This window comes from Cannabis sativa, chromosome 2 (genome assembly GCF_029168945.1).
Source record: "Cannabis sativa cultivar Pink pepper isolate KNU-18-1 chromosome 2, ASM2916894v1, whole genome shotgun sequence".
NCBI lineage: Eukaryota > Viridiplantae > Streptophyta > Magnoliopsida > Rosales > Cannabaceae > Cannabis > Cannabis sativa.
In genome coordinates this window covers 67,525,541-67,588,808 of record NC_083602.1, presented here as the reverse complement: position 1 = coordinate 67,588,808, position 63,268 = coordinate 67,525,541, and the positions used below count along the sequence as shown (strand labels likewise).

The following is a 63,268-nucleotide window of genomic DNA, read 5'->3' as shown; positions in this document are numbered from 1 at the left end:
TCCCTAACTTATTAATTCCTCCTTGCGCCACTATAGATTTGGAATTGAATAACACTCTCAATTATATAGAACGCTCTATATGTACAACGATGTAAATACGTTATGATTATCTATTGTTACAATCCTAATAGTCAAAGATCCTCTATAGATGATCTACACTGAATAGGGACAAATTTACCGTTCTACCCTTCAATGTATTTTATCCTTATAAAACTTAGCAACCTATAAATGATACTTTAGTAAACTAATATAATTACTGAAATGAGGTCTCAATCATTTATCTCTATTCAGCCAAGCTCGAAGGAAATCATCGTTTCACTTCTAAATACTTATAGAAGCTATAGATTCCATATCTATGATCTGCGCTCCCACTCAATTGAACTACCATGTCCTTAATCTGTATGTCACGAGAAGATCCAATTGGTCGACTTTAACGAACAAATTGAAGAACATAAATAATACAACTAAGATTGAACTTAACCATATTAGGATTAATATCCATAAACCTAAGATCAACCATTGATATTGACTTAGAAAGATATAACGGTAAATTTATGATATCTTATCTAAGATCAAAATCGGTCCCTTCCAATGTATACTCCATACATCCAATACTGGTAAAGTTTGTCAATGCCCTAGAAAGGACATAACACTTACCCAAGATGTAAGTATACCTTATCGCTGATTATCATGCCAGTCTAAATCCAGTGAACTGACAAATCATGGGAATTATACTTTTGAACATATAATCATGGATGAAATTCAATTATGTTGAGAGAGAGTAAAAAATAATTATCATCTTCTTCATGGATCTTGATTGCCTTGAGTGAAAGTAAATAGAAAATAGCTGAAATGAATAAATGTAGATAATTATAGGCAAATTCTGAAATGAATAAATGTAGATAATTATAGGCAAATTTGATTTTATATGCTTACAAAATTAAAATTTTTTATTATTAAACCAAAAATTTAAACCCTTAAAAAACTATGTCTTTTTTTTCAAAACCCCAAAAATACCCCCTCACAATTCTCTCTCTCTCTCTCTCTCTCTCTCTCTCTCTCTCTCTCTCTCTCTCTCTCTCATCCCAACCGCCCACCCTCACCACCACCTCCGACCTCCATCCTCTGACCCTCACCGCGACCTCCGACCACCCGCACCAACACCCCGACCCAGCCCCACTCTCTCGGACCGCCCAAAAATCGCACTCGAAATCTCTTCCTCTCTCTGAAATCGCAGAAAAAAAAAAAATTGCCCCCAGGTCCGATGGTCGGACCATGGGGTTCGACCATCGGACCTGGGAGCAATTTTTTTTTTTTTTTTTTTTTCGGAGAGAAAAATTGCTCCCAGGTCCGATGGTCGGACCATGGTCTCGATGAGTCCGATTGGTCGGACCCCATCGGATCCCATGGTCCGACCATCGGACCTGGGGGCAATTTTTTTTTTCTGCGATTTCAGAGAGAGGAAGAGATTTCGTGGTGCGACTTTTGGGCGGTCCGAGAGAGTGGGCTGGGTCGGGGTGTTGGTGCGGGTGGTCGGAGGTCGCGTGAGGGTCGGAGGTCGGAGGATGGAGGTCGGAGGTGGTGGTGAGGGTGGGCGGTTGGGATGTGAGATAGAGAGAGAGAGAGAGATGATGCAGAGAGAGAGAATTGTGAGGGGGGTATTTTCGGAGTTTTGAAAAAAAAGGCATAGTTTTTTAAGGGTTTAGATTTTTGGTTTAATAATAAAATTTTTTAATTTTGTAAGCATATAAAATCAAATTTCCCTAATTATATTTTTGTTAGATTGATATATAATTTTTTTTTAAAAAAATAATAAAAACACGTTATAGCCAATAAAGCCGAAGAAAAAAAAATATCATATTTAGATTTTTTAATTTAAGAAAAAAGTAAAAAACTCATAAAAAAGCTAAAATTCTTTTAAAAAAAATTAAAGAGTTAATTTTTTTTTTAAAAAAATTTAAAACATGATAAAATTATATAAAAAAAAATATATTTTATATTAATTAATATTTATGAGGCTAATCAAAAAAAAAAAAAAAAAAGAGAATTAATGAAAGAATAAATAATACTAATTAGAGATACCTTATACTATCATATCACCTTCTCATATCCCAAATGTCTCCTATTTATTTATATATATATGTATCTATTCTATGTAAAGTGTGCCTATATAACAGAATTATTGGTTTATGAGAAATTTATGGGTGACTTTTTATTTATATTAAAAATAAAATAGTTTATTATTAAAAATAAAATAGTTTATGAGAAATTCATGGGTCACTTTTTATTTATATATAATAAAATAAATCCTATTAAATCTAAAAAAATACGATTGGGTTTTTGCTATTGTACATCTACGATTGGGTTTTCTTTAATTATTTATTGTATTCCTTTTCCTATTACAATTTGGACATTCCCATGGGATCACACATAATATTCCAATCCGCACTTCTCTTTTTTCTTCTTCACAACTTAATAACAAAATACTGTATATAAGTAATAATAATAATAAAAAAGAAGCGTGACTTTTATCAAAGTTCACAAAATCAAGCATCAATGGCAAAAAAAACCCAACAAAGTTAACAGCTAACAAATGATTCTAAGTGCTCGGCATATGCATTAGTTTCTAGGAGCAAAAGTTACGTAATAATTTACATATATGCTGCAAACACAATATACAAAAAATAAAGAAGAATATGGAAGAAAGAAGAAACCATTATTCACATCTAGAAGGCAGTGTAGATAATAATAGAAACTTTTCATTTTTTTTTCTTCTTTTTTTTATCAATTTTTTTTTCTTTTTGAATAAAGATAAATATGAAATTTTAATCGTATAGAGTTTCATTTTAATAAAATATAGTATTTTAAAATAATTTAAATTCAAATAATTTAATAGTATTTTGTTATAGAATACTATCACTTTTTGTTAAATATGGTTTTCACTTTTTGTCGACACTACCATATTCAATTTATCAACAAAAAAAAAATGGACAATCCAGATATATGCGGACCCGGCTAGAATGAAAAGTGCAAAATACAAAAATTACACTATTGTCTCTATCGAAGCAAATGAAGATTGAAATCTACCAATAACTATCATTAGTTTTCTTATCTATAATTGTTAGACAAACGCTATCTTCAATTATCAACAATTTAGAGATTGATTTTTAATTTTCTTTTTATCTTACACCCATTTAAATAATATTTCTTTAAGTATTGGAACATCAATTTTTAATTTATTTTTGGATTAACTTAAGAACATATTTAAATCATCAAACTTTCTTAAACACTAATATATTGCATTCGGTATTCACTTTTAGTTGACAACATTATAAACTATAATATTTAGATACACATAAGAATAATCTCACATAATAACTAACAATATATATTTTTTTAATTTTTAATTGTATCACTTTCAAATAACATAAAAAAAAAACTAGTATAAAATTTAGTCTACGTGCCTCGCACGTAGTTTTTGCTAGTATATCTTTATATATTAAAAGTGCCTATGTAACGGCAATCCTATTCTGTTAAATTTAACCCCAAAAAAAATCGTCCACGTTTTCTCACTCCCAATTAATCGTATCGTCCACGTTTTCTCTATATCACCGTATTCTGTCTACAAACCCCATTAATATAATTTTTGAGAAAATAGCCAATGAGTTACATGCATACATTGAATTGAATCAAGAATAAAAACCTGAAAAACAACACGAGCCGACCCCAGCTCGGGTTCATCAGAGGAGGCGCCAACAAAGATGAGTATGACACACAGACTAAGGAATACGATTAAGATTGGATTGCGGTTCCGCATTTTTTGAGCGAATTCTGACTCCCGCATTTTCTCTCTCACGCAGCTGGAGTACACCATTCTCTTATGGAAAATCTTTCAAAGGTTTCTCACGCATAATCATTCCGATGGCCATTCAAATTCCTGGATACTCAATAATCATTCCAATTTTTACTTGGTTGATTAGATATTGGATATGGGTCTTTGGAAGAAGGACCAGTGATCTTGTGAACCCAGAAAGCGATCTTCGATGTGGTGATTGGATTGTCGGATTTGGGGTTAGTGTAATCTATTTTGTTTGTGTTGAATAGTGCTTCATGTTTTGGATCCAATTGATGTGTTTTGATGATTTGGGGATTAGGGTTTTTGGGCGGTTGTGATCTGTTTTGGATCGTAAGTTTGTCGAATAATACAAAAGCGAAGTGTCTTATTGGGTTGTGGGTTTTGGTTTTGATTTGGGAGGTTGTGATCTGTTTTCCTTTCTCTCAACGCCATCGGTAATGCCTTCCTCAACCTCCATCATCATCTCAGTTTCAAAACAAAGTATTTTGAAAACAGTAATGAATTCGTTTTAATTAGGATTGTATTGTACCAATTTATGTACGAAATGATTTTCAATTTATTTTTGTAGAGTTCTGTGTTGTGATTTTGTTATTTTGTTGAATTTCTTGTAGTATTGTTGCCCTATTGATCCTTATCGTGTTTTTATTATTGGTTACTCTGTTCAGATTGAGGTTTATTGAAGTTTAGGAGGCTCCACCTTTTCTTCATCGAGTTATGGCCCGTTTTGGAAGTGTAAGAGCTCCAACACACATACATATATGTTTTTGTATAAATATATTTTTGAGTTCAAGGCTGTCTTTGGTTTTCCAGGAAAATATGTATTTTCTTAGCAACCAAACAGAGTTAATATAGCTGTAATGGACTATGATTAGGGCTTTATAATGGGTTCATGCTTTGAAAACAGTTTGATGATGAATTGTTTCTTGTTTTTCTCAATATTTTCCTTGAAATAAGTAGAGTAAATTGGATTGGTACAAATTGACCTATATTCAGTGGTCAATTCTGAACTTAAAAGGGTTATTTATTTTTCTGATACACCAAATATTGGATTTCTCATTTTATTTTTCCTTGGTGGTTCTTGTTTTGTGTGAAGGTCTAAGCTTTATTATTTGTTTAATTTAATTATAGGTTCTGGCAAGGAAGGCTAAGAATCAATATACATGGAAAGGGTTTGAGGCTATACCCAAGGCTCTAAAGGAACTTAAGGTAACTACGTGAGTTCAACTTGTTTGAAGTGTAAAATTAGTCTAACAAAAACTTTTGGGACTGATTTTTTGCTCCTTTGGTTACGATAGGATGAGGGTTTGAAGGAGAATTTCAGTTCATTTGATGGCAACGATGATTCAAAAGTAAGTATCAATTGTTTTAGGATTGACAACACTGTATATCCATTTACTAAGTTTTTATTAGTCGAATTTTGATTTGGGCTTAATATTCTCTGTATCAGGTGTCTGATGATGAAGAAGATGATGAGAGAATTTCTGACACTCGTACTGAAAGTCAACCTGACAAATTAAACCCCAGTTTAAATCTCAAATCCTCAGCTTCTTCTAAACCAGGTAATGCTATTTACCATACTATTATTTTGTATATCTCAGCAACTATTTCAGTTTTACAAATTATGTAAAGGAAATATTATCTATGTTATATACTAGAACCGTTCATTTTATAATAAAAAAATAAAATGTTAAATGGCAGCATAAATACTCAAAGTTTTAAATTTATAAGCAGCACAAACTCTATTTATTTTTAGAGGCATAAGTATACCATGTTTGTAAATTGTAATTTTCTTTTAGTTTTGGCAATATAGACTTTGTTTTGATATTATTAAAAGAATATTAGAAGTTACTAATACTATATGTTTCTGTCTAAATTCAATGATTTATAATTTGTGCTTCTTGTTTAAGACAATAGTAAAGTTTTGATTGACGAACTTAAAGAAAAGTTACAGTTTTATTAACATTACTTATGTCGCTACAAATAAATATTGAGTTTATGTCACTTAAAAAATTGAAATTTTAAGTACTTATGCTGCTATTTACTCAAAATAAAAATATAAATACATACATCTATGTTTTAAATGTTAATGTAGATATTTGATTAAGTACACTAATTATGTTTTAACTAACAAGACATTAACAATAGTTGGTAATTCCGTAATTTTAATTTTATACATACATATGCTTTTCATTTTTATTGATGAAGCTATATTTTGTATATTACTACACAATATTTTACACTTTTGAATAAGCTGGTTGGAAATTGGCTATGTACTATTAGTCATGTCTAAAGGATTAATTAATATATTTCACCCGTAGATTCATATGAGTTGAATCAAAGATTGATAGATATTGCCAATTACTGCATTTAGTTTGGGTTTTACTTGTAATTTTTTTCCTTATACTAAGTACAGTTTTTGTTTTTGGCAGAAAATAGAAGGGAAAAGTCATTGGCACTTCTTACCCAGAATTTTGTAAAGGGATTTGCTGGGTTTTAAATTGTCATTGTCCAATTATAATATACGTGGTTTGATAGTTTGATAGTAGATATAGATTTCTCAGGAAACAACATTATGTAACAAGATATAGATTTTTCTGTTTTTCTGTTTTTGTTTAAATATGAATTTGAATTAAATATATATTTTTTGTATTAAATAAATATAAATTTGTTTAAAATAAAACAAATTATATTATTTAGATGAAATATCTGGTGATATTTTAATATAATTATATTGTATTTTTATAATTTATTTTAATATAATTTAAAATATCACATGATATTTATTTTAAGGAAGCAGTTTTATACGAAATATCACCTGATATTTATATGTATGTCCACTATATATATAGCTCAGTAAACTATACTCTATGGTTACGTGCCGAGAATATGTTAAGAACAACGAAGTTACCGATTTGGTAAAGCAATTAAAATCAACTCAGGTAAAAAGAAAATATATAGTAATACTTAACACTTTCAAATGTATAATATATATTGCTTAGTAATTACTAATTACTATCTTGAGACATCACCAATAATGTACTATTATTGCTTAGTAATATATTTATGATTGCGACATATATATTCCGTTGTTTCTTTGGCAGAGATTTTGATCATATTTCACATTACTTGTTAGTGGTTATTATATTTAACAGCCTAGAACAAGAAAAATAAATTTATATATTCGATTGTCATTGCTCTCATTTTATTATAAATTTATTTGTTTTATGTGTTTTAAGAGTTTAATAATATTGAATTAATTAAAAATCATTGATTTTTTTTGTAATTAATATACACAAAAAATTAATTAAAAATCATTGATTTTTTTGTACTTAATATAATATTGAATTCTATTACATATGTAGTTTTTTTTTTTTTGTTTGCAGAAAGCATATTATTGGATTGAAGCTGAAATCATATTAAAAAATATCAACCAAGATTTTTATTACATGTCGTGTGATTTTTGTAATAAGAAACTTATGTTCTACAACGACAACGAAGAAACAGATTGTGAAAATCCAAAATGCGGAAAAAGATGTCTTCCTACACCACGGTAAGCACATTATAAGTAAATTAATATTTGAACTTCTTGCATATTCATACTAACCGTTACATATTCTGTATAAATTATTAGTGCAAGGACATATGTACAACTCGACGATGGTACAGAGTTGCTAGATGCTGTGATGTTCGGTGATGTTGCAGAAAACATATTCTCATGTACTGCAGTTCAATTAAGATCATATTCGGACGAGGTAACTATAAAAAAATAAATATGTAAAATTTATACATTTTCGTACATAGAAATACATTAAAACTTATAACTAATCATTTTTTTTTACAGAAACATAAGTTGTTTGTCCAAAAAACTACGAAGCAATTATCAGCCAAAAAATGGAGAATTCAGTTGTACGTAGATGCAAACCGAACAATGACTTCAAAGTACAATCAGTTCACCATTCAAGCAGTTGAACCAATGGAAGATTAGGAAGAAGTTACCTTTTTTTTTTTTTTTTTTTTTTTTTTACAGTAATTTTATTTTATTTAGTGTTGAGACTTTTCTTGCTGCTGAGCTTGTTTTTCTTTCTCTTGACTTGTTATTTATGGATTTACATGGAGTAGTGTATGCAAGTATTTCATATACCCAATTTTCTAAAAGTAAATAATACGTATTAATTTATTATGATTTATATATACCTAATTATATTTTACCAACCAATTATAATAGCACAAATATTAATTTGATAAAATAAATTATTCGTATGATCATACCTTTACATACAATCTAAATAAGAAGGAATAAAAAAAAATAACTAAACTTTACCTAAAACTAATCTTTACGTGACTCGGCACGTAACTCCTACCTAGTATATATATATATATATATATATATATATATATATGGAGAAGGCTTTAATAGTTACATCAAATATGTAATCATAATGGTTACATTTAGTTTTAATCATTGGATTATTATTGAATTATTACGATTAATTTAAAATTAAATAAAAATAAATAATAAAGGACCTAATTAGATATTTTATTTTCTTATAAAATTATAATTAAGATTAATTTTATTTAAAAATTAAATTAATTATAATTATCAATTTATTTTTGTAATTTGAAAAAACAAATCTTTAATGTATTAATGTTATATCTAAGAAAAACATTTCAACCTCTATCTTCTTTGTCTTTTCTGCTGTTCATTCGTATTTGGAGGATTTTTTTTTTTTAAGAATATTTTTTTGGTATGAGATATTGAACGAAACAAACAAAAATTTTATATTCACAAATGAGTATTCTCAAATTAATCAATTAACAATGATATAATAAATTTTTTTAAAATGATAATAGATTAATCATTACTACCAAAATATCAAATTGAACAAAAAATTAGTTTAGGTAAAAACTAAAAACGATATCAGCACTAAAAATGACATTTTCTTATTATAAAAACATATAATATCTGAGGTAGATTTTAAGACACAATAAAAAAAGCTATTGGTTTATGAAAAAAAGAAAGAAAAAAAAAAGAAAGAAAAAAAGGCAAAAATTTTTTTTGAAGAAAAAAAAAAAGCAAAGTTAATAATTTTTAAATTGGTCTTCTTCTTCGCCGTTATCAACTTCCTTTCCTTCGACAAAAAAAAAAAAAACCCAAAAAAGCCCTAATCACCGCTTCCCCCCAAAATCACTTACTTTTTCTTACTCTTAATTTTTTTCTCTTTTTTGTTTACATAGCGTTTGGTTGGGAGGAATGAAAATATAGGAATAGGAATGGGAATGGGAATGAGAATAGGAATGAAATGGAATAAAATTTAAAATGGATAAAAAAATTGATAAAAAAATAATTAATTTTTTTTTCTTGTTACATTGGAATGGTCATTCCTTCCTTTTTAAAATGGAATAGCCATTCCACCAAAATGGTGGAAAGAGCATTCCATTGGAATGTCATTCCAATACTTTAAAATGCAACCAAACAAATGAATGGAATGAAAATTATTTCCTTTCCATTCCATTCCATTTCATTACCTCCAACCAAACGCCACCAGACTAATACAATTCCTTTCATAAGAAAAGATAAAAATAATTAATAATTAAATTAAAATTAAATATACTATAAATTCCTTTTAATTGGTGGATAGAAATACAAATCTATTAATAAATGACACATCACCTTAAAATTAACAATCATAACAACTACTTAAAAAAAAAATTAATCTTTAACAGAAAGATGAATTTTTATTATTGTGAAAACTTTAGGGGATTTAATAACAATATGTAAAGTTTATGGGGTAAAAATTTAATATGGTAATAGTTTAGGGGTATAAATTTTATTTATTTTAAATATTAATTATTAAAAAAATCTTATTAAGTATTTAAATTAAAAATTTAATATAATTAATTAATTCTAAAAAATAAATTTTTACTTATTGATAACCTGTTATTACAGTAAAAAAAACTGTACCCATCATGCTTATATTAAAATTGTAACCATTGAATAGTAGTATGAAAACTCATATAGGTTACAGCTAATAGTTATAAAATAACATGTTATTTTATTTTTTTTTCGAAAGTAAATAACATGCCATTTCAAAGAATTCGAAAGTTTTTATTTGTATTTAGTAAGGATTTTTTTTCCCAATTCTTCTTTAACTTTTGTGCGGTGAATCATGTAATCTACCGATGGAATCTGTAAATAAAGATATAGTAACTTTTGTTGTGTTAATTACCTTATTGGTCCTAGAACTTTTCAGTCCCTATGTTGTCATTTTGGTCCTTAAACTAAGAAGATTGGATTTGGTATAGAATTGTAGAGAACAGAGTGTAAATGTTCTAATTAGAGAAGAAAATCTTCAAATGGGCTATTTAAAGAATGGTATCATATTTTTCAAAAAAGACCATCTTAATATCATTTTTTTTTTTTTTTAATTATTTTTTTTCAATTTCCTTTAATCAAATCTTCCATTTATAAATCTATATTTTTTTGAAGAAAAAAATAGTAATTATAACGTACTATACAGTTAATGAGTAACATTCTCATTTTGGTAACAAAATAATTAATTATCAGATATCTATTTGAGCAAAAATATATCACTGCACAAATGGAATTTTTCTATCTCAAATCATATATTTTTTTGTTCAAGTATTGATATAAGGTATCTTAACGTGTCAAATATTATATCAGTGTATCGTATTATAAATAGTTAGCTTAACAATGTTTTATATAATTTATTAAGTAAATTGTGTGAAATTTAATATTAAAATACATCAATAGCGGTCACCTTTATAGTGTTTGAGTGTCCTTAGCATTTTCTTTTCTTCTTTGACTATCCCTTAGCATTTTCTTTTCTTCTTTGTCTCACATATAGAGCAAATATATTGGAGGGAGTGTATGTTTATTCCCTTTTGGCCTTGGGTATATTATTTCAAAGCTAATTAGGATTTTTATCTTCTTAATATTGACATTTACTAAATCATACATCCTGAATCTTTTAGGCCGTTAATAATTCTCATGAACTATTGAAATTGTTAGATTTAAAGACCTGTCTAATTTTATTCAATTTGTCAATGTGGTGATTATCCATATACTAAGTTGTGCCCTTAAACATTGATATCTACCAAATCACGACTTATAAATTTTAACACGTATCAAATTGTGTTTTTAAAATTTTTATTCACGTCAGACTTTCTTTAGTAAAATTGGACAAAAATTCTTAAATCCAACAATCTCAATAGTTTAAGCCGAATTTTTAATGATTTAAAAAGTTTAAGAAATATAATTTGACATATATTAAAATTCAGGAATCTAAATTAGGGTGCTAAAGATGAAGAAGTAATCCCCTTCAAGAGAGAGTAATAAACACTACCTAAATAGTGAAGTTTCCTTTTTGGGTTGACAGACAGAGTAATAAACACCACCCAAATGGAGAAATTTCCTTTCACCAAAAATTGGGTATATTTTCCATGATCCACTATTGACTAAAGAAGGAAAAAAGAAACACAGCTCCCATATCTTTATGGTCTAAACCCAAAAATCTCTCTATATAAACACTAATCTTTACAACATTATTCCATCATATTCTCACGATAGAAGTGAAAAAATTAAAACAAAGATATTTGCTTTTATTTTCTGGTTCTATAATCTAAACCAAAAAAAAAAAAAAATGAACACCATTTCGATTTTTTGCTTTGTGACCCTTGTCTCCATTGGTCTGAGCCAAATCCCTCATGTTCAAGGAGACTTGATCTCTAATGCATGTAGCAAAGCTTTGTACAAAGATCTTTGTGAGAAGACACTGCGAGCAGACCCTAGTAGTGGTAGTGCCACTCTCGGTGGTTTAGCCAAAATCGCCCTCCAAGCAGCGGCTTCGAGTGCCAAAAACACCCAAGCCCAGATCACTAGCCTACTCAAAACCGCTACCGATAAGAGTGTCATAGCGGCCTTGAAGGATTGCAGCGATAATTATGATAGCGCCAATGAGGAACTCGGTGACTCGCTCAAAGCTATTGATGCCAAACACTATGACGACGTTAAGACTTGGGTCTCGGCTTCCATGACCGATGGTGACTCGTGTCAGAGTGGGTTCAAAGGAAGCTCTCCTTTGACACAAGCCAATACCAAATTTAGTCAACTTTGCAGCAATGTTTTGGCCTTAACCAACCAACTTGGTTAAATCCAATATTAATCTAGTGTTTATTTTGATTTTTCTAGCCATTTTTTTTTTTAAAAAAAGAATAAGAAATTAAAAGACTATTATAAGAATAAGCAATGTAGGGAAAATGTAAACGATGGAGCTTGTAATTCGTGGTGTGCTCTCAAATAATATAATATTACTACGTTTTGATTTATATATATTGGTTCATAGGTAATTTATTTATTTGCTTCTCTATTATCAATATAGTTTATTTGTAATTTGACAGCTGCGAGACCGGCTGGAATCGTTTTTTTCTTTTCATGTTAAAATGGAATTTTTATTAGCCATAATCAATGTTACAAGATGAGCAATACAATTATCTATTACAATCCTGTAGACTAAGTTTTGCAGGCGACTCTATTACCTTCACGGTAAACAAAATAACATGAGCCAATTTGACAAAAAATCATAAGATGTTGGATATTCCCCAACAACAATATCCTCTACAGAAGTCACGATACCTCTTGATAGCTAAAATTGAATTCAAGCAATCACTCTAAACATAAGCTCGGCCGAAGAGGGCTTTGGCAGGGATGTTACGTGATCAAGAAATAAGCACACAGCACCACCCCACTCATCTCGACCGAATACTTGTCGACATCAACCGCATCATGGACATTCATTTTCAGCAGATCTCTGTTTCCAGACCCTTGGCACCACTGTGTTCGTACCAGTACCAGCCTTCAAAGGCACCTGCAAAGTGGCGAGGGGAAGTCACAACTCGGAACTCGAATCGTTTTCATTTGCTTGTTTTGTTAAATTTCTCTTAGCATAATATATATTAAACTTTTGGATGTATCTTTCTAATCTTATGGTTTGTTTGAATACGTATCTTTAATACTAGTGATTGTTACGTACGTGCCAAGCCAAGTAGTATTAGTTTTATTTAGTATTTTAGTTTTTTATTTTAATTAATAATTAAAATAGTATAATTATTTGAACGATTTGTTTTATAAAAATAAAATATGTGTCAGTATATTTAGTAAGTAAAACATAGTTGTGTTATAATAATGTATGTTATTAATAGTAAAATGTACATTAATCTTCTAATTGAAAAAAGTTCTATTATCTCATTTCATATCTAATAACAGCTACACAACTATATATTTATAGACTTTCACATTCTTTGCAAATTACTAATAAGCACCAATAATATTTTCATATTCTAATATTTTTCAACCTTCTCCTCTTGGTGGTAAAATTAAAAATAAAACTAAAAATAAGCACAAACATATAAGGTAAATAAGCACAAACATATAAGGTAAGCACAAAAATCTCTAAGCCGGCTAAGATGATTTTTTTAATTTAAAAAGAGATTATTAATATTTAAAAGATTGTTTATTTAAAAGATTGTTTAATTTTTTGGGTTTAATTATTGAGTTTATTTTTTAACGGGAGATTAAACCTAATCGTTAAATTTAACAGAATATTCTTTTATTTTTAAGTATATTCTGTTAAACCAAGAATGTTAAACCAAGAAATGCCGTTAGATAGACACTTTTAATATATAAAGATATCTAACGGCAATTCTTGGTTTAACAGAATATACTTAAAAATAAAAGAATATTCTGTTAAATTTAACAATTAGTTTTATCTCCCGTTAACAAATAAACCCAATAATTAAACCCAAAAAATTAAACAATCTTTTAAATATTAATAATCTCTTTTTAAATTAAAAAAATCATCTTAGCCACATATCTCTCTAACAAACATATCTATCTTTGTGTGATTGCAAATATACCACTTCTGTCATTGACCCACTTTTTAGCTTTATAAATGGAGATGTTCATATAATATTAACACTTTACAGAATATTTATAGATATAAACTTACATTACAATGCTATGTTAAAAAAAAAACTAAATAGAATAATCTACTACTCCAATAATAAATTTATTTACAATTTTATAATTACACTAATATTATTTTTAATACATTATTAAATAATATTTCAAATATAAATATTTAATTTTTTCAAACAAAAAATTTGTAATCTTTAAAAATAAAATACATTCAAAATCTTAAAAAGACCAAAATCTTAAATAAAACTAGCAATACGTGGCTCGGCACGTACATTCACCTAGTATATTATTAATTATGATTCATGTTAAGTAATTTACTAATGAAAATAATTAAAAACAAATATTAAGCCGTAACATAAAAATGCATTGTTTAAAAATTTATAATATATTTTTTTTAATTTTTATTTATTTAGTGTCACTACTGCAAAAAAAGATTTTAGAGACTGTTTTTTCCATCTTTTTTTTTTTTTTTTATAAAAAGTGAAGTTAAAAAGTGTAAACATACCTGCTTAGTTTAAAATTGACAATTAAAAGCGTAACTATATCATTTGTTAATACTATTTAGAGACAGTTTTAGAATCAGATTTTGATAGTGTTATGAAGAGCCCTCTATGGTATCAGTTATTTAAAAATAACCGATGCCATATCATATTGAAATACATGTTTGGTTTTTACCATATGGCATTGGTTGTTTTCAAATAACCCATGCCATAGGATTATATAAATAAACTTTGTTCAATCTTCTTCCTCAACATGAAAATACAACAACCAGCAACCACCATAATTCACGAAAAAAACCCTCGCCAACCACCTTCCAAAAATCATATATCTCCAATATTTTTACACTATTTAAGCTAATTTTATTTTTAAATCTTATATTTTCGATACCTAAACCTATACACCCAAAAAGTTACGTTTTTTTTTTTTTTTTTTTATATATCTTTTTTCACTATAAACCGAAGCCATGGAAACAAAGTGGTTGTTATAACTCCGGCCACCAATTTTAGTGGAGAAAACATTGAATGTCAACGTCCATCAAGGTATAAATATGATTTCTACTCATTTTAGTAATGTACATTGCTTTATTTTTTGTTTTGTAATTTTTTTTTTGATTTTTCCATATTATTAAAATTATGTTGTTTTATATATGCGTGGTGGTCGGACTTTTGTCGCAATTGATTGTCGCATTGCGCTTATTAAGTAAAATTTAAACCTTAATACATAATATATATGTATGTATTTTGTTTTATTAAATATTTGTGTATATAAATATTTTGTATTGTGTGTACATATATTGTGTATTTTATTTATGAAAATATTGTAATTGTATTGTATATATTCTAAGTATTGTATATATATATTGTGAATGTGAGTGAGATAGGAGAGATTTAATTAGTTTAAAATAAAGTTTTTAAAATTTTATTAGTTTGAGATATAATTTATTATATATGTATGTTTTTTTTTTTAATAATTTATGTATATAATTTACTAACTAGTAACTAGTTATTTTTTTTTTTATAACTAGTAAGTAGTTAAATAATTAAATTTTTAATTTTGTTGTATTTTATTATATTGTAGGTTGTGAACTAATTTTCAAGGTTCTGAATAATTTAGAGTTGATCGGATTTTAGTTTGCTAGAGGTATATACATTCACTAATTTTTTGTTATTAATTATTTATCAATGCTTACTGGAGTTTAAATATCTTAAATGTTCATCCGTAGTGATGCAGATTTTGCGAGTGAGTGGCCCCAGAGTCAAACAATATAGAGAAGTAAGAGTTGTTGACTGAGAGCTGACCTGTTACAACTGAGGGGCTAGCCTATGCATCTGCCTGAGTTAGAGCAAACACCCTTGCTGGAGCGAGTTTTGCAGTAGTTTTCTGTTCTTCTTTCTTAAGTTGTGGACAGTCTCGTTTGTAATATCCTGCTGTTGGGTTTTGTGCCCTAAATAAAACCCATTTCAATATAATAATATTTACTAATTAATAAAGATCAGAAATCATTTTATGTTGCATGGTTCACATGATTTATTTTATGATTATATTTAATGTATAAATTCTATTAAGTCCAAAACATATGTTTTTGTTCATGATTATAGTGTTGTCAACACAGTGGAATATAATCATGATTATATGTTCAAAAAGTTTAATTCCCTGATTTGTTAGTTCACTGGATTTAGACTGGCATGATAATCAGCGATAGCTATACTTACACCTTGAATAAGTGTTATGTCCTTTCCAGGGCATTGGCAAAGTTTACCAGTATCAGATGTATGGAGTATACATTGGAAGGGACCGATATTGAACTTTGATTAGATATGATAAATTTACCGTAATATCTATTCAATTCAATATCACCTAGTTGATCCTAGATCAAATGATCTTAATCGTGACATGATTAGGTTCGCTCTCAAGAGTGTTATTCATGTTCTTTGATTTGTTAGTTAAGCCTACTTTTTGGTCAGGGTGATACGTACATTTTGGGAACACGATAGTACAATTGAGTGGAAGCGCTAAACATAGATATGGAATCTATAACTTCTATAGGTATTTAGAAGTGAAACGATGATTTCCTTCGAGCTAGGATGAATAGAGATAAATGATTGAGATCTCATTTTAGTGATTATATTATTTCACTAAAATATCATTTATAGGTGGCCAAGTGTTTTAAGGATAAATACATTGAAAGGGTGTAACGGTAATTTTATCCCTATGCAATGTAGATCATCTATAGAGGATCATTGATTATTGGGATTATAATCATGGATAATTAATAGCGTATCTATATCGTAGAACATATAGAGCGTTCTATGTAACTGAGAGTGCAATTCCAAGTTCTATGGTGGATGCAATGAGGAATTAATAAGTTAGTGAATTTACTTGGTAAATTCTAGATCTGCTTATTGGAAGCTCGGTTATATAGGCCCATGGTCCTCATACTAGTTGAGACAAACTGCTTGTAAGACTCAGTTAATTGATTTTAATTAATCAATTATAATTCTAAAATTAGACTATGTCTAGTTTATGAATTTTTCACTATGTTATGGCTTGATTGTGAAGAAATAGTGTTTTGGGGTTTATTTGTTAATTAAGAGACTTTATGGAGTCTAATTAATAAATATTATAAATGACAATTTTATTTGATAATTATTTTAATTATTAAATAAATAGTTTTGGCATTTATAGGTTTGAATTGGAAAATATGGTATTATTGAAAAGAAGAATAAGTTGTTGAAATAAAGTGGAAAAATTGTAACTAGAGATTGGCCCTTTGAAGTGTACGGCCAACAAGTTATTTTTGCCCAATATTTTATTCTTTTTTGATCCATAATAATTCAACCCTAACCCTATTGAAGATAGTATAAAAGGATAGCTATGGTCTCTTCATCAAAACTAATGCCTCCAAAGCTAATAACCTACCTTTTGATGAGACCTCTTCGTTCTTCTTCAATTTGAAACACTTAGTCTTTCTTTACCAAATAATATTCAGCCATTAGTGATTGAGTAAGTGCCCACACACATCAATTTAGTCCTCAATCATAGTATGTAAGACTGTGAAGAATCCAATCAACAAGAAGGATAGAAAGAGATCCAGGTTCAGATCTTGATAATGCTCTGCTACAGAAAGGAATCAAGGGCTAGAGATCTAAACGGAAGGAGTCATTATATTCCGCTGCAATCAATGTAAGGTTTTCTTAAACCCTTATGTGTTTATTTCATTGTTTTAGAAATTCATATTAGGATGTTACTGAAACATACTTGTTAGTAAATCTAGATCCTGGTAAAATAATTTCCAACACTGGCAACTCACACTGGAAACACCCTTGCCCTCTACACTCACCCAGAGGATGCCTTTTACAATTGGGGCATTTGGGGTAAGTGTATCGGGTTTCAGAACTACCCTGACGGTTGCCTCATCCCTAGTTCCCTCGGAATCTCTTATTCTGACTTGGGCCACCGGGTGCAGTTAGTGCCTTTCGTTTCTGATCAGTGATTGAGCCACTACCACCCCTACCATAACCAGAGGTAGGAGGAGTAGGAGCCCCACTAACAACCTGAGTACCTCAAGACTCCTTAGTGCACTCCATTGCGCCCTCAGCTCACAGTGCTTTTCCCACCATATCAGCATAGATGGTGTTGTCACCAGTGGTAATCATAAGATCATGTCTCATCTTTGAATTCAATCCATCCAGGTATTTTTCTTTCTTATTGAAATTGGTTGGCACAATTCCAGAGGCCAATCTTGCCAATCGATCAAACTCAGCTGTGTATTCAGTAACACTCATATTCTCCTTTTGGGTCAACTGGGTAAATTCTTTTCTTTTTGCACTTTTGACCGCTTCATTGTAGTACTTTGCGTTGAACAACTCCTAGAACTTTTCCCAAGTCATAACAATTACATCATAAGTCAAGGACACCATGTCCCACCAAACTAGAGCATCTTCTTGAAACTAGAATGTGGCACAAGCCACTCTGTCATTGCCGGTGACACCCATGAATTCAGGATTCTAGTAATTTAGCCACTGCTCGGCTCTCATCACATCGGGATCTCCCAAAAAGACTGGAGGTGCCTACTTATGGAACCTTCCATATAGTGGTTCCATTCGGTTCACTGCACAGCAGGGGCATGAGCTACCTGCATTTCTGGAGTAGGCACTACAGGAGCACCCTGCTACCGCTGCTGCCTCAAGCATCTGATTTCTTCCTCTTTCTCATTAATTTTTGCTTGCATTGCCGCAAACCTATTTGCCCCATTCTTGGGCAGCCTGCGGCGGGTTAACATCACACCGACCGCGTGCCCTGCCTCTAGGGCCTCTGCCTCGGCCACAAACATTCAGGGGAATCTGAACTCCCTGACTGCCACTGGGTCCGACCAAATTTCCCTAACTCTTGGTGTTTCGCCTGGCGTCCATTCTATTAGAATAGCCTGCGTAACCAAGGGCTAGACTGGTCAGATCGCGATCAAGAAAAACTTATCACTTTTTTTGGAAATTTAAAACATGCGCCTATTCAGCTATCAGACTACTAACATGTTTCTTATCAGGCTTTTCTTAAAACATACTATTAAAATAAACTACTAAAGCAATAAAGGCTTACTAAACCGTGAGACGAGCTGATCGTTGATGATGATTGTACATGTCGTGACGATCTTCAAAAAATAACCTGGCGGCTCTGATACCAAATTGTAACACCCTACTAGTTTAGGCGTGTTAACGTGATTTTTAACTTAACTGTGCAGCTCGTTGCTAATTAATGAGTTTATTGAAAATCGTGAATAATTAAAACTTTATTTAACTAATTATAAATACCAAAATAGTATACTTGTATAAAACTGGGATCCCGTTTTACAAAATAATTACAAACGATTCATAGTAAATGTTCCAAAAGTTTGTCGCCTAACGACCATACAAAATAAGCCCTACTGTCCCAAAGACTGTGCGCTTCAGGCCTAACTGCCCCGACATGTACAATCTCCATCTGCTCGCTCTCAAAGTTGCTCAACCTTAGCCTTGCCCTTACCTACACATGCAAACAATATCTGTGAGTCGATAGGCTCAGTAAGAAAAGTATAAATAATAACATAACAATAATTTAGATTATAATCAGGCGCCCATACACCCAACCATAATCCTAACTGAGTAATGAACGTTCTCAACAAAGTATGACTAACTGCGAATCCAGGCTATATCGTACTGATGTGGTAGCAGATAACTCATACTATCTAATAGCCTAGCATATATCTGTTGGCATCTCGGTGCAACTCTATGTACACCTTACTGATGCCCTGATATGCCAATCTGATGGCTATAGATTTGCCTAGTCTGATGGCAACTAAAATGTACGCTAAACACTACAAGAAAATACATTTTCAGCGACTAGATTTTTTGTGACCAAATCAACTTAGTCACTAATAGTTAGATTTTGTGACTAATTTTTAGTCGTAAATAATTTTAGTCACGAGACAATGTTTATTTGGAACCAAAAAAATCAATGACCAATTTTTTAGTCACTGTTTGTTATATTTAGTGACTAAAATAGTATTTAGTCACTAAAACTGTTGCGCCAAATTATAATAGTGGCGAGACTAATAATTTTTGGTGACTAAAATTATTTAGTCATTAAAAATTTAAAATTTGTGACGAAATAGTTAGTCAGTAAAAGTTAATGATATTTTACAACTAAAATATTAGTCTTAAAATATTTTATTTTTACAATTATTAATAATTTATATGTACCAAGTAATTATTTAGTTTCCTTAAAATATAAGATTAATTATTACTATATTAAATATATATTAACTACTAATTTCATCCTTAAAAAATGTGATTAACATAACTTATATATTTTTTTAGAATATATATATATATAGTTGTTGAATTAGTAGCAAATATATAGTTAAAAAAATTATTTTTACTAACAAAATATCATAACAAATAGTGAATTTTACTACTAAAATTTTGTTGCAAAATAAATTAATTTGATTTATGATTTTTAAGTTGAATTTATTTTTAATATTTAATTTTAGTTACTACAACAACAATCCTGGCCCCTCATCAAACTTAACATCCTGTAAATCACAACACTATTATTAATATTATTATTACAATTCTCTTAGCATCCAGATCACTTGAAAAGAACAGAACCTTTTTCTGTTTCAGTCAAGTTAGGTTACAATAATAATACTTTGTTAATGTTACAATTTATTAATGATAACACTTTCATCCATATCAGCCTTGTTTCCTACCAGGATCTTTTTGACATTATCTGAAGCATGTTGTTCGATGTTGCGAATCCAATTCGTAATATCTGAATTAGTTAAAAGGCAGTGTTAGTGCAAAAACCATACAAGAAACAAGAGGCTAATTAACAATAATTTATAAATATTAACTTTAACTTATCTGAAAAATAAAACACGTATAGTAACAAACTAGCAAAAAACTACGTGCGAGGCACGTATACTAAATTTTATGTTAGGTATTCTTTATTTTGATTGTAGCACAACTACAATAAGTGTAATGAACAAAAGAATTGAAACCAATCCTACAATAACAGATAGTAATTCCAATATATTAATTAACCAATTACATATATAGTGGCAAGAAATAAGAGAATTATGAATATCTATCCCAAGAAAAAAGTCATGCATCATGATTGGATCTCATACTGTTATAAAAACTGGCTCATGCATGAAACTATCTTTCGAAATAACTCGGTAAGTTATGTATGGAGGAGTGTGCGCATAGCAAAATGTAAACATCTCTCCTGCATTAGGAACTTGGTAATGAGCAAAGAGAAGACTTTCCAACTAAAAATTATATTTTATGAAAGTTTCCTCACCTGTAAATGGATCAACATTTAGATAAGCTGTGAATGAATGTGTCAAACCTTGTCACATTTTCATAAGTATATTTAAGGAAAGGTAATTTTCCAAGAACAGAGATAATGACATACACTCATTTTTCTTTACGTGACAAATTAGAATATCATTGTCCAAATAAATTATAAATCATTTCATACAGTAACGTTAGCTAGTGACTCCATTTCAACATACCCCACGTTAATAATATGGACAATAGGTGACATACTGGCATAAACCTATAATACTAAAACATAAGTCCGTTAGATTAAAGATAAGTCCTGGAGAAAAATCCTCAAATTACTAAAAGATATGTGAACAAAAGGAATTTACTAATCTTACCTCATTTTTGAATTTAGGTGTGCCGGCCAATCTGAGTGGAACAGCTGCTCGACGAATTACAGGCTCCTAAGTAAATCACATTATTCGCAAAACTAGTAAGTGACACGCTAAATCACTTTTCAGGGACCTAAACTTGAAACTAGAAGTTTCCCTATCGATGTATAACATGGCAATACCCTCAATATCGCAAAAATAGGAAAAACTAGGGTTCTCAAAAATGTCTCAACCGGAAGACTGATTCCCCAACCAGAATTCCGGTTCTGTGGGGTTTCCTAGGGACCATCCAGAATTTCGATTCCAACCTGAACTGGAATTCTGGTTCAGTGCAGGATTCACACAAAAATTGACTACACTCTCAATTCAACCCCAAACTTAACCAAACCTTTTAGACCTGCTTAATATACCCCCAAGAACATATTTCAAGCAACAAAATAACCTAACATGCTTAGAATAAAAAATCACCATTAAAGACCAAAATTTGAGTTCTAAAACTTAAACTTTGTCTAACAACCACAACAAGTTCTAAAATAACTTCAACATATATGTCCAAAACAACCCGACGGTAAATATTAATTAGTAAAGGCCTATTATCATAGAACTCTCTATATGTACCATGATATAGATACGTTATGATTATCACTGTTACAATCCTAATAGTCAAGGATCCTGTATAGATGATCTACACTGAATAGGGACAAATTTACCATTCTACCATTCAATGTATTTTATTCTTAAAACACTTAGCAACCTATAAATGATACTTCAGTAAACTAATATAATTACTGAAATGAGACCTCAATCATTTATCTTTATTCAGCCAAGCTCGAAGGAAATCATCGTTTCACTTCTAAATACTTATAGAAGCTATAGATTGCATATCTATGATCAGCGCTCCCACTCAATTGAACTATCATGTTCCCAAGATATAAGTATCTACCAGAATCAAAAGTTAGCTTCCACGAATAAGTCAAAGAACATAAATAATACAACTAAGCTGAACCTAACTATATTAGGATTAATATCCATAGACCTAAGATCAACCATTGATATTGACTTAGAAAGATATAACGGTAAGTCTATGATATCTTATCTAAGATCAATATCGGTCCCTTCCAATGTATACTCCATACATCCGATATTGGCAAACTTTGTCAATGCCCTAGAAAGGACATAACACTTATCCAAGGTGTAAGTATACCTTATCGCTAATTATCATGCCAGTCTAAATCCAGTGAACTGACAAATCATGAGAATTAAACTTTTGAACATAAAATCATGGATGAAATTCAATTATGTTGAGAGAGAGTAAAAAATAGCGTATATGTCCAGAACAACCAGACGGTAAATAATGTGGATATTACGTCATGAAATTCAATGAAAGTTTCATGACCGTGAAAGATCCAATACCAAAATTGACACAACCGGTAAAATAGTTAATAATTGTTATAATAAATATTATTCTTTATTAAATAGTGTATGATAACAGGCCTTTACTAATTAATATACAACTTTATTTTATGAGGTAAGTTCTCCACGTTGTACATAAATAACAAGATAAATGTTATGCGTGATCGGTAGATTCTTCACGTGAAAGTAGAAGTGGAGCGACAACGATTGCCATACTGATCAGTGTAACTATCTCAATTTATTGTTACTATATACATATGTAAATATATTTAGATGATTATTAGCATTAGTTTAATGATTGTTACTATACAAATTTTTAAATAAATTTAGATGATATTAGCTTTAGTTTAATTATTGTTACTATATAGATTTTTAAATATATTTAGATTATATAAGCGTTAGTAGATTTGTAAAAAATTTAAATATTAATGCAGGGGAAAAAATAGCAGAATATCTGCATATCTCTCCTATTTTTCTAATGTAACGTCAGAAAAAAAAAAACTGTCACTAAAAAATACAGTTTAAACTTAAAAATCGTCACCTGTACTATATGGCACGATTTAAAATAGTCGAGAACTTCAAATTGGCGACTATTTCTAATTTTTGCTTATTCTGCTCATTTTACGACGGTCGTATAGGCAATGGTTATATAAACAGATGGAAATACTTTACATGACTATTTAAAAATATCAAGAAAAAGCAGTTTTGTAGTAGTGCCAATACCTATATATTTACGAAGATGAATCTAATCTCAAATCTGAGAGATTGAGAATATTTTAAAATATATAAAAGAAATATATATACACATAAATATTTTACCCATACCTGAAATGAAAGCTTCGAAGGAGATATATGGAGGTTGCAAAGGAGAAAGGGTGGTTTGGAAAACCCATTTTTGAGGGAGAACAAGTTTTTCAATTTGCAGTTGCGAGAATGAATTGCGTAAGAGAAGCTTGTTGAAAAAGAAAAAGAAAATCAGATGCAGAAGCTAGATGGAGAAGAAAATTGTAGCGAAGGAGAAATAAAATCGCAGATAAGGAGGAGAAGAAGAAGAACGGTGTGTGTGTGGGTTAGATAACTAGGCAAGATTACGTTTAGCTATATTATTTGGGCCAATCTCGATGACTCCATTGTAAACCGTCAAGATATGGTACATAGCATCTTATCTCGACAATTTACACTGCACCTGTCGAGATTGGCCCAATTTCTCACTTTTTTTATTTTGTTTTTAAATTACCTTCTATCTCATCAGTTATTATGGAAATTGCCGAGAATTGACTCTATCTCGGCAAAGACACATAGAACTTTCAAGATTGGGGTGCTGAGATTGTCTGTTTTTTTGAAGTGAATGGGCGAAAAGTTGTATGTTTTGGACGTTCAACATGCCCCGTTTGTGATAAAAAATAAAGTCTGAAGCTTCAAGCTAATTTTGAACTATGATCCATTCACTTCTAGGAAAAACTTTCAGAATGAAAGTTCTAGATATCTCTTTCAAATTTCCAAAACAACTTGAATCATCTAATTCTGAGTTACATGGAGAGAGTTATGGCGAAAATAATATCTATCATCGCAGTAGGAAATAAAAAAAATGAGAGAGTCGCGACTCTCTATCAAATGTCGCGACTGTTGTGAAAAAAAAACGGAAACTTCTCAAATTTTGTCTATAAAGTTGGAGCTACGTTTCCTTTATCATTCGAAATCAGAGACCAATTTAGAGGATATGAGAAAGGCTAGGAGCAGAAGACTGTTGGGATTTTATGCCCTAAATAAAACCCATTACAATCTAATCTGATTTGTTATCAATAAGAGAATTAGAAGTGATTTATGTTAACATGTAGTTCTCATGCTTATGGTTTAATATATGCACAAAATCTGTTAAGTCCAGAACATATAGTCATTCACAATTACAGTGATGTCAACACAGTGGAATGTGATTGTGATTATATGATTCAAAAGACTAAGTCCCTGTTTCATCAGTGTTTTAGATTTAGATCAAAAGATCTAAATCCTGACATGCTTAAGCTCATCTCAGGAGTGCTATTCATGTTCTTTCATTTGTTAGTGAAGCCTACTTTTGGGTCAGGGTGATACGTACATTTTGGGAACATGATAGTATGATTGAGTGGGAGCGCTAAACATAAATATGGAATCTATAGCTTCCATAGGTGTTTAGAAGTCAACTGATGATTTCCTTCGAGCTTAGTTAAATAGAAGTAAATGGAAGAGCTCTTGTTTCAGTGATTACATTTTAGTTCACTAAACATCATTTACAAGTAGCTAAGTGTTTTAAGGAGCAAAATACATTGAGGGGTGAAACGGTAAATTTATCCGTACTCGGTGTAAATCATCTATATAGAGGATCTTTGATCAATTGAGATTATAACGATGGTTAAATGTGATATCGTATCTATATGGTGGAACATATAGAGTGTTTTATATAACTGAGAGTGCAATGCCAAGTTCTAAAAGTGGATTCAACAAGGAATTAATAAGTTAGGGAATTTACTTGGTAAATTCGGTTCAACTTATTGGAAGCTCAGTAATATAGGTCCATGGTCCCCATTCTAGTTGAGACCATACTGCTTGTAAGACTCAGATAATTGATTTTGATTAATCAATTATTATTCTAGAATTAGACTATGTCTAGTTTATGAATTTTCACTAAGCAAGGGCAAAATTGTGAAGAAAAGAGATTCTAGATTTTATTTATTAATTAAGAGACTCTATATGTCTAATTAATAATTATGTTAAATGATAATATTATTTAATAATTTATTTTAGTTATTAAATAATTAGTTTTGGCATTTAAATGGTTAGAATTGGAAAATTAGCATTTTTGAGAAAATAAAAATGAAAATTGTTAAAATTGCAAATTCCAAGTGGGGCCCATTAACACCATGGCCAGCCACTTGGAGTGGCTTTTCCAATTAATATTTTCATTATTTTAATGCCAAATAATTACTAACCTAAACCTAGTGGTTACCTATAAATAGATAGTGATGGCTCTCACAAAAATAAGAGTTTTCAAGTGATTCAAGAGATTGCCTTCAGAAAATTGACCCACTCTCTATCCTTCTATAGCCGACGCCCTCTCTTTCTCTTTTCTTCTTCTAATTTTGAATACCTTGAGTGATAGAGTAGTAACCACACACATCAAGTGGTACCTCAATCATAGTCTGGAAGATCATGAAGAATCCAAATTGAAGAGAAGGACATTCGAACTGAGATCTTGGTGATACTCTGCGATAGAAATGATACAAGGGTTAGAGATCTGAGTGGAAGGAGACATATTATTCCGCTGCAACCAATGTAAGGTTTCCTAAACTTTATATGTGTTTATTATCATTTTAGAAGTTCATATTTAGGATGTTGAACAACATACTTGTTAGTAAATCTAAGATCCTGGTAAAATAAATTCCAACAAAGACACCATTGGAGGACTTCAAACAGTGTTCTTTATTCTCATCAATCATTATAAATTTCTGTGTTCTTATTTGAATTTTGTTGTTTTAGAATGACTTTTATGAGCTAATTTTCTTTTAAGAATTATTATGTAAACCACTTGAGTTTATTTATGGATTAATGTAGTTATTCAATTTTATCTTCTTCTCTTATTTCAATTCCATACAATCTATTTTAATTTTACAATTATTGACTGATCACCTATAATTATTATTTTTGAATTCAAATCAAAATTAATTAAATTTGAATACGATATGATTGTTATGGATACAAACGGATTTAGGACAAAAGTATCTAGATTATTTGTATGATTTTATGAGTTGCTTTGTTTAATGCATTCTTTGTGATTAAATTTTACCATAGAAATTTAGGGAGTTTTTGCATAGATTGAGTTTGTAAATCTTAACCAAATTATAAATTACTTAAATATTCAACTTGTGGATTGAAATATGACACTAACAAAAATACTAAGCACCAATGGTGCCAGACATTTCATTTAAGGTAAGAAGTTTATTAATGGTACGTAAAATTTATACTACAATAAATGCACTACTTTTTTTTTATTTACTTTTATGTCATTTCTATTGTTTTATTAGTATATTTAAGAGAAATGCTAAAGGGCACCAGTGGTGCCTAGCACCCTCCTATGTGTCAACATCGCTATTGGTCCAAATAAGTATCGGGTCCAATATAATTTAATATAATAGTTTTTAGGGAGTATCGCTAGCCAATCGCAACACGACATGTCACTACAAGAAATGTCACTTTTGCCAGCACATTTTTGTGGTGGCAAAAGTTGGTATTGCATTGGTAAAATAGAATTTACTTGTGATTTGTTGGCAAAATGAGTTGGCAAATCAATGATGGTATTAGAACTTTTGCCAGCATAAAATGAAAAGCGCTGGCAAAAATGACTTTTCCCAGCGCGTAAATGCGCTAGTAAAAGTTAGATTTTAGCCACTAGAAATGTACGCTGGTAAAAGTTTGACCTCTTTGCCAGCGCAGTTTGTGAAATGCGCTCGTAAAAGTTACTTTTACCAACGCCGTAGCGAACTGTGCTGGTAAAAGTGTCATTTCTTGTAGTGTGTCGAGAAGGTGCTAGGCACCACTGGTACCTAATAGCAATGCTCTATATTTAACTATTACATTAAATTATGAAATATTTATATTATTTTTTTATTGTCTTACATATTAAAATAATACAATTGATTATAAAGTTATTAGATATTATTTTATTTTTAATAAAATATCAATTAGATATTAAATTTTACGTCAAAATTTTTGCAATTGTGCATTGGAATACAAAGCTAAAATTTAGTGTAAATTTACCATAAAATTACTTTTTGTGCTAAATATACCACAATTTTTACATATTCAATTAGAGGAGATGGTCTAAAACATCCAACATAATGAGATTACGCAGGCATTTGCGAATGTAGAGGTAAAAAATACTCATATTGTGATCTCTTATTAATTTTGAATATGGATAGAGTAAAATTACATTTATAATGGATGAATGAATTCTATGAATATATATGAATCACAAAACTAAATCTTTACACTTTTTATTTGTGCAATTATTTTTCCTTTTAAAATAAAATACAGAAAAGAAATATGATCAAGAAATCAAATAATAATAATAAACTAGACTTGATTCATTTAAGTTGGTTGGCTATGGCCAAGACATTACTGCATAGATGTCCGAAGTTGGTATTGGCTTGTGTCAATGGAGAAGAGCCTGACTTGAACCCACCTTCACAAGAGTCACCATCGGTCATGGCAGCTGTTACCCAAGTGTTAATGTCCGCGTAGTTTTTGGCAGCTATGGCATTGAGTGAGTCACCCAGTTGCTCATTGGCGCTATCATAATTTTCATTGCAGTCATTTAAGGCAGCTATCACATCCTTATCTTTCGTTGTTTTGAGTAGACTTGCAATCTGGCCCTCGGTGGTTTTGGCGCTTGAAGATGCTGCGTTGAGGGCGATTTTGGCTAGGCCGTCGAGGGTGGCACCACTGCTACTGGGATCTGCTCGGAGTGTCTTCTCACAAAGATCTTTGTACAAAGCTTTGCCACACGTGTCAGAGATCAAATCTCCTTTAACCATTTGGTTCAAACCAAGAGAGACAAAGGTCACAAAGCAGAAGATCGATATCGAGTTCATCATTTTGTATAGATATATATTTGTTATTTTCTTTTGGAGAGAATATGAAAGAATGGTACGTATGTAAAGGTCTTAATTTCATATGTTTATATAGAGAGATGTCTAGGTTTGGACAAATATGTACGTACGGTTGTTTTGTATGGTTGTTTTTTCTTCTTCTTTAATTAGTCAATGTGTACCAGGACCAAACAATTAGAGCCACTTTCATTTTTGGCAAACCGAATTTTATGTTTGACAATAATTGGCCTCAATTTTGGCTAACTAATATTAATTTGATTAAAATCATTCCTTTTCAAAAAAAAAAAAAAAAAAGAAGAAACAAATTATATATATATTTGGGTGATTCTACACTGGACCCACTTAAAAGAGAAATACCGATACACCCTTGACTTGTTTTGGTATTCCGAAGAATTTTTTAGTCTAATTTTTTTTTTCATATTCATGTACGTTATAGCTATATAAGGTAACCTACAAAATTTTGAGAAATTCAGAATAATTTACAATATAAAAACTAATGTTCAAACAGTCTATTTTACACGCGTATAAAATAAAATAGTCACACGTGCAACACACAGTTTGAACGTATTTTTCGGCGTGTTAAAGTTTTCCAAATTTCTTAAAATTTTGCAGGTTGTCTTAAATGACTATAACGTACATGACCATGGAAAAAAATTTGACTAAAAAATTATTTCGGGTGCTAAATCAGATAAGGGTGCATCAATGTATCCATTTTAAAAGGGTGCATTGTAGAATTTTCATATATATTTTATGGTTAAAGAACTTTTATTAAAAACAAGAAATACACTAGTAGCCACAACAGGCGGCTACTTCCCTTAACAAACCAAACGCCTTAACTTTATGCAACCTAGCCCAACAGGCGAGTTTATTAGCCAAGACATTGTCATTCCGATTAACATGTAACACAACAACATTGTTAAAAGACTTACACAAATTCAGTCACTCAATAAACAAAGGAAAAGTGCTCCACCCAAAGGGAAGCCTCTCAGCCGCAAAAGCAGAGGCAACAACCAATGAATCTGTTTCAATTTGGACATCTTTCACCTGTTTCTCCCTAGCCAAATGCAGCGCCAAAGCGATACCCTAGAGATCACCTTCAAGCACTCCATAGAATTTGGAACTGTTGGGTTTTATGCCCTAAATAAAACTCATTTCAATATAATCAGATTTACTTATTAATATAGATCAGAAATAACATTTAATGTTGCATGGTTCACATGATTTATTTCATGATTATATGTACATAATGTATAAATTCATCTGAAACCCTTTTCACATACTTGATCCTGTTATTGTGCCGTCAACACATTGGAAAGTAAACATGACTATGTGAATAAAGTTTCCTAGATTTATCAGACATAGGGTTTTACTGATATGATAATCTACAACAGAGTTTACTTGCATTTGGAGAAGTGCTATGTTCTTTCCAGAGCATTGGTTAAAGTAAAGCTCAGGTTGGATGCATGGAGTATGCATCGGAAGGGACCGATATTGAACTTTGACTTAGATTTATTAAACTTACCGTAATATCTATTCAAGTCAATATCGCCTAGTTGATCGTAGATCAAATGATCTTAATCCTGTTATGATTAGGCTCAATCTTGAAAGGCTATTCGTGTTCTTTGATTTGTTAGTTAAGCCTACTTTTAGGTCAGGGTGATATGTACATTTTGGGAACACGGTAGTGCAATTGAGTGGGAGCGCTATCATAAACATGGAATCTATAGCTTCTATCTGGCGAATAGTAAGCAAAGGATGATCTCCTTCGAGCTTGACCAAACGAACATAAATGGTGGAGTACTCATTTCACATAAGCTGAAATATTATTTATACGGGGTCAAGTGTTTTAAGGAATAAATACATTGTAGGGTGTAACGGTAATCTAATCCCTTTACAGTGTAGATCATTCATATAGAGGATCATTGATCACATTAGGATTATAACAATGGATAACTAATGATGTGTCTATATAGTGGAACATATAGAGCATTCTATATACTGAGAGTGCAATTCTAAGTTCTATGCGTGGATTCAACGAAGAATTAATAAGTTAGTGAATTTTAGTGCTAATTTCTTGATCTACTTATTGGAAGCTCGGTTATATAGACACATGGTCCCCGCACTAGTTGAGATAATATTGCTTGTAAGACTCATATAATTGGTTTTGATTAATCAATTATAATTCTCAAATTAGACTATGTCTATTTGTGAATTTTTCACTAAGTAAGGGCGAAATTGTAAAGAAAGAGTTTTAGGGGCATATTTGTTAATTATGATACTTTGTATGGTTCAATTAATAAATATGATAAATGACAATATTATTTAATAATTATTTATAGTTATTAAATAGTTAGAATTGGCATTTAAATGGTTGAATTAGAAAATTGGCGTTTTTGTGAAAATTAGATGCAGAAAAGATAAAACTGCAAAATTGCAAAAAGTGAGGCCCAAATCGACAAGTATAGGGCCGGCAACTTTTGTAGGGTTTTTCCCTCTGATATTTTCATTATTTTAATGCCAAATAATTCAAACCTAACCCTAGTGGAATGCTATAAATAGATAGTGAAGGCTTCAGGAAAATCACACTTTCTTCTGACGCTTCTGAATTAGAAAAACCTGAGTCTTCTCTCTCCCTATCTTTGGCCGAACCCACTCTCTCTCTCTTCCTCTTGAATTTCGAAATTCTTAGTGTATGAGTAGTGCCCACACACAACAAGTGATACCTCAATCATAGTGAGGAAGATTGTAACACCCTAACTAGCATAGGCGTATTACGTGATTTTTAAACATACTGTGCAACTCGTTGCTAATCAACGAGGTTTATGGAAAACGTGATTAATTAAAATTTTTGCTTTTTAATTAAACTTATAAAATAATATTACAAAAGACTCGGGATCCCGATTACAAAATCATTTACAAAAAGATTTAACTGTTTATACAAAATAAGGTCGCCTAGCGACTAGTTACAAAATCAGCCTCCCTGTCCCGATGATCGTACGCTCCAGGCCTAACCGCCCCGACATGTACAATCTTCACAAGCTCGCTCACGGTCCATCAGCTTTAGCCTTGCCTTTACCTACACATAAACGTAGAACTGTGAGTCGACAGACTCAGTAAGAAAAGCATAATAATACTCATACATAATCCTGGTTATGATCAGACGCCCATACCCCTGATCATAACCCTAACTGTCGTGTCCAACACGATACTGAGTCCCGCTACTGCCGTGTCCAACACGGCATGCGAGCCACTCTTGCCATGTCCAACATGGTGCCGAGTTACGAACGTTCATAGGGACGGTACTATTGACACGTAACGGCTGATCGGTCGAACCGGTCATACTCCCGGCTTGGTCATACTCCGGCTCGTACCGACGTGTTACTATATCCACCTGATCGGTCGAACCGGTCATACTCCGGCTGCTGGTCATACTCCAGCCTGTACCGACGGGATACGTCAATAGTACGGAACCACCAACCAAGTGTCAGCCTGATCGGTCGAACCGGTCATACTTCGGCTGCTGGTCATACTCCAGCCTGTACCGACGTGACAGGGTTGGATGGTTCGAAGCCAACATACATAACTAATGTAATCTAACAGGCTTCCTACATGCACGCTAAACATGTAATCTACATATGCATACTGTTATACTAATCTTACCTGGATTCCGAATTCAGGTGTGCCGGTCAACCTGAGTGGAACTATCAGCTCAGCGGATTACAGGCTCCTAAACCGTAAAAATCACAACACTGATAAGTGACACGCTAAATCACAACGAGGACAAAGGTTTTAAAACCAAACTTAACCTACTGAAACTTAAAACAAAAATACCCCAAACTAGCAGAAAACAAACTGCCTGAAAACCTGAAACTAGCACGAAACGACCAGTTGAGAAAAACCGGTTTCTCACCCTACTGCAAAATCCGGATGCTTAGGTTTTCAAGCAGTGTAAAACCGGTTAGCCGGTTTTACCCAGAAAACCCACAAAAATCAATTCTCCAACCAAAACGTTTCCAAACTCAACCAAACTTTCCAGACCTACTAATTAGACCCTAATAAACATTTTCCAAGTGATAAAACAAAGCTTCATGCATAAAATCAAAATCCACCATTAAAGCTCCAAGCTTTGAGTTCAAAACTCAAACTTGGTTAAATCTAACAAACAAGCATCCAAACCAACTCAAATCTTCCTAGATATGCATAAAATAATCTCAGAAAACAACAACAAGCAACAACAATAAGAGCAAAGAATCGATTCATCAATTTCTTTGAAAAAACATAGTTTTGAGTAAAAATTTCATAGCTTGATAAAACCAACAAATCATCAACACAATCATGCTTGAATCAACATTCTAAATCATATTCTAACTTCAGAGATCAACAACAAACAACCACAGCCACAACAGCAACTAAACTCCATTACATGCATGATTTCTTTTCTTACAATTCAAGAAAATAAGAAGGAAAGAGCTAAGGACCTTACCTAGATTAAAGATCACAAAGAATTTGATTGAAATCCATAGATGAAGCAGCAAATTCACCAACCCTAGCTGGGTTCTTAAGGGAAAAACGAGAGAGAGAGTTTGAAGAGAGAGAGAGATAAGCTTCTTTTTTTCAATTTCTTATTTTTTGAAAAAGTGGATAAAATAATGGTTTTATTAACTCATTTCAGCCAACACAATAAATAATAAACCCACATAATCACATATTTTCACAACATAAAGTCCACAAAAGGACAAAATAACAATGGGACAAAATGACCATTTTGCCCCTTCTCACTAAAATAGCATAACTAACACTAAAGGGGTATTTTGGGAAATTCCAAATTCCCGGCCATTCCCGACATTCCCAATGTCTAATAAACCGTCCCAATCTACTAACATACTAAGTTGTGATTTTACTGAGCCAAACACCGAGTTCCATGTTACCGGGCACCGGAAATGCAAAATTATGAAAACTACTGAATAACATAATCATGCATTTCTGAATTCCATAAATAACAGTATAATAAATTATTTAAATGGCTATCAATAATTTCATAATTAATCATAATTAACGGCTAATTTCCAAATTAAACTAAGCGGGCTTTACAAAGATCGTGAAGAAAGACTTTCAGCAAGAAGGAGTTTCAGCATCAAATAAATAAAATAACAAAATTTAAAAGTTAGCAAAATATCTTACTTCTATTTAAAATATCATGATTATAGTTATCTTATTTTAAATTTAAATAAGGTCAAATTATTTAAAAAAAATATTTATTTTAAAAATTTAATATCTGACCTTAAATTTAAAAATAAGATAAGATATAATCAAATTTAAAAATAAGATAGATAATTAAGTAAAAAGATAGATATTTACTATTTTCAAATTCAAATTACACTAATATCATGAATTAAATTCAAAAAAATATTAACTAATTTAATTATGATATTTAGAATTGAAATAGGAATAGTAAATGTCTAAATACAAAACTACACAAAAAATCAGAAGTTAAATCCATGTAATAGCATGAAAAATCGAAGAAAAACGAAAAAAATGCGAGCTGTACGGACAGTATGCACAGCATACTGTCCGCGCGTGCTTGGGGTTGCACTGTCGAGAAACCTCGGCGCAAGGGGAAGGCAGCATGATTTCTGCGCGCGGATGGGCGAGGTTCAGACAAGCAGCTCGGTCGAGCCGTGTCTGAACGGGTGCTGTCCGAGGGTGTCACCCTCGTCCGCGCGTAAGTGAGTGCATCATCCCTGATTTTTTTCGAATCTTCAAAAAATCATAACTAATTCAAATTAAATCAAAATTGAGTTCTGTAAAAAAGTAAATTACTTAATTTTTTCCATACTATCCAATAAAAATAATTTCAGAAACAGAATTTCAATTATTTTTCACGAAAATTCACAAACATCAATCAATCATCAAACAACACTCAACACAACATGAAACAATCCAAATAACAAGCAATCGTTTTAAAGTCCAAATTTCTTGCAAGCAAATCAATTACCATGGCTCTGATACCAGTTGTTGGAATCTTAGATCTACTCACAAGTATGTTGTTTAACACCCTAAATATGAACTTTCTAAAACGATAAATAAACACATATAAAGTTAAGAAAACCTTACATTGATGGCAGCAGAATTAATGTCTTCTTCCACTCAGATCTCTAACCCTTGTATCCTTTCTGTCCCAGAGCATTATCAAGATCTGAGCCCGAATGTCCTTCTCTTTGTGTGTGATCCTTCACAGTCTTCCAATCTATGATTGAGTTACCACTTGCTGTGTGTGGGCACTTACTCTATCACTAAGGTTCAAAATTTATGAAGAAGAAAAGAGAGAGGGATGATTTCAGCTATAGAAGAGAAAGAGAAGGCTCAGTTTTTTTGAAGAGAGAATTTTTTGACAGAAAAAGTTATTCAAAGTTATGATTTGACTGAGCCATCACTTTCTATTTATAGGAAACTACTAGGTTTAGGTTAGGAATTATTTGACATTAAAATAATGAAAATATCAATTTGAAAAACCACTCCAAGTGGCCGGCCATGGTGGGTAATGGGCCTTACTTGGATTTTGCAGTTTTCACAAATTTTATTTCTATTTTCTCAAAAACGCCAATTTTCCAATTCTAACCATTTAAATGCCAAAACTAATTATTTAATAACTATAATAGATTATTAAATAATATTATCATTTAATTTAATTATTAATTAGACATATAAAGTCTATTAATAAATAAATAAACCTAGATTCTCTTTTCTTTACAATTTCGCCACTGCTTAGTGAAAATTCACAAATTAGACATAGTCTAACTTTAGAATTATAATTGATTAATCACAAATCAATTATTGAGTCTTACAAGCAGTATTGTCTCAACTAGAATGGGGACCATGTATCTATATGCTGAGCTTCCAATAAGTGAACCGAATTTACTAGGTAAATTTTTTCTTATTAATTCTTCGTTGAATCCACTCTTAGAACTTAGAATTGCACTCTCAGACTTATATAGAGCATATTATATGTTCCACGATATAGCTATGCTATCTCATTTAACCATTGTTATAATCTTATTGTGATCAAAGATCCTCTATATAGATGATTTACATCGAGATGGGATAATTTTACCGTTCTCACCCCTCAATGTATTTTGCCCCTTAAAATACTTAGCTACCTGTAAATGATGTTTAGCGATCTAAGAATTAGTCACTTAAACAAGAGCTCATCCATTTACTTCTATTTAGCTAAGCTCGAAGGGAATCATCACTTAACTTCTATACACTAGTAGAAGCTATAGATTACATATTTATGTTCAGCACTCCCACTCAATCATACTATCATGTTCCCAAAATATACGTATCACCCTGATCCAAAAGTAGGCTTAACTAATAAATCAAAGAACATGAATAGCACTCCTGAGTTGAGCCTAAGCATATCAGGATTTAGATTCTTTTAATCTTAAGATCAACTATTCATATTGACTTGGAAAGATATAACGGTAAGTTTATAATATCTTAACTAAGTTGCAATATCGGTCCAGTCCAATGTATACTCCATACATTCGAAACTAGTATACTTTACTAATGTCCTGGAAAGAACATAACACTTACTCCAAGTGTAAGTACACATCATCGCTGATTATTACATTAGTGTAAATCCAAAACACTGATGAAACAAGGACTTAGTCTTTTGATTCATATGATCACAATCACATTCCACTGTGTTGACGATACTGTAATTGTGAATAAACTTATGATCTGGACTTAACTGATTTTGTGTGTAAATGTATTAAACATATTAAACCATTAGCATGTAAAATTCATGCAAACATAAATCACTTCAAATTTCTTATATGGATAACTAATTAGATTGTAAAAGGTTTTATTTAGGGCACAAAACCCAACAACTCCATGCACCAGCTCGCATCTAAAAGTTTCTGAATTTTGTTGTAGGAAGTTCTCAAATTCTGCCAAGTACAAGCTCCTCCTTCGCAGCCCAAATCCACACCTCCAAAGTTGAAAAGAAAATTTCAAAGAATTTCTCCTTCTCGTCTATCATACACTTTGCGTCCTACCTTCTCGGACTTGTCAAGAATGACATTGAGATCACCCATTAACGCCCAAGGATCACGACACTCTACCACTTTTTCCGTGAGCCAATTCTAGTAGGCTCCTTTCAAAGCCTGGTATGGGGTGCCATAAACACAAATTCAACTCCACATTGGTTGCCCCAGGCCATCCTGAAAAAGATACACGAAAACCCGCATCATACATTTCTAAAACATTACATTGGACTCCCCTCCTCCAAGCCACACAAAAACCTCTAGCTAAGCCATTCGGAGGGATGCACCAAGAATTTACATAGCCCAATCGATTCATAACATTGATCATAGATTTCGCATCCACCTTTGTTTCTGAAAGAAAAAGAAAATCCACATCTGAGGCACGGATTAGGCCCCGAAGGGTCCTTTCTGTCGTAGATCGATGTAATCCACGGTAATTCCAAGCCAAGCACCTCATGACGATGGTGGGGGCATGCTTCTAGCCGCCTCCTTGTCCCTTCCAAAAGTTTGCTCATAATCCACTCTAACATCCACACAATTAGCAGGAATTTCATTCAAATCGGCTACTCCGTTTAGCTCTCTGTTTACCTTTGATTTTCTTCCACGGCCTGAGCTTCTCTTACTTGTTTCGTCACCCCAGCACCAATACAGAAATTTTCTGCCTCAACAAAGCACTGATTTTTTTCTGGCTCTTCATTCTTACCTGGTCCATTGGGCAAAATAAAACTTGATCTCGAAGAAGAAGAATAAGGTTGATACCAAGTATGGGCCTCTTCTTTTTAGTGTTGCCCAATAAATGCATAATCATTTTAGAAAGATCTGGTGGGCTTGAGATAAGACACTGTTGACCGTTGTAAAGATTGAGCACCTCCGGCCCATATAGGTTGATGAACATTTTTTGGGCCTCTGAATCGTCACTAGGCCACCTAATGGGTGTAGGTTCAAGGAATTTGCGGGGCATCTGAGATTAGCAAATGAATTACACTAGTATTATATATTAGATACCTTAAACTTTATTGTAGGGTCCTTGCCAAACAATCTTCTTTTTATAGTATAATTTGTACTCTAGTACTTTGTCACTTTCATTGACGATTACTCTAGATGTGGTCACATTTACCTTATACATAAGAAATCTGAAACGTTTGAAAAGTTTCAGGAATTTCTAGCATTGGCTCAAAACCAATTGGGTAAAACCTTAAAGATCTTGGGAACCGATAGGGGTGGAGGATATATGGATATGCAGTTCAAAGATCATTTAATTGAACTTGGCATTGAATCCCAATTGACTGCCCCTAGCACTCCACAACAAAATGGAGTTACAGAAAGAAGAAATCGCATGCTTTTGGAAATGGTTAGGTCCATGTTTAGCTACTCGACTCTACCCACGTCCTTTTAGGGATATGCAATTCAGATGGCGACTGACATTTTAAATGTTGTTCCATCTAAATCAGTCCCTAAGACACCTTTAGAATTATGGAATGGTCGTACACCTAGTTTATGCCATTATAGAATCTGGGGGTGCCCTGCTCATGTCTTAAGAAAGAAAGATCGTAAACTTGAAAAGCGAACTGAGGTTTGCATGTTTGTTGGAAATTCTAAAGAGACTAGGAGTGGACTATTTTATAGTCGCAAGGATGATAAAATGTTTATTTCCACAAACGCCACTTTCCTTGAAGATGACTATATTAAGAATTTCAAACCACAAATCAAAGTTGTATTGGAGGAAATGCTTTCAGATATAACTCCTTCTAATGTTCCATCCTCTTCTACTCAAGTAGAGGATAATCCCACTTCCTCGGTTGAACCTTTGCAAGTTGATACAACCGAGAAATCTACCACTGATCTTCCTGTTAGGAAGATCATCGTTCCTCGTTGTAGTGGGAGGGTTTCTACTAAACCATCTCGTTATGGCTTGGATGGTGAAATCAATATGGTCGTTGGTGACGGTATTGATGACGACCCATTAACGTATAAACAGGCAATGGCAAGTCCACAACAGAAACAATGGTCAGCCGTCATGGATTCAGAAATGGATTCCATGAAAAAGAACAAAGTCTGGGAGTATGTAGACGCACCCGATGAATATCGCCCAATCGGATGTTAGTGGGTCTACAAGAAGAAAAGAGGCGCTGGAGGCGATGTCGAAACTTTTAAAGCTAGACTGGTCGCCAAGGGTTACACCCAAAGATAAGGCATGGACTATGAGGAAACTTTTAGTCCGGTCGCCATGCTCAAATCCATCCGAATTCTTCTCTCCATAGCGCTTTCGATTATGAAATCTGGCAAATGGATGTCAAGACAGCCTTCCTTAACAGAATTCTTGAAGAAACCATCTATATGGAGCAACCAGAAGGCTATGTTCTTCCAGGGCAGGAAAAGAAAGTTTGCAAACTCAATAGGTCCATTTATGAACTTAAGCGAGCTTCTCGCTCCTGGAACAAAAAGTTTGATGAAATCATCAAGACCTACGACTTTCTTCAGAAGAAGATGAACCTTGTGTTTACCAACTCAAGGAAAACCAAGTGGTAGTCTTCCTAGTCCTTTATGTTGACGACATTTTGATTATTGGCAACAATATCAAGAAAATGACTGACATCAAGGAATGGCTAGACACTCAATTCAAAATGAAAGATTTGGGTGAAGCTGCCTATGTTCTCGGTATTCAAATTATCAGAAACCGGAAGAACAGATCCCTTGCTCTCTCTCAAACAACTTACATAGATAAAGTTTTAGAGAGATTCTCAATGACCAACACCAAAGGGGCAACCATGCCTTCTAGATTTGGTGTCTGTCTATCTACGGAACAGTGTCCCACTAATCCTCAAGAGATAGAGGACATGAGAATGGTTCCTTATGCTTCAGTAGTTGGGAGTCTAATGTATGCAATGCTATGCACTAGACCTGACATCTGTTATGCAGTGGGAATTGTGAGCAGGTATCAGACGAATCCAGGACAGGAACATTGGAATGCTATTAAGCATATTTTGAAGTACTTGAAGAGTACAAGGCAATTCGTGTTAGTCTACAAGGGTGTTGCTTTAAATCCCATATGCTATACCGATTCAGATTTCCAAGCATGTCTTGATGACAGGAAATCTACATCTGGGATGGTGTTTACTCTTGGGGGTGGAGCAGTGGTTTGGAGAAGTGTTAAAAAAACTGCAATTTTAGAATCTACCATGGAGGCAGAATACATAGCTGCTGCAGAGGCTGTAAAAGAACTTTTCTGGCTTAGAAAGTTCTTCTCAGGACTCGGTGTCGTTCTTGGAATGGAAAAACCACTGGTTTTGCTTTGTGATAACACTGGAGCCATAGCCAACAGTAAAGAGCCTCGAAGCAACAATAGAAGCAAACATATAGAAAGGAAATACCATTTCATCAGAGAGTATGTGGCAAGAGGGGATGTACTGGTGGAGAAAATGGACACAGAGGACAACCTAGCTGATCCATTCACCAAAGTCTTGGCAGGAACTCCATTTGAAAAGCACCGTCAGAATCTTGGATTAATTGAAATGTACTGATTGTTTTATATTAGTGCAAGTGGGAGTTTGTTGGGTTTTATGCCCTAAATAAAACTCTATTTCAATGTAATCTCTATCATTTAAATATCAATAAAGAGACAGAAGTATTTTCATCACTTGTTTAATGTGTCATTTGGTTCATGTTATCATTTATATGTTTATTTGATTTATAAATTCATCCAAACCCTTATCACATTAATATTCTTGTTTATTGTGTCGTCAGTGTTTGATATATTTTACCAAGATCTAGATTTACTGACAAGTATGTTTCATTAACATCCTAATATGAATTCTAAAACAATGAAATAAATACATAAGAGTTTAAGAAAACCTTACATTGGGTGCAGCGGAATATAATGACTCCTTCCGTTCAGATATCTAGCCCTTGATTCCTTTCTGTAGCAGAGCATTATCAATATCTGAACCTGGATCTCTTTCTCTCCTTCCTTTGATGATAAATCTCCTTCTTGTTGGTTGTTTTTCTACAGTCTTACACACTATGATTGAGATACCACTTGATGTGTGCGGGCACTACTCTATCACTCAAGGATTTCGAAATTATTGAAGAAGAAAAGAGAAGAAGAGGTTTCAGCTATTGAGAATAGAAAGAGGCTCAAATTTCATCTGACAAAGTTAAGTGTGAATGAGAGTCATCACTATCTATTTATAGGTAACCACCTAGGTTTAAGTTAGAATTATTTGACATTAAAATAATGAAAAAATAAATGATAAAACCCTATAAGTGTGGCCGGCCATGGGCTTTGGATAATGGGCCTCACTTATGCAATTTTGCTGTTTTATCATTCCTGCATCTTATTTTCTCAAAAATGCCAATTTTCAAATTTAACCATTTAAATGCCAATTCTAATTATTTAATAACTAAAAATTAATTATTAAATAATATTGTCATTTAATATATTTATTCATTAGACATATAAAGTCTCTTAATTAATAAATAAACCTAGAATCTCTTTTCTTTACAATTTCACCCTTGCTTAGTGAAAATTCACAAAGTAGACATAGTCTAACTTTAGAATTATAATTGATTAATCAAAATCAATTAACTGAGTCTTACAAGCAGTATGGTCTCAACTAGTATGGGGACCATGGGCCTATATATCCGAGCTTCAATTAAGTAGATTAAGAATTTATATCTTAAATTCACTGACTTATTAATTCTTCGTTGAATCCACGCATAGAACTTAGAATTGCACTCTCAGTATATAGAACGCTCTATATGTTCCACGATATAGAACGCTCTATTCTTTCTGATTTTCAGGGGTATCTCATTTTCCCTAGGTTGTTCTTCCCTGACATTTTCCTGTCTCCTAGTTCGTGAGCCACGATGTCTGCCTCGTGGTCTCCTTACTCCAGGTTCAGGTTGATTTTGAGCAATCATCCCTTGTGCCACCCTAGCCGAGTCTGCATCACGCTCTAACTCAGCATTTCGACGCTGCGCCTCTTCCAAACGGCGTCTCAGGCGGCGGTTTTCCGTTTCATAAGTACTTTCTCCCATAAACTGGGCACCTCTACGATTGAGCTCTTCATCCCTTGCCCTAGGGTTCTGACCACTCCCACGCTGAGTTCTCCTCGAGCGTGTTGTTCGCGTACTAGGACCAACGCCAGGTTGGGTTCTCTGGGAACATGTGGTCCGTGTACTGGGGCCACCCTCAGGTTGAGTCCTCCTGGAACGGGTGATCCGTCTAGACTGCGGGTTGGTAGACCTCTTGGAGCCCATGGGCTCTTTCCCAGAATAATGATTAGTTTCCTCATGTGGGGTGTTAACATTTTCTAGATTTTCAGCCATGAAGGAGGTGGTTTTTCTTCAAAAGAAGGGAGGGTTTTTCTGAGCTTTTTCATAGAGGCTCTCAATGAAAGCACCAAACTATTAACGCAGATTTTTGTTAACCGAATATGAGCCTAATCGTGACAATTTCACATAGAAAAAATAAAAGCTGTAGAAATAAAAATATGAACACAAGGTTTTTTACGTGGTTTTGCAATTAAAATTTTACATAGTCCACGAGTCAATCTTCTTCAGATTTCTGATTGTTTTTCTCAAGGCCTCTCTTGTATGAGTTTTTTTCCTTTTTTTTTTGTCTTATTTGCCACTATTTATAATTACATAGTGGACAGTTATTTACAATATTGACTACAATATGTTTACAAAAATCTTCCCCTAAAATCGAGGGGTTTCATTACATATCACGTAGTGTAAATGCGATTATGACTTGAAAATCATATAGCTGTGATTTTCCCGCTTTTGCTGGGTCAAAATGATCGTGTATTAAACACGTCTTTAATTGTTATTATCTGGAGATGTCTTGACAGAAACTTGGTTTCAGTGATCCCAATAGTGAGCTGGGGCCATTTCTCCTTCTGAGGTCGATGAAGCATGTCTTGCAATGATCGCGGTTCTTATTTACAAAGAGTCCTTCAAAGCTCATTTGAACGTTAGCTACTGGCTCGTCAGGGTTATAAGCCTCGCTGACGTAACTGGATGAAGCTATAGGAAGCATTCCCATAGCGAGATGGGCACCTCGCTTACTTGGTCTCGAGCCGATCCGACTATTACAGTTAGTTTGTACATTATACACTGAGGGCTTTCGTAATTGAGATGCATCGCTTTTGTCTTCCTTGTTGCCTCGCTATTCGCATTCAACAACATATGATTTCTCGCTAATATAGTAAGCGCCAGTTTGTATATTAATTCCTTGCCAAAGACCCTACAGTCAGCAGGTTACGAATATACTCTGATACTTACGTAATTAATGAGTTATTCTATATAAAGTGATTGCATCGATCCTTATTCCCTTTATCTGGACACGTGTCCTCCACTGAGATGGCAGCCGAATTTCGGGTATAACAGAGATAATTTTGGTTCACTATTACTCTTACAGGTCAATATCTTTTCTCTGTAAATTGTAATAGAAATAACTAGATTATGTTATAGTTAGCTGAGCAACGATGTGATGGCCATACAACAACAATAAAAGAAAATATATCACCAATATCATGATGTGTTGGAAGAAAATTGAATTTACCCACAACAAATCTACTAGAAATTTCATTTTGAAATTTTAATGTTCACATGCATATGTAGTAATCGTCTTTTATACAATCTATATCTATTTAGATAACTATCAATATATATATATATATATATATATATGTATAGTGATATAAATGAAAATACAAAAAAAAATTAAGTGGCATCTTATATTTTTTGTATAACTGTTTTCACTATGAGATTTTCATATTTTGTTTAAAAGAATACATAGGTTACATGTATATTATTAATATTAATTAATTTTAAAACTATCAAAACTTTTAGTATTTTATTATTAATTTTGTGTATTTTTTGTTTGGGAAAAAATTTACTTATGTGCTATTAAAATATATGAGTGCACTCTTAATGGGTATTACCCATTCATGGGTAATATTGTGAAAATTTGAGTTTTTATACTTAGTTTTTCTATCTGATTGAAAAATCTCTCATTTTTATATTATATGAGTTTGTGTTGTTTCATTAGTTGAAAAAAAAAAATTAAAAAAGAAGTTTTTCGAAAAAAAAATAAAAATAAATTTGGCTTAAGTATTTTGTATAAAAACATATTTTTGAAATAATGTAAAAAGTGATATTTTTTCGCATTTTTTTAATTAAGTAGCTAAATTAAGTTGAAAAATTTAAATTTCTCTATTATTATTCGTCATTAGATAAAAATCTAATAATTTAATATTTTTAAAATTAATATTTATAGTTAAATTATTTAGTAACCATCAATAGGTAATACCCATTAAGAAGTGTTCTATATATTTATATATTTGGTATGCTAATGTAATGTGCATTTATAACTTTTAATATTATCATTAATTTTGTGTATTTTTATTAGGTAAATGGTTTACTTATGTGCAATTAAAAAATATAAAAATTTTATATGCTAATATAACATGTACTTGGATTAAAATAAAAATGAAAGAAAATTAATGAAATAACAAAGTTAAGAGATGGTTAAATCATAGTTGGAACAATAAGCTTTACTTTAGACTTTTGGTAAGATCATGATATTTTTTTACTATAAGACTAGAGTGGGCACTATTTAATTCAATCTAATTGAATCGAATTAATCCAATCCAATCTAATTATAAAAATTGCATATCTAATTACAAAAATTGCATACACAATTGGAATTGAATTCGATTGGATGCTAAAAGATCGACTCTAATTAGATTGAATCGATTATTGGGTATCAATCTCAAAATCCAATTAATAACCGATCCAATCTAATTCCATTTATATATGTTAAAAAATACTTTATATAATAAAAAAATATTAAAAATATAACATATATTAATTATATTTTTATTAGATTTTTTTGTGTTGGATTTTTAGTTTTTGATTATTTTATGTATTTATTTTCATGATATTTTGTTATATTTTATTACTTAGTAATGTTGTTGTTGTAATTATTTCAAACTTTTAGTTGTATTACACTTGTAGCGATTGTATATTTATGGAGTATTAAACATAAATAAAGGGTGATATTTAGTTCATACACATTTTTTTTCATACTTTTAAGTTAATATTAAAATATAGGTGTGTAATTGGATATCCAATTAAAAGACCGATCAAATCCAATTAGTAATTAGAATAGATTGGATGAATTTTGAGTTCGAATTGGATTGGATCGAATAATAATTTTTTGAATCTAATTACTATGTTAATTGGATCGAATGAGGAGAAAAATGTTAGATTAGATCGGATGTCCACCCCTATCTAAGAGGATTAGAAAGAGCATTTTAATTGTGACAAATTTGTTGTCGTAAAATGAACCCAAGTTCTTTTCATGGATTACATTTAATTACAGTTTTTTTAATATAATAATATTATTTTTTTAATTTTCTGATAACAAAGTGATTTTCTTATCTTCAAGATTGAAATTGGTAAACTTCTGTTTTATGATATATCTTAGGTTCCTTGAATACAAAATAATATTTAGCACCTCTCGAAATTTTTATTTTTTTTAGTTCTTTTTTCTCCTATTCTTAATTGGTCTTTAATTCTCATGATTAAAGTCTGTCTTAGTGTAATATAGTTTGTTAGTGGGTGGTAAGAGGGTTAAAGAGTAGCAGATTTTGAATGATTTGATGGTGTTTACCATGATATTTTCTTCTAAAAGTATTTCCTCCTACTAATTAAAGGAGATAACACATGTTTGGATAAATTGACTTGTTCTCTTTTTTCTTTATTTTTTTTTTTTAGTGTAGCGTAATGGTGTTTTACAATCATTTAATAGCTTAATAGCTTCAAGGTCCTAGGTTCGAACCCATAACCTCTCCCTTTTTCCCATCCCTCTCTTTTTTCTTTATTTAATGTTAAATACACATAGAATCTCTATGTTATTTCAATAATTTTCTTTATTATTTGTAAAAAATAACCCCATATTTGTACATATATTTTACAAAATATCAAATTTTATTTCTAAAATTCTATATCATTTTATCATGTTATTATTATTATTTTTTTTTTTATAATTCTAATGTTATAATCTCTTATTTTAAATTTTACCAATTAATTAATACTACAAAAATAACAACACAAAAAGATAACAAATATTGAACAATACCAGGGGCTTAGTTCTCTAGTTGTTTGTATAAATGAGCCATAACACATCACATGTACGTGTAACTGTTGGTCCTGCGTATATATTGCTTTTAGTTCACTATTTAAAGAAAATAAAAAAGAAAAAAAACCGTACGTACATATCATGTACAACCTAAAGAGCTCTTTATAAGCACCAAAATTGAAACCTTAATTCATATTCTATCAAAAAAGAAAAAAAGAAAAATAACAAAGATATATCTGTTGTCTCTATATACAAAAAAATAATGAACCCCATCTCAGTTTTCTGCTTTCTGACTCTTCTCTCCATTGGTTTGAACAAAATTCCTCAAGTTTATGGAGATTTGATCTCTGACACGTGTGGCAAAGCTTTGTACAAAGATGTTTGTGAGAAGACACTCCGGGCGGATCCTAATAGTCGCGGGGCCAAGGTGGATGGCTTAGCCAAAATTGCCTTGAAAGCAGCGTCTTCAAGTGCCAAAACCACCCAAGGCCAAATCACAAGTCTACTTAAAACGGCCAAGGATAAGGCTGTTATAGCTGCCTTGAAAGATTGCAATGAGAATTATGATGGTGCCAATTCTCAGCTTAATGATTCACTGAAGGCCATGGTTAACAAACGCTACGCTGATGTTAACATTTGGGTCACGGCTGCCATGACCGATGGAGACTCGTGTGAGGATGGCTTTAAGAAAGGTACTTCACCTTTGACCCAAGCCAATACAAACTTTGGTCAACTTTGCAGTAATGTCTTGGCCATAACAAACCAAATTAAATAAATCAATTTTTTTTATCAAGGCCATTGTTTTATATTTTATTATTAAAATAAGAATAACGATATTGTAAAAAGCATGAAGTGTAAAATATGGAGTTGTTATTATATCTTAATAATAATTTCATTTTTATTTGACAAAAAAAGATTTCATTTATATATACATATTTATATTGGTTAGTCTTCTTAGCAAAAATTTCTTCTTATCAAATTTTTTTATTTGTTGTTTATTATTGACAGTAAGACAAAATTGAATATGTATCACTATATATACATATTCAATTGTTAAGACAAAATTGAATATGAAGAACTATTGACTAAAAATGATTAAAGAAAACTTCTTCCAATCTTTAAAGAAAATTTATGTTTTATTGATATTCTAAAATATCTCTCCCTTACAAATGTTTTAATGATCTATTTATAGTGATACTTAGTTTGAATTACATCTGGTCCCCAAGTTTGTCGGGACAAAGTCCTTTTTGTACCATAAAGATCAACGTGTCAGGTGGTCTCGTATCCCTTGTACTTTTAATAGGACAAACCTTGTCTCTACCATGTGTACTCTGAATGAGGTATGCTTTATCTCCATTTCTCGTACCTATGGTACGTACCGTCGTTATTTCATATGTGGCGTGCTTGCTCCAACAGTCTTAATTCTTGGATATTCTTTCTTATCCTTTCATGCCCAAAATGTTATGAAGACAGTCAACAAATTCAGACTAGGTGTTTTGCTTTACATCCGTTGGCAAATCTAAGATTGGGCATCTGGAAGAAGGCATTATATGTATTTATCCTTGCGGGATTGAAGTGGAGAAAATAGAGATGACTGGGGAGAGGTGAGAAGTGAAGAGGGGTGAGATGAGGGAGTGGGGAGGTGTGGCATGAGGGGAGCAGTGAGTGAGGATGGGAGCGCGGGGAGACAAGAGGAGAGCGGGGAGGCGAGGGTGGAGCAGGAGGGGAGCGCGGGGAGGCGAGGGGAGAGCAGGGAGCGAGGAGCGGGGAGCGTGAGGGGGACACGGATGGCCCACCACCTGTGCTTCCATTGGAGTTTTTAATTTGCCTTAGGAATCTTTTCTCTTTTTTTGTTTCCTTTAAAAATATACTTGATAAATTTTCATGGTTAATATTTATATATTGAAATATATTTAGGTTGTTATAAAATAATATAATATAATATAAAGTAGATGAGAAGAAAGAAGAAGAAGATGAAGAGAGAAAGAGAAAGTGAATGAGAATTTCTGAGTTGTTTATTCCAATGGGGTGAACCCCTATTTATACAAATACAAGAGTGAGATATTAAGAAACTAAGAAAAAGGGAAACTAAGAAAAAGATGAATGTTGATTACAATTAATGGTAATAAATAAAAGATTTGGACATCCACATAATTAATAATATTTATAACACTCCCCCTTGGATGTCCATAATAACTGCCTTATTAAAAATCTTGCTGAAAACTTGATCAAAGGAAAAAGAGTATAGTGTAAACTAACTCCCCCTCATTTAAGCATTTGGGGAGATCTTCTAATTGACGAATTTTGATCTTATCTACCGTCTTCTCAAATGTTGATGTTGGTAATAACTTTGTGAATAAGTTTACAAGATTGACACTTGATTAAATATGTTGAACACCAATATGTACTTTCTTGAAGCGTATAAAGAAGAATTTCGTGAAATGTGTTCTAACTCTATCTCCTTCAATGTACCATCCTTTTAGTTGAGCGATGCAAGCAATATTATCCATAGAGAATTGCTTAGGTTGATACTTCTTTATTGAGTGCAATCCATATGTTTCCCGAATATGCTATGTCAATGATCTCACTCACACACATTTTCTACTTGCTTCATAAAATGCAAGTATGTTAACATGATTTAAAGTTTCCTCGTTAAAACCTTGCCAGGAAAACCCAGTGGGACAAAACCTGAGCTAAGGGAAAAAGAGTGCAACATGAATATGTCTCCCCCTCATGCACATATGATCCATAATTCGTTTGGTGATAATAGATCTCATAAGATTATTGTTATCACTTTTAAAATATCACCATATATAATCTTTGATCATATATTTTCTATAACTCTTACAGAGTATCTATGGACTTCTAAATTATAGATGAGGGGTTCGTTGAACATTAGTCTTTATCCAACTAATTGTATCATTCATGTGTATATACAATCTTGTTCATACTAAAATTTAACATTTCAAGTAGATATGAACATAACACATTAATGATAATATAAATTTTCATTTGTGACAATGATGGTACTCCAAAACTATATATTTGTTCCATCTTGTTGTATGATCTTAATTTCCATATCAAATGATCATATATCTATAATTCTTGATACATATGAAGTACTTCAGGACTTCAATACTAATGAACAAACTTTATACATTTAATATTTCTCGATATACAAAAGAACTAAAAGTTTGTTTTGCAATTAATCAAAAACTCTTCAAGAGTCTATCACAATGTATAATTTACGTATTTATACTGCATAGACAACCATACGTATTTTTCAAACAATAATTTACTTACATGTCTTTATTTCATACAAAGATCTTTGTCATATAGTGCGCGCGACTTAGAATTTATATCACTTAAGACATGTATTAAATTCTTCTAGAATTTTTAGATAAGGCTTATTTCAAATTCTCACTATATTAGGAGCTCCAAATAAATAATCTTTTGTTGCAACATTTATGTGACGCTTATAAATCCTCATAAAATATATTCCAGGCTATAATCAAATCATGATTATATTTTCTCAATATTTAAGCCTTACTTCAATCAATCTCATGTCTATGCAAACTTTGTACAACAATTCATTATGTACAAATACATATATGCAAATTTCTCATTAGAAATATTTATTTGCACACCCTACAGGTCTTACTTCACTTTATGTGAGTAAATTTGCCTGGATTGCGTCATAATATTTTGGCCAAAAACAAAATATATGTCGATGATTCTCGACAAATCTAATACCATGATCCTTGCTATCTCATGTTAGTTTATTGCATATGCACACATTCAATATTTATTGTCGACAAAAATTTCAATAAATGATAATTTCCTCTCATATTGACATAACTTATAGAGATCTCTTTAAATTACATATTTTCAAATATGTTTATCATTTATAGGTACCTGTAACGAATCACTTCAGGGATTCAATTATGATGAAATGTGTTATGTCTAATGTAATACCCGGAATTAAGAAATGGATTAGCAAAACCCTAACTAGATAATTATGTATAATTGAGGAAATTATATTATTATATAATTTAATATATGTGATTTTATATGAATTTTAATATATTAAAGACCCCGTTGGTGAGCCAGGGGCATTTTGGTAATTATGACCCGAGAAGGGTAAATTGTTGAGATTAAATTAATTACGTGCTTAATAGAACTATATTATTATATAGTATACCTGTGTTGTCTTTTCAGGTGTGTTCTGACAGGTTGGCGCGGTATAGTCACAACCGGGTATTTCGGGCCGAACTGGGTTCGGGCCCGAAATGTAAATTGGATTAATTTATTTGGCATTATAATTTATGGGTGATAATCTGAATTTTTATTTGAAAATTATTGAGTATGAATTTACTAGAATACCCTTGTGTATGTGTGTGCATGCTTTATAGCCCTAAGGGCAAAATGGTCATTTTGACCTTTATGATATTTTTGATAAAAGGGTTGAATTTTAAAGAAAAGAAAAAGGAAATTAAATATTGTTTACTTCACTCTTTGCTTCAGCCGACCCCTTTTTCTCTCTATCCCTAAATCTATTTTTTTTTCCAAACTTTGATTTTCTTGTGGGAAATTAGCTTTATTTGGTGCTACCTTTGGAGCTTGATACTTTGAAGATTGTTGAGCTTAGCTTGGATTTGAATTGAGGTAGTTTCTAGCTAAATTTTAATAAAATGGCTGCTGTATTTTTTAATGTTTAAAGCATGAAATAGTTGGAGTTGTTCTTGAGATGCATGATAGTGATTTCTTGTTAATTTGAGCATGCTATTACTTGAATCCTTTGAATTTTTATTTAGATGAGAATTGGATGAATTCTAGGGTGTTCTCCATGTTTAATTCTAGTTGTATGTGTGGTTTGATTGCTGAGAATTTTAGTTTGGAGCTAACTTGTAAGTTCTAGCTCTTCAACATGAAATTGGGGATTTAATGATTGTTGTGCAATCTGATTTTTGGGGTTTATTGTTGGATGTTGATGTATAATTATGTGTTTTAGACCCTATAATATTTGCTAGCTGCTGTAAGTGGATTAATTGTGATTTTGGATGTGAAAAGCAAGCTTGAGTTCATGGAACTCAAGCTTGGTGCTTTAATGGCACTTTTTGATTTTTAGTGCAATTGTTGTGTTTAAGTTGTGGAATATGTTTATTATGACATATATTGATGCTCTGGAAAGTTTGGGAATGTTTGGGGATGATTTGAGTGAGTTTTGGGGGTTTAAAGATTGAGAAATTTCGTGTTCTCTGCCCAGACAACCGGAATTCCGGTTGGTTCATCCGGAATTCCGGTTGGAGTTCATCGGGAAATGCTGAAATTTGTTTTGGCCATAACTTTTGACTCGGGACTCCGTTTGGGACGTTCTTTATACCGTTGGAAAGCTCTTTTCGAGCTCTATGTGATTATCTGTATTTGAAATGCCATGAATTTATTTTATGAATGTGAAATCAGGGGTTTACCCTATTTGTGAAAATCCCGGATTGTGTGTGACTAGGATTACCGGCACCTGGTCAGGAGCACCCGGGGATTTGGAATCTCTACTATTGCGGGACAACAGGTAAGACAGTGATTAGCACGTAGAGTATGCGCAGTGGCGCTTATGTTGAGAATGATATGCATGAATGTTAAGTAACCGGGATTAGGGTTATTACCCTAATAGGAACGGTCTAATAGCCTAGGGTTATTACCCTAGTGATATATGTGTATAAATGCCATGCCATGTTAATTGAAATGAGATTTAAGGATTATGTGCTCAAGGCATAATCAGGTTGGACTCGGTACTCATAACCGAGATGAACCACTTCTAAGGCCTTAATGTATTTAGACGTGTGAGAGTAACACGTGGGTCTATGTCACGTAGATTTAATTAGATGTGTGAGCGCAACACATAGGTCTACGCCACGTAGACATAAATGGGCATGATGAAATAATATTCAGGTCTGTGCTATACAGACATATGTGAATGAGCATAATATATTTATTATGATTTATACTGTCTTGCTGGGCTTGGCTCACGGGTGCTCTACTGTGCGGGGAAAGGGTAAGGCATTAGCCGATCGGCCATGAGTTTCGGGAGGTGGCGAAGAATGTACATGTTCATGCCACTTCAGACCAAGCGGGTTATGGGTCTAACAGTGTTGACTTTTGTATTCTGTTTTGCCACTTAGGTCGGCTAGTAAGAAAGAACTTGTAATAAGTTTGTAAATATTTTTGGGATCCCAACTATTTTGAAAAGTTTAAATATATTACAAGTTTATTTACAGTCTATTTAATATAAAAGTTTAAATTCTGCGCTATTTTAATTAGTAATCCCGGTTAGGGGATTAGGGCTTCATAAGTATTTTGGGTAGCGTGCCTAATTATTTAGGGCGTTACAATTTGGTATCAGAGCTCCAAGGTTTTTAAACTTCCTGTAGAGCGGCCGAACATGTACATTCGTCGTCAGAGATAGGCTCGACTCATGGTGCAGTAAGTATTGAGAGTAAATACTTGACTGTATGTGTGATCATCTGTTTACCGCTTTCCATTTTAAGCAGTATGCAAGCATCTAGAGTATGTATGTGTTATGTGATGCCATGCTATAAATGCTATTTGTTTATGTAAATATGTATGAGGTAAATAGATGAGTTAGGGTTTAAGGCAATAAGTGCGTAAGTGTGGTATTGGTGCTTAACTCGCTGGGGTTGTTGATTACATGGGTACTAGTAATGGACCCTCCGCAATCATCTAGACCACAGGGCGAGCAAGTAGAGCCCGGGGTTACCCAAACCGATCCACCAAGATCGTTTGCTCCACCTCCGCAAAATCCGGGGGGATAATGCGGGGGCCGTTAATGCTAATCCTCCCGCCGACCGGCGCAGATGTTTCATGAAATGCGAAGTGTCATACTTCGTCAAGAGGAAGAGTTGCAACGTTTAAGGCAACAAGCCGCCCCAAGAAATCAAGGGTTACCACCGGCTCTCGTGCCAGTGGTGGGTAACCAAGGGTATATTATGCCGCACCGGGACTCTGTGTTCGAGCGGTTTGTGAAGCTGCAACCTCCGGCTTTTCTGGGAGGCATTGATATTATTAAGGCCGATCAATGGATGAGCACAGTTACTCGTATCCTCGATAATATGGGGGTGACGGGAACTGAGAGGGTGAATTGTGCGGCCTTTATGTTTCAAGATCATGCCCGCGTATGGTGGGATATAGTGAATCAGACTCGAGATGTCAGTGTGATGACATGGGAAGAGTTCAAGAAACTTTTTGAAGAAAAGTTTTATAACGTTGCAGTGAGGACTTCACACCAAGAAGATTTTGTGAAGTTGACTCAGGGGAAAATTTCTGTGGCTGAATATACTCTGGAATTCGATCGGTTATCTAAATTTGCTGGTGATCTGGTGCCTACAGATTTTACCAGAAAGCAGAAATATGTTCGAGGACTAAATGCTACAATTAGTCGGGACTTGAAGATTACCACATCACATGACACTCTGAATAAGAGAGTGGTAGACTTGGCCTTAATTGCTGAGGAGGCCGAGCAAAGAAGTAATGAAGGAGCGAGCCGCAAAGGATGCCGCCATGGCATCAAACCCTCCTACTGGTGGTAATGTCAGTAAGGGGACCGACAGTGGCAACCCTGAGCACAAACGGAAGGCCGAGGCTTCCGGAGCTTCAGGGCGAAATAGAAAGTTTCGGGGAAACAGAGGTGGCCGTCAGGGTCGCAGGTCCTCATTCCGATCATATCCAGAATGTTCTAAATGCAAGAAGCATCATCCTGGTGAGTGCCGAGCCAAGGCATGTTTCCAGTGTGGCATGGTGGGCCACTTTATCAGAGACTGTCCCCAAGCCAAGAGAGAAGAGCCTAAGAAGAATGTTGCTCAGAACCCGGGGCGACTTTTCACTATAACTCAGGCAGATGCTGATGCTAGTCCGTCAGTTGTGACAGGTGAGTTATCTATTAATGGTTGTGCTTATACTGTGTTATTTGATTCGGGAGCTACTCATTCATATGTATCGAGTAGAGTGATAGAAAGTTTACATAAGCCATGTGATATTTATGTTTCGGGGTTTGGAACCCTATTACCCTCGGGAGACCTGATAATATCCACAAGGTGGATTCAGTCCTTGTCTTTTTGGATTGACGGTTGTGAGTTGACCGCCAATCTAATTGAGCTGCAATTATCTGATTTTGACATAATCCTGGGAATGGATTTTCTGTCTAAATATGGAGCGATGATTGACTGCAAACGGAAGATGGTGGTGTTTGAGCCCGACAGTGCTAACCCTGCAGTGTTCGTGGGTAAAGTTCAAGGGGCACGCATACCGAGAATATCACTGTTGAAAGCTAAAGACCTGATGGGTAGAGGTTGTCTAGGGTTCATAGTTACTACAATGGACACTAGCCAACCTGTGACATCGGGGCCTGAGAATACGAGATTGGTATGTGAGTTCCTTGATGTCTTTCCAGAAGATTTGCCGGGATTGCCACCTGTTCGGGAAATTGAATTTGTTATTGAATGGGCTCCGGGAGTGGATCCAGTGTCTAAAGCACCGTACCGAATGGCTCCAGCTGAGTTGAAGGAACTGAAGATACAATTGCAAGAGTTACTGAATCTCGGATTCATCAGACCGAGCTACTCACCTTGGGGTGCTCCGGTTTTGTTTGTGAAGAAGAAAGACGGAACCCTGCGAATGTGTATTGACTATCGGGAGTTGAACAAGCTTACCATTAAGAACAAGTATCCTTTACCTCGAATTGATGATCTGTTTGATCAACTGAAGGGGAAGACGGTCTTTTCCAAGATTGATCTTCGCTCAGGCTATCATCAGCTGAGAATTCGAGAGGAAGATATTCCGAAAACTGCGTTTCGTACTCGATATGGACACTATGAATTTCTTGTGATGTCTTTTGGACTCACTAATGCCCCGGCGGCATTCATGGATTTGATGAATCGGGTGTTTAAGGATTACCTGAATAGGTTTGTGATTGTGTTTATCGATGACATTTTGGTGTACTCTGAGTCAGAAGAAGAGCATGAATTGCATCTCAGAGCGGTTTTGCAAAGATTACGGGATCACAAGCTTTATGCTAAGTTCAAAAAGTGTGAATTCTGGTTATCTCGTGTCTCATTTTTGGGGCACATAGTGGATAAAGATGGGATCATGGTGGATCCGGCTAAAATTGAAGCTGTACGGGATTGGCCACACCGAAGTCGGCTACGAGGTCGAAGTTTTACGGGTTTGGCCGGTTATTATCGTCGCCCGTTGAGGGTTTTTCAAAGATTGTTGTACCCTTAACGGAGTTGACCCGAAAGAACCAGAAGTTTGTTTGGACTGATCGGTGTGAGAAAAGTTTCCTGGAGTTAAAGCAACGCTTGATTACCGCTCCTGTACTAACTCTTCCTTCAGATAAGGAAAAGTTTGTGGTATATTGTGATGCCTCGAGACAGGGTCTCGCCGTGTGCTTATGCAGGCCGGGAGGGTAATAGCTTATGCTTCTCGGCGAGTTAAAGGAGTACGAGCAGAGGTACCCTACTCACGATTTAGAACTCGCGACGTGGTATTTGCGCTAAAGATTTGGCGGCATTACCTTTATGGCGAGAAATGTGAGATATACACTGATCATAAAAGTCTGAAATACTTCTTCACCCAGAAGGACTTGAATATGAGACAAAGACGTTGGCTAGAATTGGTGAAGGATTATGATTGTGAGATCCTTTATCATCCTGGTAAAGCCAATGTGGTTGCTGACGCTTTGAGTAGAAAAGGTCAGAGTCAGTTGAGTACTATGAAGCAAATCTCACGACAGTTAGCAAATGAAATGACTCGAGCTCAGATTGAGTTGGTTGTGGGGCAATTGGCTAATATTACCCTACAATCCACTCTTTTAGAGAGAATTAAAGAAGCACAAAAGCAAGATTCAGAGTTGATAAAAACCCGAGCTAGGGTTTTGGCTGGGAAGGCTAGTGATTTCTCGCAGATGAAACGGGAATGTTGAGTTTTGGAAGTCGAGTTTGTGTGCCTATGAATGAAAACATCAAGAAAGAGATCATGGATGAGTCTCACACGACTCCTTATTCAGTTCATCCAGGGTCGACAAAGATGTATCAAGACCTGAAAGCCATGTTTTGGTGGCCAGGCATGAAGAATGACATCGCTGAGTATGTTGCAAAGTGCCTTACATGTCAGCAAGTGAAAGCTGAACACCAGCCGACTGCAGGTTGCCGCAACCACCGAAAATACCGAATGGAAATGGGAAGATATAGCTATGGACTTCGTGGTAGGTATGCCTAGAACCACGGGACAATTTGACTCGTGTGGGTCATAGTGGACGTGTTTACAAAGTCCGCTCACTTTTTACTCCGTTCGGACGAATTTCTCCATTGATCAGTATGCTGAATTATATGTTAGAGAAATTGTTCGTCTGCACGGTGTCCCAAAGTCCATTGTGTCGAATAGAGATCCGAAGTTTACATCGAGATTCTGGGAGAGTCTGCATCGAGCTATGGGAACTCAGTTAAAGTTCAGCACAGCTTTTCATCCTCAGACGGATGGGCAATCCGAGAGGACCATTCAGATTTTAGAGGACATGCTACGGGCATGTGTGCTTGACTTTGAGGGATCATGAGTAAAGTACCTTCCCCTGATCGAGTTTTCTTATAATAACAGCTATCAGGCAACAATCGGGATGGCTCCCTATGAACTTTTATATGGAAGAAAATGTAGATCGCCCATTCACTGGGATGAAGTGGGTGAAAGAAAGTTCTTGGGTCCCGAAGCTGTTCAGAAAACAAGTGAGGCAGTTGATAAGATTAGAGCGCGAATGCTCGCGGCTCAGAGTAGGCAAAAGAGTTATGCCGATCCAAAGCGTCGAGATATTGAATTTCAAGTTGGGGACATGGTATTTCTCCGAATATCTCCGATGAAAGGCATAAAACGCTTTGGGAAGAAAGGAAAGCTTAGCCCGAGGTTCATTGGACCTTTTGAAATCCTTGAGAGGATAGGGCAAGTAGCGTACAGGTTGGCTATGCCCCCACAATGGGTACCGTACATAATGTGTTTCATGTTTCAATGCTTCGGAAATATGTCTCGTACTCGTCCCATGTTCCGAATTATGAAGCATTGGAACTTCAACCGACTTGTCATACGAGGAACAACTCCGTGCGTATACTTGATAGAAGAGAAAAAGTCTTGAGAAGCAAGACAAGGCACCGTTGAAAGTACCGTGGAGGAACAAGAAAGTAGAAGAGGCAACACAGGGAACTCGAGACGGATATGCAGCAGAAATATCCGGAGTTGTTCAGGTAAATTTCGGGACGAAATTTCTATAAGGAGGGGGTAATTGTAATACCCGGAATTAAGAAATGGATTAGCAAAACCCTAACTAGATAATTATGTATAATTGAGGAAATTATATTATTATATAATTTAATATATGTGATTTTATATGAATTTTAATATATTAAAGACCCCGTTGGTGAGCCAGGGGCATTTTGGTAATTATGACCCGAGAAGGGTAAATTGTTGAGATTAAATTAATTACGTGCTTAATAGAACTATATTATTATATAGTATACCTGTGTTGTCTTTTCAGGTGTGTTCTGACAGGTTGGCGCGGTATAGTCACAATCGGTATTTCGGCCGAACCGGGTTCGGCCCGAAATGTAAATTGGATTAATTTATTTGGCATTATAATTTATGGGTGATAATCTGAATTTTTATTTGAAAATTATTGAGTATGAATTTACTAGAATACCCTTGTGTATGTGTGTGCATGCTTTATAGCCCTAAGGGCAAAATGGTCATTTTGACCTTTATGATATTTTTGATAAAAGGGTTGAATTTTAAAGAAAAGAAAAAGGAAATTAAATATTGTTTACTTCACTCTTTGCTTCAGCCGACCCCTTTTTCTCTCTATCCCTAAATCTATTTTTTTTTCCAAACTTTGATTTTCTTGTGGGAAATTAGCTTTATTTGGTGCTACCTTTGGAGCTTGATACTTTGAAGATTGTTGAGCTTAGCTTGGATTTGAATTGAGGTAGTTTCTAGCTAAATTTTAATAAAATGGCTGCTGTATTTTTTAATGTTTAAAGCATGAAATAGTTGGAGTTGTTCTTGAGATGCATGATAGTGATTTCTTGTTAATTTGAGCATGCTATTACTTGAATCCTTTGAATTTTTATTTAGATGAGAATTGGATGAATTCTAGGGTGTTCTCCATGTTTAATTCTAGTTGTATGTGTGGTTTGATTGCTGAGAATTTTAGTTTGGAGCTAACTTGTAAGTTCTAGCTCTTCAACATGAAATTGGGGATTTAATGATTGTTGTGCAATCTGATTTTTGGGGTTTATTGTTGGATGTTGATGTATAATTATGTGTTTTAGACCCTATAATATTTGCTAGCTGCTGTAAGTGGATTAATTGTGATTTTGGATGTGAAAAGCAAGCTTGAGTTCATGGAACTCAAGCTTGGTGCTTTAATGGCACTTTTTGATTTTTAGTGCAATTGTTGTGTTTAAGTTGTGGAATATGTTTATTATGACATATATTGATGCTCTGGAAAGTTTGGGAATGTTTGGGGATGATTTGAGTGAGTTTTGGGGGTTTAAAGATTGAGAAATTTCGTGTTCTCTGCCGGACAACCGGAATTCCGGTTGGTTCATCCTAATTCCGGTTGGAGTTCATCGGGAAATGCTGAAATTTATTTTGGCCATAACTTTTGACTCGGGACTCCGTTTGGGACGTTCTTTATACCGTTGGAAAGCTCTTTTCGAGCTCTATGTGATTATCTGTATTTGAAATGCCATGAATTTATTTTATGAATGTGAAATCAGGGGTTTACCCTATTTGTGAGAATCCCGGATTGTGTGTGACTAGGATTACCGGCACCTGGTCAGGAGCACCCGGGGATTTGGAATCTCTACTATTGCGGGACAACAGGTAAGACAGTGATTAGCACGTAGAGTATGCGCAGTGGCGCTTATGTTGAGAATGATATGCATGAATGTTAAGTAACCGGGATTAGGGTTATTACCCTAATAGGAACGGTCTAATAGCCTAGGGTTATTACCCTAGTGATATATGTGTATAAATGCCATGCCATGTTAATTGAAATGAGATTTAAGGATTATGTGCTCAAGGCATAATCAGGTTGGACTCGGTACTCATAACCGAGATGAACCACTTCTAAGGCCTTAATGTATTTAGACGTGTGAGAGTAACACGTTTGTCTACGTCACGTAGATTTAATTAGATGTGTGAGCGCAACACATAGGTCTACGCCACGTAGACATAAATGGGCATGATGAAATAATATTCAGGTCTGTGCTATACAGACATATGTGAATGAGCATAATATATTTATTATGATTTATACTGTCTTGCTGGGCTTGGCTCACGGGTGCTCTACTGTGCAGGAAAGGGTAAGGCATTAGCTGATCAGCCATGAGTTTCAGGAGCAGGGCGAAGAATGTACATGTTCATGCCACTTCAGACCAAGCGGGTTATGGGTCTAACAGTGTTGACTTTTGTATTCTGTTTTGCCACTTAGGTCGGCTAGTAAGAAAGAACTTGTAATAAGTTTGTAAATATTTTTGGGATCCCAACTATTTTGAAAAGTTTAAATATATTACAAGTTTATTTACAGTCTATTTAATATAAAAGTTTAAATTCTGCGCTATTTTAATTAGTAATCCCGGTTAGGGGATTAGGGCTTCATAAGTATTTTGGGTAGCGTGCCTAATTATTTAGGGCGTTACATCTAACTTCTCTTGGGAGTCTCTTCGAGTACCGTTTTCATCACGGTTATCATTTTTAAATCATCAATTTTATAACATTAAGGTATCTCCATGAGTACCTCTAGATTTAACAACTTCAGGGCAAATCAAATGAACATTTACTAACAATTTCTATATTGTTCATTTACGCTTCAGGGGATTTTTAATTCATTCTAACTCAACTTTGAATAATATTGATTTGCAGTTGGTATATATCATTTTGAACTATATCGTTCTTATATACTTTGTGCAAGGATCATTTTTCAAAAATTATCATCGATCCCAACTGCTTCTCTCCCCCTGATCGAGAGAATTTTTAAAAATTGTGATATCTAATAATATTAATACACCTGTAGGGATTTCAATATATCACAATGAATCAATATTTATTTAAATCCATATATACTATATGACATTGAACTTCAGGTTCAATAAACTTCAGGTTCAATAAACTTCAGGTTCAAGTTCAATACTTATGAACTTAATTCATTTCTAAGAATGAGTCACACGTGTATAATAAGAAATACATAAATTTACACATTTTGTAAATGCATGATCATAAAATCTTATCACATCGATAAGAAACTATGCAATAAAAATCTAACAATGGCTCAAGATTGTTAAAGAAATATAATTTAAATATTTTTTATGTGCAAATATATGCATATTCTTCTTTTGAGCCTTATAAATTAATAATGAGAAGAATCTTCTGGTTCTTCAACAAAATTTAGTCAAATCCTTTGATAATTTATTGCATATGATTGATCATGTCAAAATAATTCAATTCATGAACTTCAGGTTCACTATAATTTGTATTTCAATGAAACTTTCATAAGGTAATGTAAAATCACTACAACATAATCATTACAAGTTTCATTTTTATATACACGAATAATATAATTATATTATTCTCCAAAACATATACACTCTTTAGGAGTCACTATTATGTTTATGAAACTTTATATTTCTTCAGGAATCACTATCATCAATTTAATGATGTGTATAATTTAAAGATACATGACAACTTCATCATGTTATTGTAATGGTCAAATAGATATAACCATAATATATCATTTATTTTTCCTGGTATCTTTTTAACAAGTCGTCTAATTTATTAATAGACTATTCATTAGTCTAATTATCATGACTTGACATATTATATATTTAAATGTACAACCAGTACATACAATAAGCTATTTCTTATTACTTTCATAACTAGATAAAAGTTATATATCTAGGTACATACAAATATATTTTACTACTCCAAGTAGCAATTGTATGTAAGACTTCTTCAGGAAGCTTTTCAAATAATCATTTTGTAATTCTTTATCACTTTTATTATATTGGATCGCTAACAAATATTAGTAAATTATATATCCACTTTTGAGAATATGCAAATTGAATTATATAGTAACTATATATATATATACATATCCTGTACTAACAATAGTTTGAAACTATTGATTTCAAGAAATAATAAAATATGTATATATTAGTTTGCTTCTGGCATTACCAATATATGTGAAATCTATATTCTTTGAAATAGAATTTCATGTCTATTCATTTTCTTTAGGTAATGATATTTAAATATTCTAAATGTACAATAAGTTTGTACAATTCACATTCTATTAAATAATCAAGTATACTTTTATCTTGATTATAAGTATGTCCGTACTACAGGTACGCGACCACTATTATTCAATTCCACACATGATATATAAATTTCATGCACTTTGATTATGTGTGGTATCTCATCTTTTAGTTGTTTCCACTTTTTCTGGAAATATTTGAGTAGTAAATAATGTCATTGATTATTTAAAATCATTACATTCACTTCGGGGAATGACGTTGAACAAGTAGAACATTATTATAAATTTCTTAAAAATTTATTACTTGTAATCATCCATAAAAAATATAAGAAATTATTCAACAATTTCTTTTACGATATTTCAAAGAATATATGAATGCAATTTTTGCATAGTCTCCAAGATGTATGCAAAATTTAATCTTTAACATATGTCAGATTCAATAATTTCCAACATTGCAAGTAATAACAATGTATAATAACATGACTAATACGAGGAATCTTTAAAAGTGATTGTATCATTCTCTGCAGGGATTGATGAACAATAAATACTGCCTCATGTATTTAAATAACATTAGTCATGCTCATTGTTATTCTTATACTTTAATGTTTCAATGCAATTTTCTTAACATTCTTTTTGGGTATTCAAAACCCACTATAAAATTGCATCAATAATAATCATTTTAATGATTCTTTAGTTGTATTCACATAAATACAATAATTTTTTTTTTCGATAAATATAATACATTTACTTCAGGAAATGTTTGTCAAAATCTATATCGATATTAGATTACTTTTCATTGTCCTCAAAGAATACAAGAACATATATATAAATATGTATTCATCTCTTTCATTAGATATCCATTAACTATATAATGAATATTACGTTTGCATAATCTTCAGGATATATGCAAGATTTTATTGAGGACGCATAATCTTCAGGATATATGCAATATTTTATCGATGATGCATAATCTTCAGGATATATGCAATATTTTATCGATGATGCATAATCTTTAAGATATATGCAATATTTATCGAGGATACATAATCTTCAGGATATATGTATAATTTATATAGATTTTTTTTATCATATCATTGACACACATATATTGTAAATATTATAAATGATAAGAACATAATATATATATATATGAAATCAATAATAAACATATAAAAGTATATACATACGTATATAATATATAGATATATAGATAAAAATAAAATAATAATAAAAAAAAGAATTCTTGAAATTATTTCAGTCAGATCAGTATATATATAAATATATATTTAGTGTATCGTGACTTTGAAACAATTCAAGAACTTTAACAAAATACATACATTGGATTTTAGGCAGAGACTCGTGCTTGAAGCTTGGGTAGAGACTCGTGCTGATAACGTGTTATAAAATAATATAATATAATATAAAGTAGATGAGAAGAAAGAAGAAGAAGATGAAGAGAGAAAGAGAAAGTAAATGAGAATTTCTGAGTTGTTTATTCCAATGGGGTGAACCCCTATTTATACAAATACAAGAGTGAGATATTAAGAAACTAAGAAAAAGAGAAACTAAGAAAAAGATGAATGTTGATTACAATTAATGGTAATAACTAAAAGATTTGGACATCCTCATAATTAATAATATTTATAACATAGGTTTTATTATTATCATCATTATTATTTATTCTAAGAGCTTGTATTATAATCAATATTTCAAAACATAATCATATTGTTAAAGACTGGTAGTAATTAGAATCTTAACGTATTTAAAATACACACATATAGGACTAGAGGGAAATAAACAGACCCAAGAAACTAGGGTCCCAACCCATATATATCTAGTATCTACTATATATCTATAACATCAATTAAAAGAATTGATGTCCACCAAAATAAATAAATAAATAAATAAAATAATAAAGACTTATTTTTGCCTTTTGTAGTTTTTTTATCCATAATTCTTTTTCTATATATATTTTTTATGAATTATTTTTTTTCTTGAACTCTAAGAAATCTTTATTAAAAACAAAATAAGATTACATTAAACAACAAACAATGTAGCCACAAAAGTACCCAAACTCACACCACTATACAGTTAATAATCTATTCACAAATCTAAC

The 63,268-nt window shown here is 32.8% G+C and overlaps 4 protein-coding genes and 1 long non-coding RNA gene across 9 annotated transcripts; 4 read left to right on the top strand and 1 right to left on the bottom strand.

The window, feature by feature from the left end:
* Positions 1-3,635: 3,635 nt before the first annotated feature.
* LOC133035094 (E2F transcription factor-like E2FE) lies at positions 3,636-7,996 on the top strand. Of its 5 annotated transcripts, XM_061110792.1 has the most exons (10): positions 3,644-3,765; positions 3,861-4,071; positions 4,522-4,588; positions 4,985-5,062; positions 5,152-5,205; positions 5,304-5,415; positions 6,286-6,795; positions 7,240-7,406; positions 7,488-7,608; positions 7,698-7,996. In XM_061110792.1, the coding sequence occupies exons 3-7, from the start codon at positions 4,571-4,573 to the stop codon at positions 6,351-6,353; spliced, it is 330 nt and encodes a 109-aa protein (XP_060966775.1). In that variant the 5' UTR covers positions 3,644-3,765; positions 3,861-4,071; positions 4,522-4,570; the 3' UTR covers positions 6,354-6,795; positions 7,240-7,406; positions 7,488-7,608; positions 7,698-7,996. The 5 variants fall into 5 exon arrangements, with proteins under 5 accessions (XP_060966776.1, XP_060966775.1, XP_060966778.1 ...); XM_061110793.1 differs by having other exon boundaries at positions 3,636-4,071; XM_061110794.1 differs by lacking the exons at positions 3,644-3,765; positions 3,861-4,071 and adding an exon at positions 4,088-4,290.
* Positions 7,997-11,068: 3,072 nt separating this feature from the next.
* LOC115720328 (pectinesterase inhibitor 6-like) lies at positions 11,069-12,246 on the top strand. Its single transcript, XM_030649481.2, has one exon. It carries the CDS (start codon positions 11,518-11,520, stop codon positions 12,025-12,027), a length of 510 nt encoding a protein of 169 aa, XP_030505341.1. The 5' UTR covers positions 11,069-11,517; the 3' UTR covers positions 12,028-12,246.
* A 15,615-nt stretch (positions 12,247-27,861) lies between these two features.
* On the bottom strand, positions 27,862-28,880 carry LOC133035095 (pectinesterase inhibitor 2-like). Its single transcript, XM_061110796.1, has one exon. It carries the CDS (start codon positions 28,581-28,583, stop codon positions 28,074-28,076), a length of 510 nt encoding a protein of 169 aa, XP_060966779.1. The 5' UTR covers positions 28,584-28,880; the 3' UTR covers positions 27,862-28,073.
* A 16,959-nt stretch (positions 28,881-45,839) lies between these two features.
* LOC115720329 (pectinesterase inhibitor-like) lies at positions 45,840-46,813 on the top strand. The gene has a single exon (XM_030649482.2). The coding sequence runs from the start codon at positions 46,054-46,056 to the stop codon at positions 46,564-46,566; it is 513 nt and encodes a 170-aa protein (XP_030505342.2). The 5' UTR covers positions 45,840-46,053; the 3' UTR covers positions 46,567-46,813.
* A 10,866-nt stretch (positions 46,814-57,679) lies between these two features.
* Positions 57,680-59,519, top strand: LOC133034022 (uncharacterized). The gene is made up of 3 exons (XR_009685995.1): positions 57,680-57,825; positions 58,665-58,727; positions 59,204-59,519. It is a non-coding gene; the product is annotated as an uncharacterized LOC133034022 (long non-coding RNA).
* Positions 59,520-63,268: the final 3,749 nt, after the last annotated feature.

Bases quoted from the DNA above. Each gene is read 5' to 3' on its own strand.
- LOC133035094 (XM_061110791.1), top strand. From the start codon at position 6,724: ATGGTTACGTGCCGAGAATATGTTAAGAACAACGAAGTTACCGATTTG. The intron at 7,407-7,487 runs GTAAGCACATTA...ATAAATTATTAG, and splicing joins AGATGTCTTCCTACACCACG to TGCAAGGACATATGTACAAC. The intron at 7,609-7,697 runs GTAACTATAAAA...TTTTTTTTACAG, and splicing joins TAAGATCATATTCGGACGAG to AAACATAAGTTGTTTGTCCA.
- LOC115720328 (XM_030649481.2), top strand. From the start codon at position 11,518: ATGAACACCATTTCGATTTTTTGCTTTGTGACCCTTGTCTCCATTGGT.
- LOC133035095 (XM_061110796.1), bottom strand. From the start codon at position 28,583: ATGATGAACTCGATATCGATCTTCTGCTTTGTGACCTTTGTCTCTCTT.
- LOC115720329 (XM_030649482.2), top strand. From the start codon at position 46,054: ATGAACCCCATCTCAGTTTTCTGCTTTCTGACTCTTCTCTCCATTGGT.